Source organism: Tinamus guttatus, unplaced genomic scaffold (assembly GCF_059628265.1).
Source record: "Tinamus guttatus ecotype Peru unplaced genomic scaffold, ASM5962826v1 Tinamus_guttatus_pri_ptg000301l, whole genome shotgun sequence".
Classification (NCBI taxonomy): domain Eukaryota; kingdom Metazoa; phylum Chordata; class Aves; order Tinamiformes; family Tinamidae; genus Tinamus; species Tinamus guttatus.
This window is the reverse complement of record NW_028288835.1, coordinates 1,460,431-1,532,519: the sequence shown is the minus strand read 5'-3', so window position 1 is coordinate 1,532,519 and position 72,089 is coordinate 1,460,431. Positions and strand designations below refer to the sequence as shown.

Sequence of the window (72,089 nt, the reverse complement as noted above, 5' to 3'; positions counted from 1 at the left end):
TATGTCTTGTTGTGCGTTTCAAAATGCTTTCACTTCAGAAGCAGATTCCAAAGCAGAGAATTTGCAAAATATAGACTCCTGTCTCATAGCAGCATTACTGAACTTAGTTGCCAGTTATGCCACAGATAATTTGGGCTAATTAATTCAGCTCTAGCACTGGAAGATGTTCTTTGTAGGACTGCCAGATAGATCAGGGGCAGGGACAGTAGCTGCCAGTGGAGCAATTCAGACTGGTCACACAGCACCTTGCCAGAGGATTTGGCTTCCATATCTTTCACTAATTTGTCTTCTCATTCTGTTTAGACAAAACCTGTAACAAAAGGATTCCAATGAACATAAAAATCTTAAAGAGCTTAACGGTAAGTGAATATGCTCTAATATGTAATGAATTTTATCCGGAAACTCAGGTTTTGTGAGGCATTATCACAGGATTAGGGCTTAGCACAACATCTAACGACGATGCAGATGACTGAGCAGACTAGCCTCTCTGCTGCTCCGTTCCCCTTCTTTCTCCTCTTGCCTCAAAATTATACAGTTTAAATGACATTGGATTATTTTTTGAGCTTTGAAATATGCTCTGACAGGATTTTCAATAGCAATACATAAAGATAGGCTTTTACTTGTCCTGCTCTTGTTCTACATTGGTCTAACTCCTTTGTTTTCACTAATTTCTTTTTCACACTGCTGCGATATCAAGTCTAAAGCCAGAGACACAAGCCATGAAACACAAGGGTTTGGCTTAGGTAGGCTTAGATATTCAACAAAAAATGGAAGCAGTGACATAAATGTCAATCAGCCAGTTGGTGGCATCCTACACAAAACAGCCCAAGTGGCAATAGCAGGCTGTCCAAGGAAGAAAATCTCCCCCATCAGGAATTAAATATCTCCCCGCAAAAAAATACCTTGGGTGGCCTCTCAGGGGTCCAAAGATACAAGGAATCCATTTAAATGATCTTTTTTTCACCACTACACTTCTAAGAGTTAACACTTTTAAACATACACATTTAAACACAAAACAACAACTACAACAAACACTATGAAACTTCATACCCAGAAGATGATTTTGTTTTGTATCATAATGTTTTGTAATACCATTTAAAAAAAGTTTCTTCTTGAATTTAAGTATGCAGTGAACGTAATTAGAGATTATTGTAAAGATTATCTCATTAGAGCTTTCCCTGACATAAATTAATCCAGTCAACCATAATTGTGTAATTGTGAAGTGAGCAAAAGTTAAAAGGTGTAAAGACTAAACTACCCAAATTAATAAATTAGACACCTGTAACATCTCTTAAGTTTCCATAAATGAAAGGAAGATGCAGACTATTTCCACAAAACACTACAGAAGATAAGTGTGTGGGCATGCATACGTCCATATGCATGTGTGCATCCCAACAAAACCCAGGAAAAGGTACAAAAGGGCCCTGAGGGAAGCTGCAGTGAGAGAGGTGATGCAATAAGAAAGGCAATGAAGAAGGAAATTATCTGCTGATAGTCTAATCCTGTGAGGTTTTGAGAACACATTATTTGTAAATGAGCAGAATAACAAAGAAATATATGATTTAGCACTCCTTCGTGTAACAGAAAACAGTCTACAGGGACATAACATTTTGCCTAAACATTTAGGTCTAAAAAGGGTAAAACTACTCCTCACCCCCAATACACACACTAAAAATTACCTTTTTTTTGCAATTCTAGCATGCTTTTAACACACAGCTATGGGTTAGGGTAAAGAACAGAAGAGATTTTCTTTTCTCTGTCTTTAAACTTTTCTCCTGTTACAGTGTGGAACCAAGGAATCTGCACACCAGTCACCACTTGAGAATCCATAATATTCTTCCTTTTCTTGCACATTAATGCAACTTTACATATATCTTGGTAAAACAGTCTCAGGGAAGGTTTCTTTATTGAGGACTCTAGAGAGTTAAATGAAAAAATATTCTGCAAGTCTTACTCAAAGCATTTGAAATATGAAACAATCTGGTTTTCTTTTTCATTCCTTATGTCTTTAACTAAGGCTAAAAAGATTTAATTCTAGTTCTTACAGTGGCATTAAGCCAGCATAACTTAAAATGAAGCTCTGAGGCATACTCAAGATTAATGTTGTAGCAGTACAAAATGCATTCTGCCTGGAATAGGATTGTGTGATATTTATACGCACGTATATTACTGCTAACCATCTATAACTATTAAGAATTTAAATTCAATATTATAGAGCTACAAGTACAGAATTAGGCTGCTGTTGTATTCTATAAATCTTTGAAACTCTGTCCTCCTGGATTATTAAAAAAAGTGGATTATTATTCACTCTCTATTTTGAAGTAAAACAATCTTGTAGTATTTCGGGGAATTTGCCTTTTCAGAGTTCATAAGACGACTATCTTCCTAAAAATCAAAAAGGTGACTGTGTGCTTAAGTAAATGAGTTATTCTTGGTTTCTGGCCCATTAATATTTTCTCCTATCTAAAAACCACATAATTTCCAATCTGTTTTACATTTACCAACAAATAAACCACACTCACCACCATAAACTAGGACATACTTCCATTTATAGTGCTACAAAAATGAAGTTCTCAAACTGATGGGATTTCTAACTTTAAGAAGAATAATGTTAATGAGCATTCTATGATTCTGTGATTCTATGAGTTGACTTGTGGGCAGAGAGATCTTCTCTTGTGGATTACATAAGCATATGAATACGGGTTAAATTTATTAAACATACAGATTTTAAGATTATAACATTTAGACTACATAGAGATTATTAATGTATGTAAACAAACCCTGCCCTACCAATGTATAAATTTAACTTATCTGAGTATTAATTGGTCATGAGGCAGTTAGAAAAGATAATGATAAATTAAATCCAGCAGTTTGTCCTGAATTTTAGAGGCAGGAGGGTAAAAAGCTGGAGATGAATCAATTCCTGACAGATTGAACCTCCAAATTGCCCATGGCTCCTCCTCCTCTTCCTCTTAATCCCTCTCCAGCTAAATCAACAACGCCGAGCAGCACGGATGAGAGCTGGGCCCGTGTATGATGGATCCATGCATGTTTAACTGAAAGATCCATACTGGATTTGGCCTAGAAGAAGACCTGTGCTCTGCTCAGTCAAGATATAGACACTTCTTGTAAACTCCTCATGCTCCTATGCATAAAAGAGAAGATATTGCTCAACATATCTGGATTATTTATCTTAAAACATCTAAAATGAACGATTTTTACTCTTAATACCGTATTTCAGTGAAGAATTAATTCCCCAAAATAATTCTCCCACAGACCACAGTCCACCTTCTTTTTTATGAATTCAATAGGACAATAATATATGCCTAGCATATAATATTCCAGAGCTTATAACAATGGTTGTCATGACTGATTCCCAAAATCAAGTCTCGGAATTGTTTAAAAATATCTTAGAGATTTTCCAAAACAGCAGCTTCATAGATACATGAGCTGCTCTGTTGAGCAAGAAACTACCTGGTTAAAAGAGGATGTGAAAGCAGTAAGTATAACTGAAAGATTAAAAAAAGAAAGAAAATAATGATAGGATTTGTAAAAGTATAGCCAGGCATTCTAGAGAAATCGATAGTACTTAAAGAATTTAAATTAATTGTTTTTTTTTTTTCCTGTAATAGACTAGGAAAAAGTAAGACCTCAGTTTGCAGAAAGGACTTAAGAAGGTAGAAGAACATAACTGGTCAATAACCATTTCTGATACACATTTGGAAGGAAAAACATGATTGTATTTTCTCTGTGTGATATTAAAAATTTATCACCTGTACCAAAAATAAACAGCATTGCTAAATAGAAATATCTTCAAACCAGCCACAGGAGGATTTTGAAAGGAATTAGTTGAGAAATCCTTTGAAATTGATGTTATTGTAAAATAGGCTTTAAAATGAAAGTTGTGAAGAAAAATACCAAAACACCAGAGACTTACAGTGTTCTTCAAATACTGGAAAAAAATGAAAGTTCCTGTGAACCAATGTGTCTCTAGTTCCTAAGTAAACCAACGTAACAGCTAACTCACATGACTCAACATGGAATTGGAGACCAGAAAACGGTGTCAGGAAGGGTAGAGCATCCTTTCCTGGCAGAGCATCCTTTCTAAAAAAGCTTTCAAAAGGGCAGATCATCTTTCCCAACAATTCTACATAACCTGTATGGACTTATTACAACCCCTTTTGCCACACAGTGCCAACTTGGGATTTAACCACCAGCTTTGCAGTTGTTTCTAATGAGGTTGCCCATGTTCACACTAACTCTGCCTACTTCAGCCACCACCATTTCTTTAATCGCAAATGAAGAATAGAGCAAAATTAACCAGAAATACATACATACACACATACACACACACACACACACACACAGAGAGAAAGTCTTCACAGGCATTTTGCCTTTCTCCCATGTCCAGCTCTGCACTCATTGCTATATTGGCAATTGTAGAAAGACTGTTCTATTTTTGCTCATTTTTTCCCTGTAGAATTAAGGAGAAAGAGGCAGTGTCCTCCTGCTTGCAAAGGCCCAGGCACATCTACCTACACGTTTCAGTTAACACAAGGGCTCTGCCATTCTCAGCTCTGCAGTGACATTCGCTCTTCTCTGGGAGAAGACGATTCCTTCACTGAGAATAAACATTTTGACCAAATAAAGCCTTGAGGATTGCCACAAGGTGCTTGGGCGGACTGCAGGGGCTGGATGATTTACCTGGATTTCCTTCCTACCTGTATTCCCATCCTAGATTTACTCCCTACCAAGGGAATTCATGTGCACGAGTCTTTAGGTAGCTGCTGCCAGGCTCTCCCTCCCATACTGCCTGGCCACTCAGCAAATATGTTATTTTGCATGACTTCTATGCATACATATAGGTATTTCTTTATATTAGACATTCTCTTTTTCTTTGTCTGTCACAGACTTCCCAAACAATTCTGTCTTGCCTATCTGATAAGAACTACGTGCAAAGGTATTAGCAGCATATGTTTGAATTCTGTCCCATATTTTTACATTTCATACTGTGACATTTCTGTGGATGATCTTCTATAGTAAAATACTACAGGGGTTCTACTTGGACTTTTATTGTTCTTCTGATGGATTACTGACGTTCTTCTGACTAGTCTGTCTAGCCCTCTGGAAGTCACAATACTAAAATCCTCATTTTTCAGTTGTACAGCTACAGTAACTAGATTTTCCATTTTCAAGTGCTTTAGATTAAAATTTGGATGATGGCAATATTGTTTGGATGGGAAAACCGAGACACTGACAAATAAATTAGCAGATACATTTCTCATGTAAGTTCCTACTTCAGGATCAGCTTCACAGCTTTCTGTGGCAGCTGTGGAATCGTTACTGCTGCAGCAGGATCATCAAGCTGAACAACCATATAATTACTATCCACTTATGAAGCATTCAGAGCATCACTGTCTGGTGCAAGAGACAGAAACAAAATCCACTCTCACATGACAGAGCCTGGCTGTCTTCATCCCATGTTCATCATTCTGTAATCACTTACTCACATTTTTTCTTCCTCTTCTGCAGTGAATTAAGCAAAGGTCGCACAGGAAACATAACTCCCTGCATAATTGTAGCTCATTTTTAGAGTTAGTCCACGAAGCAGAAGTTCTTCTGAAGTTATAGCACAAAGAAAGTGCATTACATGTACATAGGTCTAACAAAGGTTACCTAGTCTATTCTGATTTCTAATCATCCAGCTCACGAAAGGAATAATGCTCTTTGATAAGGGCAATACCCTAGACTATTAAAAAGACAAAGTAAACTTTCTTCAGCATTTCACAACATGACATTATACTACATCATTTTGTTCCTAGAGGGAACAGAGTGATTTCCATAGCAATGTCTTCTTAACAGAGGTATATAATGCATCAGGAGGAGACATTTTGCAGTGAACCAGTAAACAACAAGATAATCCTAAGTTCCTTTTTCTATCACAGACTTGTGTCTGTTTCAATCTGGCTTCTTATCCCACTTCTGCTTTCCTTACTAATCACCACCTCCTTCCAATCCTCTCATCTCCTCCTTTCAACGTAGGGTCCTAGCTCTGGTCTGACCATCTTCTGACCTTACTCTTCAGCTGGACACCCACACTGCATGGAATATTGCAAGTGCTTAAACTCCTCTAGAGCTGTCATAAACAGTGTAGATAGGTTTGTAATTGGGTAGCACTAAGTATTATTAATGGAGCCGTGGTGAGAGCAAACCTACTCATATAGTAGCTCCAGTACACTAGCCTTTACAGATAATACCATTCTAGAGCCCGAATTTTTCACTTGGAAATTGAAAGTTAGTGGAAATATTCCTCTGGAAAACTAGCCTTCATCCCCAACTTCTGTAAAGATGCTCATTTTCCTTGTTAGACATAGGAATACAAGCAATACAGTTTTTTCTTGCCATAGAGATGCCAGTTAGATTAACATCCAACTTAAATTAAACTAAATTAAACCAAAGATAAACTAATAAATATACATATATATATATATATATATAGAGAGAGAGAGAGAGAGAGAGAGAGAGAGATTTTTCAGCTTTTTTGAGAGAGTTTTTTTGAGCTTTCCAAAGGCTGAAGTAAATACTTCACTTTCTTACTTATGTATCTGGAAGAGGTCTTACATTTGTTACAAGTGACATGAACAAGAGTGCATCATCAGGAGCTGAAACCATCCCAAATTCCCTGGAGTCTCCAGTCTCTGGAGGCTTCTGGAGAAGTCTCTTTCCTGCATTTGGAAATCTAACCATTTGAAATGCATTCTATCAAATACAAAAGACCCTGGCCTTGAAAACAGCTGTCACGTGCACATGAAACATGAAAGGGCTAACAAGATGCAAATGGTTTTGAATGAGGTTTCTTCCTTGTTTTGTAGAGAGGATTGAAGAAGAATCAGAAAAATAAAAATTACAGAAAGAGAGGAAAGAGGAGAGGGAAGGGAAACTACAGGCACAAGCAGATACAGGACAGGTTTCAGGAAGGGGCACAGAACACACAGATATACACAGGGCTAAAACATTGACAGTTGCAACAGTTTTCCCATAAGAAGCCTATTGAATTCCTTTTGCCATTCACTTTAAATAGCTTTAGATAGTAGGGAACATCTATTTTCTTGATGGTTGATGGATGAATTATCTGAGGGGCTGTCACTTAGAAGACAACGTCCAGAAGAACCCCTGCAAATGCACATCCTCACCAGAGACCAGGGCTCTCAGGTCCAAAAATTTGAGAAACTGAAATTTGCTTCCCCGCCACCTCCACCCCAGTGTCACCCGTTGATACCGGTGTGCTGACGAAGTCCCTGGTATAGGTGCTGCTTTGCAATCAAAAAATACTCTATTCGGTGTGGAATATACTACACCGAAAAGCACTCAGTCTTAATAACCTGCTTTTCCACTACTTGCTTGTTTTTGTTTCCTTTTGCAAGGAAGGAAAGGAACTGATATAGTTCTAAGGGAAGAGGTAATTTTCATACGAAAAGATTTAGTGAGGAGCTTAGAGGAGTAGGGTAAAGCAAACAGCAAGTATTAGTGTGTTATTTTAGCTGTTCAGTGGAAAGCTCCAAGCAGACACAGACTGAAGGGAAATGCACAGGTCAGGTAAATTTTGTAGTTCAGATGTTCCACTTCTTAAAGATTTATGAACCTCTGGGAGTTGTAGAAATTTAAAAAAAAAAGGTCTTCATAACTGAACTTCCAGCAATCCACAAAGCACAAATTCAGATTCCAGGCACAACCATACCTATTTCAGGTGTGTTTGATTTAATATCAGCTAGTCTAAAGAGCTGAGCGAGGTTTCTTCTCTCTTTCATCCAGTGTGGATGGACTCAGCAGACTTGTTACATGTAATTGCAATTCAGATCATTGGCTAAAACCCTAGATGGTGATGAAACTATGAATTGTGCATTAAGTGAGGTGAGGAGATGCCTCACTAAATAGAAAATTGTTTTATTGCAGAATTGGGCACTAGCAGGTAGCAGAGGCTCCAGGCATGCATATGCCTTAAAGAGTGCAGTCATAGGTTAACAAATTTAAATGAGCCATGTGGGCTCCTTATAAATGTTATAATATGCTATGTGATGAGCCAATAAAGTCCTCAAAAACTACCTTCCATCATAATATTAGAAGGCTGGTAGTTCAGAGTCTTCATCTGCAATCCCATCTTGCACTGTGCTTTGACATATTTCAATAGCTTTTATAAATTCCTCAGCTGAGATGAATTTATGAGAAATTATGTCAGCTATGATCTGCACAAATACATCCTGAATGCATCAATATTTTCCTGTTTTGATATTGAAAACAGAAGTGTGAAAACCTTAATTTGTTCAAAGCCCCTGAGCTTTTATGCTGCACACCTCCAAGCATTACCTTTAAATATTGGATTAGAACTCACAGATAATACAGATGTGTATGAAATCACACTTTGCTCGTACAATTTGCCTAGTTAAAAATCTCATTATCATAGTCAGTTTAATTCTAAATATGTTGCTATCACTTTTCTCTTCCCCCTTCCTCATGCTTGCAACCCACATATTTATTTCTCCAGAACATAACAGAACTACCTAGAGTTCTTCCATAGATTTAACTGAGCATCACAACTAAGAGCAACTGTGAGCAGGGGTCTATTGCCCCACTAAGGGCAGCATCCTTTGTAAGCCTTGTTAGGTACTGTGTTAGGCACAGGTAATTCCAGAAAGGTTTGCTTTACAAGCAGCTATTGTTCAGTACAGAAGAAAGTGCCAGAATTCAACCTTATGCTCTTACTTACTAACTAACCTTTGGAATATCAGCTCTTTGGTTAAGCTAGTTTATCTGAAAAATTAACTAAAATCATGTCTCATTATGCAGTGAAACAATAGTTATAATTTTTGCATAAGAAGTGCTGTTTGCAAATGATAATCTTTAGGAAAATCTGAAAACTACCATTTCTAATAGCACCGCACAGTATCAGCACAAACTACTGAATTCAATCTGAAATGTGGATTTTAAGGCTTCTGGAATGAGTCAGTTCTGCATGCACCTTCATCCAATATTTACAGCAAGTGTTTTTGCAAAGTTCAGGCTATTTCCAATTTTTGAAATTTCAACTCATTATTAACAGTAGCTCTCAAAGCAGAAAACAGAAAACTATTAGATCCTTATAGTAACTAGTGACCAGGGGAGATTGCATTACACTTAGATTCTACCCAAGGCTAACTGCAGTGAAGAGCTGCAAAATTACACCGAGAAATCACAGGCGCTCTATTTAAAATAATAATCATAGTAAAACCTATCCCTGAAGTTTATTAGCGACCTGCTTTGCAATCTATTCGTTCAAAAACTAAATGAAACCCCAAGAAACAGAAAAGCCATAAACAGACATGAAAAGGTGCACTCACCCCTTGCACTGATGAGCAGGAACACGCAGGAGCAGCAGAGAGGTGTCATTGCGGATGCGCTCGGCGAGAGCTGTCCCTGCTGTCCCTGCTGCTGTCCCTGCTGTCCCTGCTGCTGTCCCTGCTGCTCAGGAGCTGCCGCCAGCTCCCGGCGCGGCTGCTCGGACACACGGACACGCTCCCAAGGCGGAAAGTTTGGGAGAAGGCGCCGCGCTCCTCGGCGGCAACCGGGCTGCTCCGTCCCGCGCGGCCCCAAGGGGAGCTGCCATCCGCAGAGCTGCCGTCAAGAGGCCACGGTTCTCATTTATTTATCTTTTCCCTAAGCTGCTGTGCTGGGAGAGGGCTGGAGAGAGCAACTTCACACAGGAAAAGCAGTCAGAAACGGAGCGTTTGCTGCAGTTCAGTCCAAAGCTGATGGTTTCTCAAGTAAGGCGAAGTAAAAATGATAAACAGAGTCCTGTGATGGCAATGCAGTGACTCACTGAAACACAGAAAAATGCAAAAGGTAATTTATTGGAAATAACAGCATGACACTGTTTTCCCCCCCACACACACATTAACTACTCTTCATGACAAATGTAAAAGAAAACAATCGGAAAGTGAAAAAAAAGGAGACACCCAGAAGTATCTACTTTATGATAATAAGGTTTTTCCTAGACTCTCTCCTTATTTAAGCCCCCTTTACTCCTCTCAATACATCATGCAGGCATTAGCTAAACACACACACACACACACACACAGGGTTATTTTGTTTTTTTCTTCTGATGTGAAAGCCAGCACCATCAACATAAGACAGATTCAAAACAACTCTATCGGTTAAGATTAATTTAAGGAAAGGAGCTGAATTTTCCATGCCCTCATCATTTCAATGAGAAACTTGTCTGCAAATAGGTATTATGAACTGCCAGCGTTGCTTTCTAACATAGAAGTACAGAAAATATAGAAAGGGCTAAATAAAATGATGTTGTCAAAGGTCTAAGTAGTTACACTAGTACTCAGACACTGTAGGGCCAGTAATTGAGTTCCCCATGTGGGAAAGTAAGGAAGGAAAAGAAGAGTAGAACCAAGAATGTAAAGAATAATACACTGTAGAAGAAAGAAAAAAAAAAAGCATTTCTTACTGTAGGATTTGACAGAACTGATGTTCTAGAAAAAGTTTTTTTCTAACATCATTCCTCCTCTGCCCTTCCGCCTGTGATCGAGTCACTTCCATTTGAAGATGTGCCCTAATTACATGTATTTTTGAAATATAGTAATTTTACCAGATAATACAACGAATCAAGCAGCTGTCAAACCCACTACAAAAGCTCCAAGCTTTCTGCCACAGAATAAATAGGATAGGGAAAAAGGCAAAGCCTTTATTCTAAGGGAAAATGCAACATGTGCCACCTGCAAGAATTTGCCCAAGTTCTGCCCCAAAAAGCAGTTGTCACTTCCAGTTATCACCTACCTCTCTTTTTCAAGGTCAAAGATACTGGTTAATGTTAGTTTTGAGGCAAACGCTGACTTTATAGAGAACCTCCCTGAGATTATCCTTACTCTAAGTGTCTCACACATTCCTAATAAGAAGACAAAAAACAGCAGCACTTTCCAGACCTTAGAGTCCATAAATAGAGTCCCATTCTGTTAGTGAAATTATATTTAAACTAGGAAAACATGGATAATCCTGGATTTGAAAAGCAGAGCAGAAGGATAAGATGAACTCTCATCCTCGTTAAAAACATTTGATAGAACATTAGCATGTTTTGAATAAGCTTAGCATTCTGGAAAGATTTTTGCTTTTTCTTTGGAGAAGTACTCCTGTTCATTAGCCAAGTAATTAGCACTTCCCTCCTGCCAAAAAAATAAAGAGATAGAAAACTTTGGTGTTTTAGATCTCTCTTTTCAAGCAAGCAGCAGACTTCTTGTGCTAATTCCTTAGAGAGGAAAGAAATAACTCGGCAGAAAACATCTTTGACCCAAGCAGCTTTGAGAAGACATTCATCTTCATTAGGTTGGTTGGTATTTGCTTGTATTTCTACTTATACCAATAAAATCCTTTTTATTCTACAATTGAAGTTCCCAAAACATCATTTAAAACTAGTATGGGTTGTAATGCAAATGTTTCCTTCACCTCTAAATTCCCAGAGACAAGAAAGTTGAAGAGAATTCATTGGAACAGAGAAAAAAAAAGTTATCTGAATTTTACTCATAATTCTAGCAATTTGACTTCACAGCTTGGTGCTCTTAGTCTAAAGAGCTGGTCTAAAATTGCATAGTTTTATACCTATAAAAATATTTTTCAGATTTGTGAAAAAATAAAAACACCAACACATTCAAGCAATATATTGTCACCAGTGCCACAAGCAATCAAAAGACATTAATAAACTGTTTGACTAAGCCCAAATATTTTTGGCTATAATTTCACCAGGAAGAGCCACCTCATGTTTCTATTTTAAGGTGTTTTAAGTTAAATTTACTTTTGTATATCACTATTGTAAGTTACTCTGCTGTAACTACATAATGGTAATTAACAGCATTATATGCTAACCTACCTGGAGGTATTTTTGCTCTTTCCCAGTGTGGAAACTTGCCTTGGTTGGATTTAGAATAATTTCAAGGATGCTTTATGCCACGTGGATAGGTGGAGAATCCACAAAGTAACAGTTATGTCAGATGTGACTTATAGAATTTGAACAGTTGTTTGTTAAGCAAAGAAAATTTTCAGGTGAAAATACTAACTTTGTTGTCAGCTGTTTTGTTGTCCAAGGGAAACACAAGAAATGTAGAATAAAGCACTGAAAGCAAAACTGGACCCATACTGCCATCCAAATTCATGAAGAATATATAATTAATATTAAAAAAAGGAAGCACAATAAGCACACATCTTGCTTTCTCAGCTATTAGATGAGCAAACTCTAAGTTTCATATTATAGGAAGCTAGAGCATATAGCTAAGAGATGAGACTTCAGAACACAAAGCTTACATTTAAAATTCTCCATTATGTACATCAATCCTGAAACCCAAAAGAATTAGCTGTGCAAATGAACTTAATTGGCTTAATTATAATTAATTTACATTGCTTTGAAGTCCCATCAATATGCTTTGCAGCAGTGCAATTGAGAAAGAGCCATTTACATTTTACAGGGTGACCTTTGAAGGTTATATTCCTTACTTAACATCCACCTCCAGGTTCTTTGGGTTCTAAGCAGAGAAACCAAAGCACATCCTAAGAAAAATACCACAATATCCAAGCAGCACAGGCCCAATAAGCTAGGAAAAGACCTCACCTAAAGCAACTCCTTCCAAACAGCAAGCTGTAGAACCATACTTCTATCTGTTGTAGATGCAAGTGATTCAATCAGCACTATAAGAATGTAATCCTTCTGGAAAGATAACCCTTTTTCCTATTGCAGAATGGCAGGGAGCAGGGAGCAGGTCAAGAAGGCACCTCCCAAAACCTGAAATACCAGAGACCTTCATCACACCATCCCCTGGCTCCCTTACCAGCTGAGACCATCAGGAGAAGCTTCTGCAGGAAGGGTTTTCCTCAGCTGGAGAGGCCACCTGTGCTCCATGGGCTCTTCCCAAAGGGAATGGGAATGCTATGGGAATAACATGGATATTTTTGTGAATCTACCAAGTTCTCTACTCATTTTAAGCCAAAGCGGGTGCACAAAATTGTGGCACCGCAGCAAAACACAAGTGAAGAGCAAGGATAACTTGAGACAACAAAGGCAAAGAAGTTAATTAGAGAAAAAGATCAGTACTCATCTAATTAGCTGCTCTCCCTCCACTTCTAGCCCTTCATCTGAAGATTTTAATGATCATTCTATGACTGTATAAAGTTAAGGGCAATATGGTAATGACTTTGGTAAATAAATTTGGGGATCTCATAGGGATTTTATATGATATCCTGCTTTCTCCATCTACCTCTCACTTTTTCTCTGTTATATTTGGGGGATTGCAATAATTTTATTATTTCTACAGCACCTAAGTTTTTAGCTGAAAAGACAAACTTGCTTGACAATAACAGCTGAATATATAAAATTGTAAGATGTTTATAATTTTTTTCAACACAAAACATTCCAAACAGAATCATTGAAAGTTAAGCTATACTTTGACAGAATAAGCCCTAAAAACATGTAATTTATAACATTTTGAGGAGCCAAAACTAGGCATTTCAGTGACTCAATTAAAGCATGAGAAAATAAACTAAAAGATTGTCAAAGATAATTTTAAATTTGGAGAGAAGCATACGGATGCTGTTGGAGCAATCTCTTTGAGCAAGGGAGAGGTTTGCAGGGTTCACATGTAAACGCCTGAGTGAGAAGGGCATTGCCTCCCTAGACCCCTGAGAAAAAACCCGTCCAACTTACAACTGACTTCAGCATTGTCAGGAATTTATGGGCCTACTTAGGTTTTTGCTAAAGTGAATATCCATCTCCCACTAACATTATGATTTGTATATTACTTCTCTCAAGCAACAGGGAAAAAAATAAACAGGGGGATTTCTATAAAGTAATTCTCTTTGAAAATGACTTCCATGTGACTTTGTTTTACAATATCTTTTAGAGCCCAGACGAGGTTATATTTCACCCATTCATGTATATGTAGCTCATGCTAAAGGAAGCTGTTTTGTAGCATATATGCATGGGAGACGAGTACAATCGATGCACCATAAATTCCAATTTTGCTTCTGCATTGCAAGCCTAGAGTTCAGACCTCATAATGAACACTTTTTTCTCCTCTATTTCCATGCATACATTCTCTTCTATCCATGTTTTTTATTTGCAATGTCTTTTGCACGACTCATCAAACTGAATTTTCAGCCTCTAGAAGACTCTTTGCAGTTTTCACTCTTCCTGCTACAGTTGGAGGGTGGCAAGGGCAGGAGAAAAGCTGGCCAAGACCAAGGATCCTTTTCTCTGTTACGTCTGCCCAACCCAGCACCAGAGCTGGAATAAATTATTCTTTAAAAAACAAGGAATGGCAGAGGTCGGGGAACCTTCCTCTATTGTGCAAAGGGCCTAGTGTAATTGGCAGCACTATAGAAAAATTAGCACAATTTTTACAGGACACATAAGACAATGTGTTGGCCAAGTGAAAAAGAATCATGAGGAAAATCTGAATATTCTTCTAGTATAAGACTAATGCCTCCTCACTATATGGAACTATAATTCCCAGTAACCCTACGCACCTGGGACTTCAGTGAGAGTCCCTGGCATAAGTTGAATTTAAGAAAGGTCTAACTGAGATTCAAGGAAAGACACAGCCAATTGGACATATAGTATAAACACACACTAAAGAGAAAAAATGAATAAAACCAAAACCCAAACAAAATTTACAGGAACAAAAGGAACTGAGAGAGGAAGAAAGATAGAGTATGAGGAAGCAAGGAGCTCTATAGAACAAATATATAACATGAGAAGACACTGTCACCTGAGAATCACTTGAAATACACACTGTACATGAGAGATCTATCTGTAGGGTTATCCATACCCTCCATTTGCCACTATAATGTTTTGAAGAAAATAAACTCTCTAAAATGAATCCAGCCTTTTGTGAAGTAGGCATGATTTCTAATCCAACGGCTTTTACATGATGCCTTAATTTACAATTCTAGTTTTGTATTTCTGTAACAGCTCTGCCTGCGGAAAACAGCATAAGAGCAGGAGGAATATGGTACTGTACAGAAATTCAAAAACCCCAAGGTTATTACTATATAATTACAGGTCATCAGTAAAAATACCATTTTCCTACTCTTAGTAGAAATCCAGGACCTAAATTCACTGGGGTTTTAACTTTATTGTTTGGGATACTGTTTAGATTTGGGTTTTTTTTAGATGGACATGTTTTTGATACACTCACCAAAGAAAATATAGCATTTATCTGCATCTAATACTGCAGTTTTTGAGATGCACAACATAAATGCTTGATAGAGATAGGAAAGATGTTGGGTTTTGGAACAACTGTTATGCTGACAGCCTGTGGTGAAGGAGCTTACATTAGCAGCATTTTTTTTTTTTTTAGGTAAGCTTTTCATCCCTTCTTCCAAGTAAATTGTGCATGAAGAAAAATCTCTATTTCTGTGAGCTGCCGGAGCCAACATGAGGTATTGATTTCAGTATTAATCATACAGTTTCCAAAGCACTGTGCATGACTCAGGTGGAGAAAATGTTTTCAAAGTAATCATGCAAAATGCATGTTTAATCATAGGGAGCTGTGATCACCAACTCTTTTCTTATTTTGAAAAAAAAAAAACAAAAACAGAAATTTCCAGATATACCAGACTATGAGCTTTACAAAATCGACAACTCAAGGAAAAATATCTGGTACGGTCTCTAAATGTTTGGATAACAAATATGATAGATTTTCTCCTGATGACTTACTTTTTTTCGAATTATGTTCTAATGTTCTTTTACTAATAAGAATATAAAACACAATCTTAGTGTGTAGTCAAATAACTAGAAACAGTGCTGTTTTTGTCTTTTACTCGGGGATGATTTCCATGTTAATTCTAAAAAGTATCCCTTACAAAACAAAAATCCCAGGCAGGTGCTTGAGCCGCTAGCATTTTAATGGCATACAGAGTCTTGTGCTCTCTCTCTGCCTCAGTTTGGGATTATTTTTTGGAGAAATAGTCCATTCTCTTCCCCATTGACATATGCCTAGGGCACTTTCTAGGGAACTGCAAATTATCAGGTTCCTCTTAGGCAAAAGAGAGAATTGAACGAGTTCTTCTGCAACTCAAAAGCTTAAAATGTTGGCTACAACATGAAAGGAGGCAATCCGGTCAGCACTGCTTCGTGCTGACACACGTATTTTAAAAGAAACAGTATGTGCACATGCTTTGGATGGAGATTGACTCTTCTTAGGTATATAACTGTGCTCTGCGATTAAGTCTTCAAAGGGTCGAGGCAGGTGGATGTCTAGCTCCTGCATCCTGATGAAAATAAACACGAGCATCACCCGACCCTGTTTACTGCTGGATCTGCAGGGAAGCAAAACTTGCAGATACCTTGAAGATAACAAACTGTGGTCTAGAGAACCTGAAGCAGCAATGCAACAGGGTGGTTTCCCAGGGGAATTAATTGCATAGACGCTGTGTGACTCTAATGAGCTGAGGTCCTTAGTTCAGTCCTGTTGCTTGCTTAAAAGATGTATCACATTTCTATAGCTTTTGATCTACATGCTTTTTGATTACATGTATTTCTACCTGCCAGCTTTACAGATTGACAGCTATTACTCTTAATTTTTTGCTTTAAACAGTTTTGTGTTTGGCAAAAGACTTCCACGTAGTTCATGTGGTTTTAGCCAAGTGTTTTCGCCCACATTTTAAATGTGGCAGTTCAACAGAAATAACATATAGTTCTTTTTCTGAATCAACACACAAGGTCCTGAAGAGATCTGGCAGGTTCTTAAATATGCAATATTAGAAGAAAAGTGTAAACTATTCTAGCATGGGACAGAGTAATAAAAATGTCAACTGGTTTTAATCAGTAAACATGCATTTTAATCAACTGATTTTAATCATTGCTCCCTAACACAAGGAGGGCCTCTACAGAAAATGGAACTAAAGGAGATTGCTTAAGAAGAGCACAGAAATATATAACGGGTACGGAAGAAGAGCAAAATCCGAATAACAAAAGGGACTAAATGAGATGCAGCTACTAATATACATCAGAAAGATTAAGCAATTTTGAGGCACATTAAAAAGAAAAGAACAGACTTTGGACTTTACTTGGTGATAAAAGTATTGTGAAGGCTACAAAGTTCAGTGTTCTTTATGTGGAAGCTTTTAGTCAAAAATTCAGGGTGATCAGTCAGCCAATCTCTCATGAGCAATAAAAAAGGGGCACTTTTAAGTGCCCTGAACTTCTGGATGACACAATTAGAGAGGTTAATGGTTATTTTTGCAAACTGGCAAGTCAATGAATATTTGACTTACTTTCCTGATAGCTTGTGTAGTTTAAAACCTATGGAAAAGGGTGTTAAAAACTAGGAAAATATGCAGAGAAAGTTCCAAAACAAAAAGATAAAAAAAAAAAACTTTAATGAGTCATTCTCTGTAGTTTAGCACAATTGAGATCAAAAGGTAACTTCATTATGGTATATAAACATTTTATTGCAGAGGTACTTTTGCTGAGTACTAATGGGTTTCTTAATATAACACAAAAAGACACCATGAAACAGGAGCAGATCTAAATGACAGACAAGCTCAAATTGGAAATAATGTAAGACCTTCTAAGAGGATAATTAATCAATAGAATAAATTACCACAGGAAGTGCTATATAAGCCATGATTTAGTCAAACAATTTGTTCTCATTTTAGGGAAATTTGAATAGATTTATATGAATTATATTCCATGGAACTATTGCTTATGGACTTAAAAAGATGTGAAAATCTACTCAGTTACCCACAGGATGAATACCTGCATAAGTACATCCTTCTAGTTGGCATTATGGGGCCATGGAGGACTTCGAGATTACATCTCAAAATATAGAATATACATTTATTACTACCTGATCAGATTCTGGCTGTCTTCCAGCTAAAAGACTTATTTGCTGTTAGATTTAGTTTATAACATGTGTATAAAAGCCTCAAATTGCAGTTAACAAACAACACTTCATACAGTTGTAGCATGGCATATATTATAATACGGACTCTGCATAGGTGCTTATGAGACTATGGAAAGACTCTCTTTTTTCAAAAGGGTAAAAAACAGGTAGACCTACCCCAAAGAACTCCATAGTTTTATCATGGACTTTTAAAGACCTTTTCAGCAGAGAACCAGCCTTGATTCAGTATGTGAAGCATTCAGTAAACTGCAAGTTTTGTAGTGTAATGAGCTAAGGTTTAGTACAGTCCTGATAGTAGCTCAGTGGATATTGTTACTCAATAGTTCAAGAGAGATGTCAATTAAAAGTGTGATCAAGAGATGGAGAAAAGATAGGGACATCTTCAGGTGTGAATATGTAATTTATTTTGAAGCAGCAGGGAAGGTTGGTATAAGAATAGAAGAAACACCACTAATCACGTCAATAGTGATATTTAAAGTTTGGTAACCATGGTAGGAAGTCTCACAATCCTTATTAACCAGAGCACGGAGCTAGAAACAAGTCCTCTTACATATAGCTAAAGATTTTTGTCTAAAGACTGTGCTATGACACCATGGTGAAGAGTCCACAGTTGAGCACCGGTAAGGCCAGACCTTGGGATTTCAAAGCAGAGATCCCTTCCTTCGCCACCAGGCAGTAGGTTTTTGCACAGCTCTTGAGTGCTGCAGCTTTCCCGGAGATGAGCTAGTAGCAAAGCTCAGGGCAGCCACGTCTTGTCTAATTTTTTAGACAGACGTGTCTAATTTCTTCCCAGTGAGGGTGCCAGAGCCCTGGAACAGGCTGCCCAGAGAGGTTGTGGAGTCTCCTTCTCTGGAGATCTTCAAACCCGCTTGGACGCAGTCCTGTGCCACGTGCTCTAGGTGACCCTGCGTGTGCAGGGGTTGGACTAGATGAGCTCGAGAGGTCCCTGCCAACCTTGAGCATTCTGTGATCCTGTGATTCTTGCACAGTAGCCCTTGAGAACGGGAGCACAAGGAGTCCAAGCTACCAAGTGCTTCTGATTTCCATGCTTCACTGCGGCCCTCCTCTCCTCCCGCGCCCACCACACAAAATGCTTTTTTTCAGCTCGTTTTTTAGTTGCTCAGGGAGTTGGCAAGGCCGTTCTTATTTGGCCACCACCACAACTGTCAGCAGGTTTGAAATATCTTCTTCATATAGATATAGGAACTACTCTATTACCCTCAGTGTTGCACATATGCCTTTGAAAACACTTTGCTGAGTGTAAGGCATATTACAAAGTCCTGTTCTCTCGGTGCTCTACTATAACTCTGTTCAAAATCATTGGTAGGTCCTTGGGACACACAGCTCAAGCACCTCATAAAGAAGGAACCAATAAGGCTTTTCTGTCAGCTTCCATGTACTGCTATATTACACGCAGAGGAAATGGTCAGGGGATAGGACACTAGAAATGCAGTGGAGATGATATTGTCATTAATGCTCACATCCTTTTGCATTTTAGATAATGCTTTCACTTCAATTTTTCAGGTTCTGCTTTTGTGAATAGTTAAAAAAAAACAGTAAATTTGAAAGTGAATAAATACATTATTTGTATATATATGTGTGGGGAAACTGAATATTTGCATAGAATTCTGTTAGTCATAGGCACTCCTTCCACTCGTTTGAAAGGAAGCAGTAAGCCACAGTTTTGTCAGAAGATTGTATTAAACTAATAAACAATCTCAAATAATCTATGCAAGCCAATTAAATGTTACTCCACATTTGTAGACTAAAAAGCAGAAACTTATAGCAAATTGCAATTTTATTCCATAAAAACACAAGCCCCTTTCCAATGCTGTCTATAAAATTAACCAGGTACAAATGTCCCCTACAGATTGGCAGTTCCCTCACTATAGGAATATAAAAATACACTCGGTAGGCAATTTAAAACTCTGAAAAATGATGTGTTCCACCATGTTTCCAAGTCACAGAATGGCAGAACTTCCCGATGCAACGTGGATGGTGAGGGCACGGAGCAGCCCTCGTTTCCTCGGTCACCCTGAAATACTGCACTTGTACTATCACATTGGTCACTGGCTTCCCAGGGGCTCTCGCTACCAAAACACAGACATGGTGAAAAATCCATCCTAGAAAAAATGTCCTGGTGCCCATGGGGTAGGTTTCCTTACGCTCCTGCTGCTGTTCAGCAATTTGTGTAAGAGCACAGCAAACTTCCTATGGGACGTGCATGAGGGAGGACCCTTGGCTGTTTGTCTGTCATAGGAACCTCATCTCCCTCCAGAGCCAGTAGAATTGATCATAGAATCAAAGAATCATAGAATGCTTAGGGTTGGCAGGGACCTCTAGAGCTCATCTAGTCCAACCCCTGCACACGCAGGGTCACCTAGAGCACGTGGCACAGGACTGCGTCCAAGCGGGTTTGAAGATCTCCAGAGAAGGAGACTCCACAACCTCTCTGGGCAGCCTGTTCCAGGGCTCTGGCACCCAAACTGGGAAGAAATTTTTCCTTAAGTTCCTGTGGAACTTTTGGTGTTTCAGTTTCCGGCCGTTTCCTCTAGTTCTCTCGGTGGCCCCCAGTGAAAAGAGGCTGGCCCCATCCTCCTCACTGCCTCCCTTGAGGTACTTCTAGACACTGCTCAGGTCCCCTCTCAGCCTTCTCTTCTCCAGCTGAACAGGCCCAGCTCCCTCAGCCTCTCCTCATAGGGCAGATGTTCCAGGCCCCTGATCATCCTCGTAGCCCTGCGCTGGACCCTCTCCATCTCTCATGATAAGGATGCTTAGAATTTCCTCAGGTTTTTCCATGTTACCTCGGAGGTTCAGCTGCCTACAGGGAACCAAGAGGTGTCTGGAGAAATATATGGACTCCTGGGAAGTCCAGATGGCCATTATGGAATACTAGAGATTGTTGAAGAATGTAAAATAAAATATAACTGTATTTACATTCTTACTCATCCTCACCCGACTGCTTTCACCACACCTTAACCTAAGATCAGCAGTAAGCTCTCTGGGGATTTTGTGGGGGTAGAAAGCACAAATTAAGTACAGGGGACAGTTGAATGAAAAAGATTACATCTTGTGCAATGCTTCTCCTGTGAGGAAAGTTAAACAATTATGACTTTGATCTTGCAATCAGATTTGGCAGAGTCGAATTCTAGCTAGCACACAGATAGGCAATAACAGAAAACTTCAGAACTGGAAAACAGATTTGCTTTGGACTGTAGTTTAAAAAGAGCAGTACTCTCCTGGGCAGACATTTACTTCAGTCAATTGATTCTAAAATTGAAGAAAAGCCATCAAGAAAAATTGCTGTGTTGCCACTCCTTAGGCATGCTGGACAGTTAGCACTGATAGAGATGGGCAATCACTGATTATTGATTCATTCATCACTTTTCCAGACTTGATAGACTAAGACTTTAGCAGCTAAATATGCTCTGGCAGAGGTTTAAAATATACTTGGTTTTGTTCTGTTGTCTTTCTGGACTTCTAACCTTATAGCATTGTAAGGAATTAATGTATTTCCTTTTAGTTTAATTTTCTTTCCAAATCTCATAGTAGTCATTGTCCCAAGAAAGCAAGAAATAACTCCTTGGTATAGGCACTTTTAAGATTAGTTTTATGCACTCAAGAAACACTAGTTGCTTTTAGTGTATTAATGCAACAGAAAGATAGAAAGTAAGTTGTCAAAATATGCAAAAATATGTGGAAATAAAAATCAATGTTCCTCACTTTTAAATTATTTCATTAATTCTATTACTGTTTTTAAAAAAAGACCCAGTGCTGGCATCTTTTATTTGCTGTTCTGTTATTCTTACTTTTCCTTTTTTTTTGTTTTTTCCTATGGAGTCTTCTTAATAAACTCCTCTTTTCTTGCCTCTGCGCGGGTGGCAGAATTCCTTACTGATCAGAAATCCAGTGTCGGGGATTCTGTTTAAGGGCTGCAATTCCACATTTCATGTGCAAACTAAGCAGGGAGTATAGAGGCAGTGTCTGCAAGTGGACTGCATGATTACTCAGTTCTACCTGAAGAAAATGACAGGGAAAAAGGCTCTATCAGCTTATTTCAAGATCTGAGTTCTTTCTCCATGTACTTGTGCTGTGTTTCTAGTAGGAAATAAGAGAATATTTAGTTATTTCCTAAATACAGAATACAATATGTATGAGCTTGATAAAAATGACAACATTGTACACAAAAAAAAACTGCACTCAACTTCACAGAAAATCTAACTGGTAACGATAAAAGAAAATCAGATTATCAGCGTAACTCAAACTCAAAAAGATTTTTTTTTTAACTTTACTTGAATTTCACAGTCAACTCTTGGCATTCTTAAAATTTTCAGTCACAGTGGTAACACAAAATGGCTTATTAACATTCCTATTCCCTCTTTTTAATAAACATTTGAGTATTCTGTTATTAAGCTAACATTTCTGTAATTTGGACAACAAAGACAATGTATGGAAAGAGGACACCTAAACTAACAGTTCTTTTACATACTTCTCAGTGTTGCAGGGAATTAAAATAAATGAATTATTGTTGTGTTAAGAGTGTATGTTAAATAGCAGCAATATGTGCTTGATATGCAAGTAATTGAATAATCACAGACCATAGAGAAAGCAGAGGTTGTGAAATGCCAAACCCACTTGAATGCAAAACTGGGTCATTAAAATGCAATGTCTTTTTAAACGAAAATATTCTGTGTAAATTGACAGGCAAGCAAGGGCTGTGGGGAAAAGTTATTATATTGGTAATTCTCTATAAAAGAACTGAAGAAAATAGTTTCCTGAGCAGTATTTCTATAGATATGGCCTTAGGTTTCGTTGCAATACGGGTCTTCAGATCCCTCCTGTTGCATTGCTAGGGAAACACCTGGACCCTTGTTGCTTTATGTCATTGTCAGTGTTCACTCATGTGATTTAGTGGCTGCCATCTGGTTTTAGATCTTTAATAACTGCTTAATGCACAAAGCCTCATATCAAAATTTAATGTTAAGCAGTAACAATTTCTGGTAAGAGCGATAATTAAAAGGAAAGATTATGAATCAGGTATACTGAGCATCTGATAACCGCACACTTAATTGTCTTTCTCTTAGTATTAAGTCCAAAGTCATTATATTAACTTTGACTAACTTTGCTAAGTTTTCTTTGACTGGTATCTGCGTGGTGTTTTCGAAGCGCCGCAGTGAATAGATCCTGGTATTTTATTTACCTGCTGTGTCCTCCCCACACTTCAGCAGTTGAGTAGCAATGACGACTACCTTGTCCATAATGCGTCATCTTAACCTACTGATTATCTTAAAATAATTCTTTCTAAGAAAACAGTATGAATGTTCTTATCAGAGAGCTGTATTCATTTTCTTTGCAGCTGACATTCATAGTGGTATATGGAAGACTGGTAATTGAAAGAGGGCTAATACAGAGTTTAAACATGACTTCAGAAGGAAAGGAAAAATAAGACTGATTTCCTAGATCCTGACTCAAGCATGGGCGAAGCTTTATACAGGGGTGTTTCATGGTCAAAACTTATTATGAACAGGAATAATTCTATTTTGAATTTGAAAAATACTCCAACCTAGCTCTGTCCTTGATTTTGCCAGAGTTCTAAGTATATTCCATTTATATAATAGACATGCATGGTAATTTTCATTTCAGATATTTTCATAAATCATTTTCCTAAATGAATATAGAAAAATCATTCCAATCCCGCAGTGCTATAGAACCTTTTCAATATATTGATAAAAGCAAACAGAACAAAACAAATAGTGCAGTAATTTCAACAGTCAGATTTGCAAAACTCTTCTTGTGTGTTTTTCTTCCTTCTATCTTAAGTTTTCCACTAAACCATTCATGGATTTTCAGTCCCTAAAGCTTTTCTTGTAATTAATATGAATTTTGGCTAGGAACAATGAAGCCCTTTCCACTTGCTCATCCAAGAAATTATGTTTAATGTTTCAGCACTTCCCCATCCTACCACTGACATGAGAGACTGAAATCAGACAAGATAAAAATCCCATCCATTTCCCTCTGATTTTGTATCCACCTGCTACAAGTTTCTGGTAGTCACATGAAACTCAATTAATGCTGCTCGTAGCTACCTTTGTATTTTCTTCAGGAACACAACATCATTTTCAGTGCATGTTAACATTTCTATTAGTTAGTGTAAACTTCCCTTAAGAACAACAAAATCCCTTTCTCAGTTAGTAACAATATACTTAACAGGATAAGCCTAAGCTGATACTTCTTATTTTACAGCTTGTTTCAGGTATTTATCTTCCCCTATTATTTCTGCTGCCGGTATCAGATTTTGTGGCAATTTCTTATATATCACACAAGCCTCTGCAGCTCTCTCAAGGCAGTACCGTGTTGTTCGAGATCTTGGGCTTAAGAAAGGCAAAATCTTTCACCTTGTAACTAGCAAGGGCTCTGCTTGTGCACGAAAAGGGCCGAGAGCCCCAGTTATGGCAGTGACAATAACAGGGGCCCGAGGTCTGTTCATGTCTGTGCTGGGGACGGAGGGTTCTTCGCGTGAGCTTCATCTCACTGTCCCCATCAGACACCTGATGACAACCATGTGAGTGTCATTTAGCACCTTCAGACGTTTCATTCTTAAATACAATAGAGGTGGTGGTTGTAGACGGCAAAGGCCTGTGATTTCTACAAATAGCTATGATTTATGCTTTATTTTGGCACAAAAAGTGTACAGAGTCCCACGGAACTCAGACAAATAACCAGGCACATTAAAGGCATCCTTGGAATGAAAGATTCATCTGAATCTTTCATCTTAATTTCAGGGAAAAGGTATGATTGTGTTTTAAACAATAACATTCTAGCTTTCCTGATTGCTGTATGAGGGTTGGAACATAAAAGACGACGCTCTTCTCTCTCAGTTTTCATTCAGCCTCTGAATCCAGCAAAGACAGGGGCTTGCAACAAACAATCTGCTGCAAATTAGTTCCACAAAATGTATATTCTAAAGCTCTTCTGCTGCCTTAGGTCCTGAATTCTTTTAATGTTATAGAATTATTATAGAACTACCTACAGTTAGCCTTAGAACTTACTTTTTTACTTTTTTCAACTGGGGTTTCATATAACATATGGATGATTTCAGGCCATAAAACAATGTTCTGAATACACACTACACACATTACACCATGTGGCTACATAACACATGCTAATACTATTTATTCGCCCATGTCCCCCTATATAATTTAATATTTTTACTTAAAAATAGATAGTGATTGATGTTATTTTTATTCATCAACTCCCTCAAGGTAGCTTTCATGTTGCATATTGGCTCTGTGCAAGGTGGGCTTTGAAGATAACACTTTTTTTTTTCCTCTTCTTTTTCTCTTGATCACATCGAAAAGAAGGGAAAAGTTAGCATTAAAAAAATAAATGCACCACAGCAGCCACATCTTAACACAAAAATGTTAAGCATGGGTTTACTGCAATGCAATAAGAATATGTAAATTTAGAAACTACATTTTCTCCTCTATCCCCAACATAGGATTTTAAAAGTTGGATTTACGGATGTTAAAATATATCAATATTCGGGTGAAAAAAAGGTGAAATACAACCGTGAAATAAAAAGCACTCCTCAACTGCCCTGCAGTTTGCTAGATGCCTAAGGGGACGGGACAATTAGTGGAGGGGCCAATTCTGCCAAGTGTTGAATTATTCTTAAAAGACACTGCACTTCTGCAGCAGCCACTGAATATTGCCAGAAGGAGCTAAGAGGTGGCAGGAAAATGGGCCGCTTCAAACAAATCCTTCTGCGGGGGCTGTTTGCCATGTAATTGCTCACCTTAAAAGCATGGGGAGCGGCAAGGGAGAAAGCAGAAAGTCCAGGCACAGCTGCCATCTGGCCAGCTTGTGATTCATAATGTCAGCAGCTCAACTTTGAACGGATTATTGGCACTAATGCGGCACAAAGATGTTCCCTTTTAATATTACCTGTCAGAATCTAGGAGCCTCAAGTCAATAATAATTGCTTAACAGGATCAGCGGTTCATGGATAAGGAAGATTTGGGCATGTCTTGCACGTTCAAGATATCCAGCAAGCAACATTTAATTAATCCTTTTTATACTCTAAAACATTTGTTTTTTCGTGACTGATTAATTCACCCTTTATTTATCTGCATCTTATCCCCCGCACCAGAGCACAAAGAAAACAGAATGTTCTTCACAGTTCTTGGAGTATTTAGAGAAATACTCTGTTCTACTGGTTAAACCCATTTCTTCCCATCTCTTTTCTTCATTCTACTATCATTTTGCTCCTTCCTGCCCTCCAGAGTTTTACCAAAGCCTACAATTTCTCCTCTGCTTTCCCTTTCCCTGCATCTTCCTCAGGTAATTCTCCACCTTTCTTGTGTTTTTACTAGTTTCACCCTCTGCAGGGGTGATATCCCATGGTATATATAGTGCGGGTGATATCCCATGGTATATATTGTGAGGGTATATATTGTGAGGGTGATATCCCACGGTATATATTGTGTGAGGGTGATATCCCATGGTATATATAGTGCGGGTGATATCCCATGGTATGTATTGTGAGGGTGATATCCCATGGTATATATAGTGCGGGTGATATCCCATAGTATGTATTGTGAGGGTGATATCCCATGGTATGTATTGTGAGGGTGATATCCCACGGTATATATTCCGTGAGCAGGCCACCTCCAGCAACAGAGATGCCATGCACTCTTTGCACCAAAAGTGTTGGGGTGTCTGAATTTCTGGGGGGAATTTGTTGACAACACCTTGCTAAGTGGCTGCAACTCTTGAGCTATGGCTGTCAGTCACAAAAGACCTGCAGAAAAAACCTTGATTTATTCATCGTCATTCACTTGGCCGGTGACTGCTTCGTCAAAATGAAAATGCCTGTTTGAGGGAGTAATATTTTTAGTTCACGTTGTTTTAGAGATGATTCTTTTTGCTACAAAGCATTACTTCTGTCTGTGGTACAGAAAAGGGGCACTTTGTAACCTCGGAGTTATTGGAGGTCACTAGTTGATTTAGGGGTCAATAAAAGCTGCGTGTTAAAACATCTACTGATTTTTGGATGTTGACGGTAATACATACAAATGAAGAGTATCTCATTTTAACTTAACACTGAACTAACTGGACTGCAGTTGCTATTTCCTCTGCTGTGAGAAGGAAGAAACGCTCTATCCTTTCCATTTCAGAACTGCACAAAACTGCACTTTTATGTTGTCTTCGTGAACAGAAGCCACTTATGCAAAACAAATAATGACAACAGCATGTAGTCCTGCATACAGAGGAAGCAGCTCTATTATCTTCAGCAAAAGTGACAATTCTGTTCTCAAACTCACCCCGAGGAATAAGTTAAGAGTTTTCAAACACAACAGTTTTGCATAATCATACTTGACTTGAAAAGCAATTCCTTTGCTTGAATCCAGAAGCAAATGAATAAATAATGTTTTGGTTTGGTTTGTTTTTGTTTTTTTTTTTTTCAGGCAGAAAACAGAGCCACACGACTTCAGCAGATTATTTTAAAAAATACTAATGCTAAATAAACTTGCCCTTAGATTTTGCAGGGAAAGAGTCACAGCAGACAGAAGACACGAGATCTTGTTCTCATCAGCTTCACAGCTTGGCTAAAACAAAATTCGGCTAAAATAAAGTCTCTCCTTTGCAAAGGCGATGTCATGAAGTTATTTGGATAATAGTTTTGAAAGAAGAATATTTTTAATTGTAGGTTTTCTTTTCTTGATCTTTAACCATGTTGCTTGCAACTGACTTGTTTTTTATAGACTGACCATTTTGAAGCAGAGAGGAACATCATTTACCTAATAAATGAAACCTCACATTCTTGGAAAAAAAAAAGGAAAAGCATTTATTCCTGGTATACCAGGAAAATATTAAAACCGTTATCTGGTTTTATATATATGACACTGTATGGAATTCCTATGGCATGCTGGGTGCAATTCCAAGTTATCCAGATTCAGGCAAACAAAAGAACTACTAGGATGATCAAGAGAATAGAAATATATACACCCACCCCACTGAGCTCCTGACACTGCTAGAGAGTGTGGTTTTAAAGTTGACTCATTTGGGTACCGACTTTCGATAAACAGATATCGAAATTACTCGCTATTAATAGATGTGTCACAACATCTTATGATAATAAGCCAGAGCTGAGTCTATCTATCTTCCTTGTGCATATCTAAGTCTACTTAAAAATGTAAATTTATATATAGAGAGATTAACAGAATATTTGAAAGGGATTTTTATCTAGGCTCTATGAGCTTCTGCCACTTGATGTATCTTTGCTTTGATGGTTTTGGAGTGATTGGCACATTTATACCTCCTCATTAAAAAGCTGTACACATGATTTTAATATCTTTTTTCGTTTCCTTCTGAAGGGACTCATAACTGCTGATTTTCTCTTCTAAGATAATTCACTGTAAAAATCAATTTAAACATGCAATAAAATCAAATTATACTGCGATGTCATGAAATCAGAATACTACAACAAATGACTTCTTAAAAGTTAGCGTGCCAGAGCTGTCAGTTGTGAATTTTATGAATTCTGATTGAGGTTATGAAACAGTTGTATTATTAAATGCATTATTTATTAGTACATACTGCATGGAGCACTTGCGGTCACATCTCTTTCGGAGCAGGGAAGGAGAAGGGTCGCTGGATCCTGGCGTTCCTCAGGACACCTGTGAGCAGTGGAATGGCTGCGATTAGGGAAACGGCTGGATCCGTTTGGAGCAGACACTGGCATTTCCCCTGGAAGCTCCATCAGTTGGGCACGGCCGAGTTTCCTATGGGAATGCTCAGACCACGTTAGCCAAGCGCTTACAGAGGCAAGGGAACAGCGAGGCACATTTACACAACAGCCATTGTTACAAATCAGCCCTTTCAACAAGCCTTCGCTTTTGAAAATTTCTTTTCTAGTTTATTCACTTTACATTTCCCATTTTTCACTCAAAATCTACAAGATTATTATTTTTTCTTTTAAAAACACATCAAATGCCAGTATTAAATCAGTTTCTTCAGTCAGAGCCAACGTAGATTTCATCCCAATAAACTTAGTGAGAGTTCTGGCTGAGAAAAGAGTATTCTCTCTCTTGAACCAGGACCGTGGGTTTATTTCCCTTATGCCAATCCACACGGCAGGACAGGGGCACTCAGAGAAACAGGCCGACCTGTTCTAATGAACAGAACAACCTGTGCAACCTCATAAGCATGAAGGAGCTTAGGGAAAGGAATGTAATTTCCTGAAACAGTTCTCTGCATCCCACGAAATTTAAGATAAAGATTTCCATCCACCCACATTCCTTCCTTCAAAAATTACTTGGGAACTCTTTCCATACAAAATGGAAGCAAATGGGTAGTATGGAAAGCAAGTAAATAAAACCTGACACAATTGTATTCAGATTTGTGATCTTCAAATTAATCTAAGGTCTATGTCAAAAAAAACCCACAATCTTTACAACTTTTATGATAAGAGAAAATAGACAATTAACTACAAGATAAGTGCAGTGGGCATTTCCAGGTGGCCTACAGCATTTTATACTTATATAGTTAATACGACAAATGAAACACAAAATGCATTTCTCATATATTTGCTTTGCGGGATTTCCAGTTGGAAGAAGTAGAAACCAAAGCCTGGAGAAGGCAATTCAGATAGACCAACAAGCAGAAGGGAAGAGAAAAGGAAGAGAAAAGGAAGATAAGCACCTCACAAATCCAAATATGCTGCATATGTCAAGGAAAAAGAAGAAAGGTTGTAGAGAAGCAGAAATCTGAACACAGTCTTCTCCAAGCTTTTAGATAGTCAAGAGTTTCTCCACAGAATCTTCACTTTGGACTTTTTTTTTTCTGAACTACTCTTTGTGTGTTGATTTATGGATGTCACGTAGGAAGTAGAAAAGCCACCTCAGACAAATTGGTAGAATACACAGAGTGCTCTGTGCATACCAAGAGTTCTCAGGGCAATTGGAAATCTGCAGTACGTGAGCAAGGTGATCTTCACAGCACGGGAACAGCTGGCTCTCCTCGTTGCTGCAGAAATTGCCCAGCTGCTTTTGACAACAGCACGTGCTTGCTTGAAACCCACTTTGCATCGCACCTATCATTTCAGTCTGCTTCTTGGCTATTTTTCATACTGTTATTGGAAAGAACACTGCTTTCCTGTACAGCTAAGGATCAGACTGTCCTTCCTGAGCCCACCACTTCTCAAAAGATGCTTCAGAAGATGTCCATGATGTCCTGGGTCATGTCAAAACACAAGCTGGAAAGAGTGCGATTTGCTTCGAGTAACAAATACTTCTGGAGATTTTTTTTTTCAGCAAACTCTTTCAGATTCTTGGATAATTGATGAAAAATACCCCCAAAATATCACTACATTTTTTCAGAGGCCTCATTTGAAAGAATAGGAGGGAGTAATAAAAACAGAGAAAGTATCATGTTTTTTTGGGGTAGTTATGCCAATATCTGTAATAAAAATAATGTGTAACTTAACAGGGCATTACATTCTGCAGTAACACTACTGCTCCCAATTAATCACAATAATGAGAGTTTCTTATTTTCCAACAGAAGAAAATTCCTCATTTTACCTTGCCTCACAAAATAGGCAATTGATTCAAGAATGACATTCTCAGGCTTCAGTGAATAAACTACATCACATTTAGATATGCAGGAGAATCCTAATACCAGGCACAGAAGTTATACAAACAAATGACCATTCCTGGTGGGTGGAGGAGGGAAATTACGACAGCCACCCAAAACAAAACCACTTAAAAGTGGCAAGATTCAACGTCTAAGCTAATAGAAATTTGTTGCCATTGCCCATAGCAGAGCTCAAACCAAGCATTCGCAGGGTAGAGCATCCTAGAGATGCACATTCACTTATTCCAGGAAACTGCCCGCTCTGTTAAAAACTCACTGAGTGGTTTTGAAACAAAGCAGATGACAGAAGTTCATGGTTTAGGTTTCTTGAAAATCCAGTGCTGTTGGTCTGAATAGTGTTTCACAAAGTACATGAAAATACGCTCTCCACTTCAATTAACCCACTAAAGAAATTTAAGTTTTTCAAGGCGGGATATTGAATTCAAGAATTCTGATAGTGTTGGTTTTGCTATTAAAGCCTCAATCTCACAAAACTCTTAAGAGCACATTGAATTGCCTGGATTCACTTGACTATCAAATTCTGCATATTGCCTGTGAAAACTAGAAAAGAAGTAAATCGCTTCAGAAAACATTTCCAATGATTAGCCAATGAGAGGAACTAATACAGCTTCAGCTCCTGGCTGTTGGCTTAACTGAGGGAGGAAAACAATTTTCCAGAAAAAGGAAATCTCTTTAAATGTCCCCTTAAACAAGAAAAAGCAGGTGTTTTAAGTGTTTAAACTTCTCTTTTTCCCTTTTTAGAAAATTGCAATTTTTATCTGAAAAAAAAGAAAAAAGAGTAGTTGCAAATGAGTATTTTGAATTAATTGAATAATCGTACTTTTGCATTTCAGCATGATTAAGCACACTCCTCCTTGGTGAGACAGAAGTATCAACTTTTTAATCCAGTCATAATCACGTGGGAATGGTAGAGTCCATAAAAACACAACATTTCTCCTTCTGCTATGATCTCAGTGTTACAGCTAATTCGATGCCAAATTTTGCAGAAAAAAATAGGAATTTTACCTAAGCAGGATGTATACAGATGGTCGTTCTAACATAGTTCATCACTGAATTGATGAATTGCTTATTTTGTTGTTGGGGGCCAGAACAACGTAGCCTTGAGAGCGCATCAGATGGACTCGACCTTCCGAGCTCACAGGACTCTTGCAATACTGGTTCTGTGGAGGTTTCACACACGTCTTAGCAACCGAAAACTGCATCACACAAGAGCAAGCTGTAGCAGAACTGGATTAATTCTTATGATCCAGAACGGACTGTCTGAAATAGACTTTGATCAAAGTAGAGTTTTTCTTTCACAATTCTCATGCTTTCTACCAATCTCAGCTCCAAAATATGCTGTTAGTTCCCTTCAATTATTAATAACCTTCAAAATAGTAGAAATCTATTCAGTTAAGGGTGCTCAGTAAAGCACTGGAAAACATTTTTTCCACTTTTTCCTTCTCCCCATTTCTGCAACTTTTGTATCTTAATCAAGTCTCATGCTCTCTACCTCCTGCCAGAGAAGAGGTCCCAGGTGAAACACTTCACTTTCTCACTTCACCATGACTAATGTAACTGCAGCCATATGATGACTGCAGCAAGGCTTCATACAGTTCTCCATGACATTCTTGAGAGCAGAGAGACCTGGCCAAAGTCACTGTGTGTAACTCATCCTTAGAGAAAATAAGTATGTGGTTTGCCCTTTCGTGTCTCATGTGAGAGGGATATTGGTTCACCTATGGTTATTTAATAACTGGAGGTTTAACATGATGCTGATAACTTGGAGAGAGTCCAAAGACAAAAGTTGAAGCCACTAGAGACTAAAAACTGCACTTCTAGAAGGCACTATTGGGATCTCACTGTACCAAGATGATATTCAGCTTGAAGTCCACTCCGAAGAAAAAGATGAATAGAAAGTCCAGAAGGAGAACAGTCAGAATGATAAGTTTATTAAACAAAGAAGACAGCCTTGGCAAGGGATTATTTAGATGGCAGAAGCAGTACTTGTTCTTAGTTCTTCAGAAAAGGAGAAAAGGTCAAATGCTGGAGGGCTCTCAGCTCACAAAGAGCAGCGCAGCCGGGAACGCTCAGCAGCTCACGCTACCTCAGGAGGAAAGCTCCAGAACACACGCGCGGCGCCTCTTCCATGAAGCCACTCCACACGAGCAGACTCCATCAACACGTACCTGTTTTTCCTTAAAACCTGCTACGGCAGCTGGAGCTGCAGGAATCAGGAGGCTGTCAGATGCCTGGACGCTCGAAGGCCTCGTGAGTGCTCGGCACACAGGTAGAGGAAGGCCTTGCGCTGCGCGTGCCCACACACCTCGCTGGCCGCTTCGATGGTGGCCACAATTCACCTGATAACACTTCGAGCTCCACCTTCATTAGTCCATTTCTTTCCTGGTACGCAGAGATGTTGTTTTTTTTGGATCAACACTGCTCTAATGGGCTCCCAAGCTCCCAAACCAGGAGTGAGGAAACGTCACATCACATCAAGGCCGCACGTTTGCAAAAGTCCAGGTCACACGTGGAATTCTGGTGCCACAAAAACGTTCAGATCTCGAGACCTTGGCAGGGGAAGGAGGTGTTTAGCCATTATTCAATTCACCTCCTGCCATTTGCCCTGATTTCTATCTGTATATCTTGCTTGTGAGAAGCAAGAAATTGTCTTGGGAATTCCATGTAACAACTCACAATTCTTTACACTGTCATAGAGCAATGAGGGGCAGCTAAGTAAAGATAAGGGCCTAGCTAAGCTAGTTTACCTTATTAAAGAATAAGTATAGCTTGGTCTTATTTTTGTAAATAGACAGTCAATAATTACGAATTTACTTCAGCTTTTACCAGCTACTTTACAAACAGATTGTCCTTTGAAGAGTGGAGATGCTGTCTCCTACTTAAGTTATCCTTAATATTGTGGAAAAAATAAATAAGCAAATCATGTTTTTCTACCTACTGAAACTCCAGAAACCAGAAGTAGGCAGGAGCAGTGGCTGGGGCTTTAAAAAAGAGGCACTTCAACTACAAAAAAATCTCTGAGACATATTTTGATTAATAGGAATATAAATCAAAATAGATGAAGGAAACGCAAACAGCTTTCTGTGTCTTAATCATCCTTCCAGAGTCACTCTTTTACTTCTGATATTGAGTTTAATATTTCATAGATCAGCTCCATAAAATCCTCAAATCAAATTTGCAGTCTTTATTTCAGATTGCATATCTACCTTCTCTTCAGACTGACTCTAGTTACAGCAGCTTATTTTGTAAAAGAAACTCTACAAATGAAAAATATTAATCTGAAATTTCCTGAGTAATAATTTGTAAAGCAGCATCAGTATAAGCAGAGAAGGGCTATTAAAACAATGAATAAAGGGGATGTGCAGTTTATCCATATAGTAGGACAGAAAAGAATTGGATAACTTAGCTTAGTAAAAATGAAGGCCAAAAGGGAATTAAACTTAATTCCTGTAGGTATATATCTAGGGGGTTAAAAAACAGAGGAGAAGAGCTATAAGGCAGAGATTGCTTAAGAACAAATGAGCACATGGTGGACAGATACAAGTTTGGGACAAATGAGAAGAAATTCTCTAGCCATCACAGTAAAAAAAGTTGTTGAACTCTCCACTTACTTGGAAATAGCGGAGATGAGAAACCTAATTAGAGTCAAGATGTGCTTATTACATTTCTGGAAGTGATAATGTGACATTCATTGCTGCCTGTGATGACAGGGCACTGGGAAATGCCACTCTAAACATACGAAGTTGCTTTATTACTAACAGTGCTTGAAAGAGAAATGAAAATGTCCTGCTATGACATCTATCCTACAGGCATTATCTGAAAAGTGTCTAATGTCCTAAGAAATGTGGATAAAGTACTCTAGCTGCCCATTCTAGCTACTGCTTATTATCTGTAATTGTGAAAGTCATAATGAACAAACACACTGCTAGTCTGAGCTCAAAAAACAAAAATGTAACATTTAACCGCAAGACCACTGTATTATATTACTTAAAAAGGGAGTCTTTGGCAATTGGAATCCAATTTCTTTCAGCAGTCATAGCCCTATGCTGCACATCTGAGTCTGTCATCAAAAATACTGCTATTTGACCTGAAGAAATGAGTATGTTTTTAGAATATGCAAATCTCTGTGTTCGTCGAGATATGGAAGTCCTCACAAAAAAGAAAAAAGTAGGGATGTATTGCATACCTCCAAAGCAAAAAACAGTATTTGGTGGCATTGAAAGGAGGATTATCTCGGTGCATTTCATAAGATGATGTTAACATTTACGGATGTATTGTCGTATTTTAACCAGGGCCGGGCCAGTTCTCTATTCATACTGATGTCAAAACTCTCTTGGTCTTCACAGTAGAGAGGCTCCTCTGGTGGAAGACATCAAATTCCTTTACCAGCTCGTCTGAAATCAGTTCCTGACTGATCATCATGCTTGCTCACAGGAAAAGGAAAGAAATCTCCCTCCTGGATTGCTAACCTGTACGAAACCCATGTCCCTGGTCATCTCTGAGCCTGCATGGGCACAGGGCTGTTGAGAGCAACACATCACTCAACAGGCAGCAACAGGAAAGCTGGTTAATACCTTTGGCACTCTGGTTAATATTTCAAATAATATTCAAATACGGATGATGAGAGGAAAATTCGTTGAGCATAAGGAACCAAGAACCCTCTCACCTAGTAGGTGTTAGCTCAGGGTAATAAAGATAAGCTTGCACTACCAGCTTGTGCTGCTTCTGCTCCGGGGATAAAGTGAACAGATGATGAGCATTTCCAGGTCTTTGGACCTGGATATACTTGCTATATTTTAAATACACCTAATTTAAAATAGGAATAAATTACTAAATAGTATCAGTATTTACTCTGAGAAAAAAAAGAACCTCTTTCTTAGAAGGATGAAAATGTCTGATGAAAACATCAGCCAAAAAGCTGCAGAACATCAAAGCTTAAAATGGCTTTAATAAGTTTAATAAAAGAAACAGTTCTGCAGCGTAGAGAGAAAATAACTTTTGGTTAACGCAGATAATTTCCCTGGAAGCCAGGATTGGCCTCAGGTCTGTTGTTACATTATACAGAATGCAGGCATTTTAATTAAATGTGGCTCTGCTATATCTAAAATGTAGGACAGATCATTTACTGTATCAACAGGACATGCTGCCCTAGGAGGTAAAATCCTTCACAAAATTAACCGAATTGGACCCAACTGTGAAAAGGGTCAGGTCATTTAAGCAATAAATCTGGTTTCCATCACAAAACGTCCTATGTGGAAAAACCTTCCTGCTTAAAAGGCTCCATTGTCAGCCCTGCAGTGGCCATCGGCCAAAGCCCATTCCCTGTCTCATTATCTCGGGATTGGCCTGGCTTCCAGGAACATCAACTGCTCCGAAGGAATCGAGTGAATGGAAAGCAGACTACAATGTACAACAGGAGCATGACTGCCAAGTAGATGATAGTGTGTAATAAGAACATGACTCAAAAAGTCTTCCTTTAAACTTGAATTTACCAGCAGTCTTTTCCAATAATGTAATTGCAGATTATGCAGTGATCAAAAGTAGCAGAACACAGAGGGCACATCTGCACTTCTGCAGATCAACTCCTCTGAATTTTCCTACTTTTCGGAGAGAGGAGAGGCTTAGCTGCTAGACGTGAAAACTGGAAACAGCACAAAACAAACTAGGAGAGAGAAAACAGTTAAAAAAATAGCCTAAGACCTTGCGATATCCTCACACTTCTCAAAATGAACAAGTGCATATTGAAAGTCACAACTACACTAATCCACTGAAAAGAGAAACTTGAGAGTAATTGACTTTTTATTATGAACTTTGAAAAATGAATAATTTTCCTATGCCCCTAAGCTACAGGTGAAATGGTATGTGTGAACATCTCCTGCTCACGTTTACAATGTCCACACAGAAACCTACCCTAAGGACTCTGAGCAAAACTGCGAAAGTCACTCCATTTAACACTGAAGGATAGACCCAGACAAGGCTTTTAAGGAGAAAAATGATATATTTGAAGACAGAGTTGTACCTGTAATGATCAAATCATTGTTCTTAGCCTAGTGAGACGGCAAGGAGCGGGCGGGTGGTACAAGCACCCTGGAGATGACCACCACCAAACCACTGAGTGCCCCTCGGGCAGAACTTCAGAGCTGTGAAGCTGCGAGGCCAAACCGAGCCCACGTTCACCTCTTTCTGAGAGGAAAGCAATTTTCTATCTGCTGTACTATAACGCTCAGCTAAAATCTAAACACTGACCATATTCTTCTATTGCTTCTGCAGTGATTTTTCCTTTGCATTCAGTGACCATTCCCTTATACAAAAGGTAATGTATTATTTAAATTAAAACACTCAGCTGCCTGCGCCAAGACACAATTCCCAGCAATCTGAGAAACACGGCAGCATTTGCTATGTCGTTTTGCTTTATTTCCAGATATTCAACATCTTCAGCTCTTTTCACCAAATACTCTTCACACTCCTATTTTCTGGCAAGTAATTAACCTTTCCAAGCTCTAGAGATATAAATCATTTGCTTCTGCTTAGAGGGGAGGGAGTCTAGAGAAAAATATTGCTTGTTGCTTTATTCTGTTTTTTCTATTATTACTCAAGAGATGGTTGTTTGCAACACTCTCGAACTTCCAGGCCATTTTTCTGAAGTGCTTTGCCATAGCTCTTCAGAAACAGTGCATTTATTTCTGTATACGTAGTGAAGCACTGCAGAGCGGTATCTCTTTAGAGCTAGGGCCACTCCAGTTGCTACAGATTCCCTTCCCTTCCTCACAGAAGTATCTCCTTGGAAATGTCCAGCAGTTTTTGATTTGTGGAACACTAAATAGTGAAGCTTTAAATTATTTACAGCAAACTTAAGCCTACTTGATAGTAGGCTTAGGGCCGTTCACAGATGCCTTTGAAACGGTTCACAGGCTGGAAAGCACCACTTCTCAGCATATATTTCAGATCACAATCCATCTTCTTCTCCAGCAATTAACTATTTACCTGTACATTGGCAGATGGAAAGGAGAAGATTGCTTATTCCGTTTCCTGGCCTTTCCCATGGCTCAGAAAGCCGGTGGCTTCCCAAGGAAGCGGGTGGACAGCACAGGCTGTGCTGGGCCCAAAATTCCAGCACAGGCACCCAGGGAAACTGTGACGAGACCCTCACTGGATCTTGGCTGTCCTCAGCTTCACTTTTAGCCATCGGATGAACCGACCTGGGCTGGGATCAGAGCAGCCTTAAGCGAGCCCTGAGATCAAAGAAAGGAAAATAAAGTTGTAATTTCCCTCCTATGGGAATCTTGCAGGTGGCCTGCTATTTATCTGCTGAAAGATGAACATTTACTAAATTGCATAGCTTCAGAGTACAAAGAAGACAAACTTCAAGCACTGCAGGTCTCCTTCCAAAGGCTTATATTTTACTGTTGTGAGCTTTTGCACAAACAAATGTGTCTTCTGCAGCCAAACTTTTGGGAGCAATAGCTAGCAAGGTCCAGCTGCTGACCCGTTGATTCTCTATTTGTTAGGGAGACTCCGATCATTCTTGGTTTGTTCTGAGGCTTACTACCGACCAGGACATTACTTTGTTGCTTCTGCATTTGGAGATCAGACCTTCTTGACCAGCAACCCCTCTCTTGTTCTTTCAAGGTTATCTTATGATGAATTATTTCAATTCATTTGCATATTCATTGCTTTATAGCTTCTTGGCTTTCATTGCTTTATAGCTTCTTATAGCTTCTTATTCTGAAGTTATAATCAGCTTCACTTATGCAAACACTCAAATTTCCATCTCGGTAATGCCAGAGGAAACTGCAGACAACATGGAGAAAGTGAAAAAGTAACAAAGAAAATGTAACTCCAGAAAAAGTGCACAACAACCAAGGCTTCCAGAAAATGAAAGATATAAAAGCTTCTTGCAAACACCCAAGCAATCATGAAAGATGTATCCTGTTTTATCAATTTTGTTCTAAGGGCAAGGCATGCTGCTTTGACCCGCTTGCTCCAATACACTTGCACAGCAGCACAGCCAGACGAGCTGAAAGGAAGGCAGCTGGGAGGGTTTCAGCCCTTCAGGAGGAAAGATGTGCACATGCAACTGGATGCAAGAGGTCACAAAAGGCTGAAGGAGAGGAGAAAAATGGTCAAGAAAAACCTTGTCCCCCTCAAAAACAGAACAAAGCCCCTAAGCACAAACCATTGCATGTTCTTCTTGCTCGTGCTCCATTATTCCCCACTACCACTTACCAATTTGCACGTAAAATGGATCGTCTATCCCCGCCAACTCCCACCACGTTCAGTACTGATCCTGAAAACACACATCCTCGCTTTCTTAACTCACTCAGCCTAGTTTTAGTGGATAAAAACCACTACCAAGAAACCCCCGTAGGCCTCTTCCCTATGATAACAGCCAGTGCTATTCACCTTCTCTTGAAGCAGAAATGACCAGTTTGAATGTGATAGAAGACAGATTTAAACTAACATGTGATGCAGTTCAAGTTATCATCAACATACTTTTACTAGGTAATTTTTTTAAGGTCGTCTCATCTTGAATATTTGCTTGAATATTTAAGGTCTGCTCATCTTGAATGGGGGACAGCCCCATTTAGTGCTAAGCACTGGAAAGGATCAGTCATCTAATCCTGTAGCAAAACTGGGACCCCTCATTGATTCCTATCCAGATTCAGCTGATCGTATCTTGAAGCAGACATGTTCAGTGGTGCCACACACACGAAGAAGAAGACTGAAGCATTTAGTCAAGAATCTAATACATTGTTATTCTCCTTTGTTTTCCCTGGCAATGATCTTGTAAAACATGTGTTCCCTTATTGCATTGCTTTGAGTTCCAGTGGTGTAAATTCCTAGCTGTGAATTGGTGCCAGTGTTAGGTAAGACACAGAATCCAGAGGCCTAGTTCTCAGATGTGGATCTGTTCAATTTATTTATCTGGAAAGTTCAAGTATATGTCTTGAATACGGAAGTCTTTTTTGTCTTATATTAATGCTCAGATATTGATTAAACATTGTGTTCTTGAATAACGCTCGCATATTTGCGATGCGAAGGCAAAGGCCTGGGTGCTTTGTGACCCACGCTCAGTTCAGCTTTGCAAAGCTGAACACTTCCATGGAATAGATTTTTATGCAATAATACGGAACAGTATTTACCAGGCAGGACAATCTTCTTCCAGGAAGGAATGCTATCAAGTGACCTGATTATCGGGTCTCTTGAGTACAAAGTAAAATGCTGTAAAAGACTACTCAGTTATCATACAAATTGATAGCTAATTAAATTACGCCATTATCTTGTCAGGCTCCTAGCACCAGATATTTGAGAATTAAAGGAAATAAATATTTCCATAAGAATCTTTCCTGCTTCCAGTGACTTTCCAATTAATGTCCTAGACTTACACATAAAATCTTGTCCACTGGTTGAGATTACTTGCTAATTTAATCTCACTATTCACAAAAAGCTGTCATTAAACAGATACAGATATTCTACCACTTATGCCTGAAAATACAAGATGATTAGACAGAAAGCAAAGAAATGAAAATGAAAGCTTTATATTAGCAAAAGTATTTTGACAACTAATACATTGGTTATGCCTGTTGGCTGTCACATCGGATTAGCGCCCACCGCTTCTTTAAAACTTTTCAGATATGAAACAATATTCTGCAAAAAATACATTTCATGACAAGCAAATCCTGCTATGCAAGCAGCACGAATAGATGCAGCAAACTTTCTTTGATGACTTCTGCTTAGTTCATCCCTCTTAAAGACTACTCTCCTAGGGCTTTTTCCTGCCATTATAGCTTTCTGAAGAAAGTCCCTTAAATATAGTCCTTATAAATTGAGGAAGACAAAAGACCCTCAAGTCTTGGAGCAGCTTTGTAACTACTAGCTGAATTCTGCCAACAGAGGAGCGTTTGTCGAGTTTGTTTATATTCTCCCCTTGATTCCTAAGGAAACACCACACCTAAGGAACTGCAGTTCCTTTTCAAACTTCGTAGTTCTCACTCTGATACATCTAAGCTCTCCTTAAGGCAATAGTAACAAATCAGTCACAGAATTCAGTGGGTTTTTTTTCTCATTTGAGATTTGTATCAGTGTTCCTTATAATATGTAAGCAAAACATTGGATTCTTAAAAATCTGTTGGTATTTAAGAATGGTATTATTAGGACTGAAATAACTCAGTCTTCCAGTTAAGTGGAAAGAGCAGAACAATGTAACCCAAAGAATTATTAAGAGCATTAAGCAATGCCTACCATCACTGCGCAATCTTCAGGAACTGAAAATATACGACTTGTTTTAGTGGACATTTGTGAATTACAGCCTTCTCTAATGCAGTATTCTGCATATAAAATCTTGGAAAGCAGGTCGTAGCAGCAGTGGTGGAAGCCTCATGTTTCCCAGGTGCCTTATTATAGCTAACAGCTTAATTAACTCTATAAGTATGTAAGAATCTAATTAACTCTTTTAGAGATGGCAGTGGAGTAAGCCCATTTCTCTCATATGTTATAGGCACAGCTCTTTTAAAAACTGGTCAGTTTAAATAATTTCTTGGCTCTCAGAATGAGCATCCATTCAACAGACCAAGTCCTATTAAAATCTAGGAAATCATCTCACTTCAGACAGGCAGTTTTCTAAAACTCTCCAAATCAATAAAGAAAATCCCACTGTATTTTGAAGTGCTTTAAAAAAGAAGGAAAAAAGAGTTAAATAGATGATACCTTTCTGTTACTGAAAGAAAAATGTACTTTACTGTGTGCCATACTTCATCAGCTGAAGTACTCTCATACTTCATCATCAGCTGAAGTACTCTAGTTCTTCCTATCGACCCCTCTGTCAGTTTGGAAAATGTCTTACGAGGTTTAGTGTGTGGGTCTACTGCTTCTAGACACCACTGGGAGCAAGGGAAGGCAGCCTGGCTCCATGCCATGCCAAGAAACTTTTATTGACAAGGCCAGGCAGACGCTGCCTCTCTTTCTCCCATGAAGATTTCTCCCATTTCAAGCTTTATCTTGTTCACTCTTTCTTTGCCCACTGTGTTCTCCAGCCACTTGACCATTTTGCACTGCTGAGAAATCTAACACTACTTTTGTGGATATTAAAGGAAATGAAAACTCCTTCTCTAACCCCCTCGAGCCTAGCTCACCTCTCACTTGGTACCTCAGGACCTCCAACACGTGCAAGAGGATGAGAACTTACAGTTCTCTCTCATTGAGCATTTTAGTCTGACCATTCTTGACATCTACTGTTAATTATTTTAATAGGTCTGAACCAACCTTGGCACCATTCGCAGCATTTTTGTCCGTTAGAGACAATGAGAGAGTGACCTAATGGACATTTGATATTCATTAGACAAATACCATTTAGTCATGGTAAAAATTAAGGAAGAAAACACACTACCCACTAACAGGAAGGGTCTGTGCTTTGGGCTCTGCGAGCTCCTGCCCATCTCCACCTGGGAGCCCCAGTAAGACCGGAGCGTTTCGGATGCTGCATCTTCCCTGGCAACACGACCACTTGCACTCTTGGATTCAGCATCCCTCCTCGACCCGAGTTATCCTTGGACACAAACGTATCTGCTCCGTTTGACAGAGTCTTGAGGCAAGCCTAGCCTGCTTTAATCATGTCTGCTAGGAAGGAAACGTCAACAGGCAGATTACGGGGCCTGAAGCAGGATAAACAGTTACCCATATTTCCATCAGGAAAACCAGTGCACGGTGGCAGTTCTGAACTAAACTCCTCAAATGATAAACACACACAATTTATAACATCGCAATAACATGGTAATGTTCTGTTCAACTACAGCTGAATATGTTGCTATAATAATAATATTTGAATTTTCTGTGTTTCCATAACACTGTTTCTCTATCACCATGACAATTTCAAAGATGTGACAGTTTTGGAGTTAGTTAAGCAAAAAAAAATCTCTTAGCTCAATAAATTGCTATTTATGGCTGTTAATTAAAACAACTCTGTGTATTCACATCATTCCTATCAGACAATGTCTTAGCAGTTTAGCAGCTCAGGTACATCCTAGCAGTACAGGAATTTACTCCCTACCACTTCCTTCATTTTCATTCTTTACTTTAAGGAAATATTCTAAGGAAAAAAGAAATGGAAATGACACACAGGTCATTAAAATTCCTCATAGGCTGGAATAGTATTATATCTACACACACATACAAATTAACAAATGTTTTCAGTTCTGCTTTTTTGTGGTGCCTGTAATAAGGAAGTCCTCAGATTGTTTTTCTCTTTTGTCAGCCTTTCTTCTACATCAGTAAATGTAGTTTTATTTTTATAAACAAAAGAAACTAATACAATAAGGCAACAGACCTATTTTTCACTAATGCAGTAATCAGATATAAGATTAAGGCTTAAAATGCATTCAACAAATATTTGATAAAACATGAAAACAGCTATAAATGAATTATTCTATTATGACTTACGGTGATATTCATGGAAGTTGGAGTTTATACAGAAGTAATCTCAATTTATAGAATTTTGGCTATTAAAATGGACAATGAAGATTTTCATGGTTCAGTTATAGTTTGCCTTATAGATTTAATTTTGACTAAACACTTATGCATCAGAGGACTTAAGTAAGCCCCTGTTCTACAGAGCTATTTTTGACGTTAAGATAAACATAGATTGAGGTGACATTGCTCTGGCCAGGAAGTGGTGTCCCTCAACTCTGTTCTTACATAAAGTCAAATGGGCATTAGATGAAAACTAGTCTTTTGAGTTGCGTACTTTCTGAAGACTAATTTAACTTCATTTGGCCTTTGAGAATTACATACATATAAAAAAAATCAGTAATGTTAAAAAACAAGCAAATAGAGGAATCGTAGTTTGATATGCAATAACTGCCTCAACTCTAACTAATTATAGGGAGTCAAACGAGATGCAGGGAATCCAAACTAAAAGGCAGAAGAAATCCTTAATACTTCACTCAGAAGGGAGTGATTTAGCAGCCCTCCCATTTCCTGCAATGTGGAGGGATGCAGAGCTGTAAATCCCACGCTCCCGCAGACTCTGCTTTTCCTAGAGGACTCACCCCCATGGCCTCTGTCCTAGTGCTCCTTCTCCAGGGCTGGGAATGCTGCTCCCTCACGGCACCTCCGCATCCACATCCTCCGGGAAGCCTCGCTGCTCCAGCACGACGACTGCCTTAAAAATCACTTGCAAAAAACATGTTAACCGTGTTGAAACTGAAGGCCTGGTCAGGCTTTACATGAACGGACTCACTGTTCTAGCATCTGCTTTCACTACTCGCAGGTCAGTGATTTTCCTAGTAAACTTTACGGATAAGGTGGGCAGTTTCAATGCCTGTATCAGCTCTCAGTTTTGCTATTACTGAACATAACTATCCTAACAGCGTAGGAAAAAAAAAAAAAAAAAGTATGGTTTTAATTAGGATCACTTATATTGAGCCCCAGCACAGGTTAAGATGTGAGGCTAAGAATGAGGTAATTATTTGAAAATCACTTCCCTTTGCCTTTTAAATTCCATGTCTGAGAACTTGCGAATTCACCTTTTCTTGCATTATAAAACAGTAACGAATCATTCTCCATTCCCAAGCTACGTATCACCCTCCTCAGTTTTCTCTTCAGGATGAGGAGTCCTGTTCTACTTAATCTTCCCTCGGACAGAATAATTCTTTGTTTGTTTCTGTAGGCCTTTTAGAAATTCCCCAGTATACATATTCTGAGATGGGTAACCAACATTTGACCCTGATCCCATCACTATTTACTGTTTAGCGATTTCTAAGAGCCCAGCGTTTTCTCAGCTGACATTTCCAGACTCCTCGCAATTACACCCACATTTCTCTTAATTCGTAGTCTCTATTTCAGAGCGTGGCCTTTGCACCTAAACACACATTTGCACAGCCAGGGCCATGGCATCCTGCAGACAGCCACAGCTCAGGTACTTCAATTTGCAAGGACCTTCTGTAGCACTTTGATACCAGCTTTAAAGTTTGGTATTTTGAGTAATTTTCCACTGCAAGTTCTCACTAACCTTAGAGCAAACACCTTTGCCACATTTTTTTTTTCTGTCAGATCCAATATTCATAGCGCACCTAGTCTAAGCTAGTGAATTGATAAAAAAAAGCATAGGAAAGGAATAAAACGGTGTAGAAAATCTAAAAAGGCAATACAGACCTCCATGGTTTCCAGCAGCACAAGAAAAATAGGCCTTAAAAACCCCAAGGCTATACCAATTTTAAAGTTTAATTTCTTCCCAAGAATCTTCAGAGACTAATTTACAAATTAACTTCAAGAATGTTCTCATAAATTTTTTAAAGAGTCCCAAATAAATATCTGAAAGTGTCATTTTCTCCATGGAACATTGTTTTTGGTCCTATTTTGGTATTTTTCCTTCAGTTAGACATACCAAATATTTAAAGAAACATTAGAAATATTCTGGACCAACTCTTCTACTGATACAAAAACATGTAGCTTCCCTGATATAAACAGAGCCATAATAATTTATATGAGCTGTAGAAATTTCTCTTTCTAAATTCGGTTCTGCCAGACTGTTTTGTATAAAGAACTCTGTAAAATGTTAGATGATCCAAGACATGTTTAATATCAGTATCTCAGTTATGAGTATCTTGGAATATTTATTCAAAATATTCCAAGAAGACATCCCTAGAAAATATTTTGGAATAAATAAATAACAAAGCCATAAATCCTGACCATGTACCACGCAGGATTTTTTAAGAGGAAGGAGATGCAAGCAGTGCTTTTTGCTATTGGCAAGGTAGATCCAATAAAACAACTGCTAAGGGAGCGCTTCATAAATTTGGTAATTGAGCCTTCACGAAGATGTACTTTAATTAATGCCTTAATAATAATCGATTAACTTTGCATTTCTTATAGCTTTACCATTTCAGTCTGAGGAAACGTGGGACAGCAGAAGCTTCCAGAAAACAGAGCCCCTGGTGGGCACCGAGGCCTGCGCTCCTCCACCTCGGCCCCTCGCCCTGGCCTCCTCCTCGCGAAGCCTCTGCTAAAAACGGACTTTGACCCTTGGGTAGGAATAATCAACATGGGATAGGGAAGAGCTGGGTAGTAACGCTCCTGGGATCAGGTCTGCTAAGAGGAGACAAAGAAGGGTGGAGAAAGCAGAAATTAGGGATTGCCATGTGGACATGTTAACAGGATCACACTGTGGTGGCAAAGGAGTGATCCGTAGCCATGGACGCAGCCATGGATGTAGGAGAGAATCCCGTTGCTCCTCTTGTCATCTCATTGAGGTTGTAAGTACCTCAAGGGAGGCAGTGAGGAGGATGGTGCTGATCTCTTTTCAGTGGTGGCCACCGACAGAACTAGAGGAAATGGCCACAAACTGAGGCACCAAAAGTTCCACAGGAACTTAAGGAAAAATTTCTTCCCAGTGAGGGTGCCAGAGCCCTGGAACAGGCTGCCCAGAGAGGTTGTGGAGTCTCCTTCTCTGGAGATCTTCAAACCCGCTTGGACGCAGTCCTGTGCCACGTGCTCTAGGTGACCCTGCGTGTGCAGGGGTTGGACTAGGTGATCTCGAGAGGTCCCTGCCAACCTTCAGCATTCTGTGATCCTGTGATTGCTGTGTGTTTTCCTAGACGGGTCCAGCCTGATTAGAGCACTCCAGGAAGAGCAAGAAAGACAAATACGTTAGAAGAGAGGAAGATGTGGGAATGGAGCCTGTCTAATATACAGCAGAGAGGGCCAACGCACGCTCAGAGGGTTGTTCTGCAGATGTAAAGGTCACCTGCAACGAGAGGGAAACCGTCCTCCATGTCAACGGAGGCCATGGGATGGAAGACACACACCCTTCGTGGGGAGAGCTCCTTTGGAATTCCAAGCAGGAAGGCTGGTTAAAACCTGACTAGTCTGCCTGAAGAAGCTGCCTGTGAAATCCACTTCTAATTATTATTCCAAAGAAACAAGTGCCACAATGGTATAGACAGAGATGATCTACCCTGCTCTGGGGAGAACAGTGGACTAAATGGTCTGGTAATTTTAGCATGGCATTCCAGTGTATTAAATATTGCCATATCTATTTTTAAAGATTTGAATATGCTATATGGAAAAAGAAAAACATGCCTGAAATTATTTGGACACAAACTTTTAACCACGGACTTTATTGAGACACCACCGGTTATGGAAAAGTAATGTTTATTTGTAAAGCACCACAGAACAGAAATTTTAGAAAATAATATCCAACTATTCATACAATGGCCCTGATTTCTACACAATGTTCTGGCAGCTAAACAAGAGAGATTATCAGCAATCATTAGATATTTATTTTATAGCAGCATTTTTTTCTGTATTTCCTTTAAAATTCTGTGCGACTGGAAATGGTTAGAAGATAATGCTTTTATGTAAACCAGTAACTTATAAAAAAAACTTTTAAAAAGCTTTAAAAATATTTCACATCTCTTTGCGTATCAGCACCAAAAACAATATTTTGCAATACATTTTAAAATAAAGACAGAATGGTGTAAGAAATCTTGCAAACATAAAAAGTATTCCAAATTAAGAAATAAAATCCCTTTATCTGCCACCATAGCCAATGAATTGCAGTTTATGAGGAAGTGAGTTTAATACCTGATCACCAGAAAATAAATCAGTTTTAGCTTTATTTAACATAATCCCTTGATCCCCCCACTCTTCCAAGCAATGCAGAAACATGTTTTTCAAGAGTTTCTTTCATGCCAAATGGAAACATTCAGCGATTGCTTTCTTTCTCCTTGCCTGAAACAAGTTAGGTAAGTACTGGACATACCTTTGGGGAACTATAACTTATTGCAATATACCAATATCGTCTTCTGGACGATTTCAGCAGAAACAGCAATGTCCTACAAAACGTCCTAAGATGCAAGCTTCCTTACCAGGGATTTTATTTGAAAGTAGCACCATCTACTGGTCTAAATGATGCTTTCAAACTTTAGAAAATGCTGTAGAGAGGGATCCAGCCAAAATGATGCAAAATGCTACTGTGAGTAACAGGTAGTTTTTCAGGCCCTGGATAACCAAAGGGAGAGAAAAAGAAAAATGTTATGTTGCTATAACACTTCACAAAGGGGTCAAATATAGAATTAGAGCTCCTTTTAAAATTATATATGATTATGATTATAATGACTTATGATTTTTATGATTATAGGATGATGTTTTATGATTATACACTTGTTACGTGAAATGGTAAGTTTTGTTTCATGTTATTTTTATATAACAACGGAAGTGTTATTTTTATACAACGGATTTGTTTTTTAAAAGAGTTCATTACGAGTAACTGATGCAGCCATAGATGTATTAACAAAATATCACAAAGTTAACTTACTTTTGGTACTTGTAAAGGAATTTCATCCTATTTTGAGCATTTTTAAGCACTAAACACTCATGTCCACACTATGTTAAAAAATACGGAAAGGATGAAAGATGTCACAAAGATTTGGAAAGGAACACAATGGCTTTCTAGTGGGCGTAGCAGTGGCAGAGATAACAGCTTCTACTCCCTGCTCCAGGGATGTCCTGCATGTCCTGCATTTCACACCATCACTAAAAACAGGGGATAGGATAACCTACAATGGCACGTTAGGAGTCCAGGAAGCCTGGACAGACAAACTGAGGGAGCCTGCGGACTGCACACCTAGTGTTTGATGCTGAAACTCCACGAGAAAAACAATTTGTACGACGTATATTAACATGCAGTAGACTAGCCTGTTCTGCACTGTCACTCATAGATCTTCTGGGAACCTCTGCATTACGCAGTAACCAGAAGGGCTCGTTAACTTCTGCCTTTCTTTTTTGGTCCTTTGGTGACTTTGACCCTGTAATCCACTGGGCTGTGTGATTCTTGCAACAACTGCTCATTCTGCTACCCTCACTGAAGGAAGGAAGTCAGCTCTGGGCTGTGCTCAGCGTCCTGCCTCCTGCCTCTCCTGACTGCCTTCACTGGCTCCCACTGCTGCACACACACGTGGGGAATTCAGGTCTTCATTTCTGCAAAACTTCATCAAACAAGATTCCTTGTCTTTCTGGAAGGCTTGGTATTGCATGGCAATAGTCTTTTACTGTCATAATCTAACATATGTAAGGAGGAGAAATCTCAGAGAACCAGTTCTGTACCAAACCATGATGTTCTTAGAGTGAGATACAAGCAGAAGAAAAAGAACAGTGAGATATATAATAGTGATATATAATCACTATAATAGAGATATATAATAGTGAGATACAGTAGTGCATTACCTTGATTTCTTTGAATACAAGGACTCCCCACATTGCAGCAACAAGGCCGGGACCCTAAAAAGTAAGATTCACTTGTACATCACAGTATTTCCTTAAATTGTTCCATCTTCTCATATGCTTTTCAGGTTTGATGTATATGGCCTCAATGGCAAATTTAGACCTTTCTATTCTGTATAATTACAGGGCTCATGACAAAAGCATAAAAGTCACTAACATCTTCATGAAAAAAAGACAGAATAAAATCTTCCAGGAGGATTAAAGAAGTGCAAGATGTTTTCAGAGAAGGCACAATTTCCTTCTAAATCAGACTGTAGTGGCTGTTATACATACTTTTAGTAGTCTCCAAACGATAAGCCTCACCTTAGTCCAAACTACAGACTTTCATCTGTTATTACATTTCAAAAGACTATGCAGGTGTCTTGGCAGCTACCATGACTCTGCCTGACATTTTCTTTATTATCATGACTAACGAGTTGGACAAAGTCTGCATTTATCACTCAGCATGAAATCAAAAGGCTGGAACATAAAACTATTTCCTAGAGCCCAGGCATCTGGACAAAACGCAAAGCCAGGCAGAAAGGTCACAAAAACTACTGTTTATCAGCGATGCTGTTTTAGAGATTTCCTAGCAGCAACATAGTGATATACAGTGATAACTTCCAGGCATTCCTGGAAATACTTTCCCCTGTGAAAGCAGTGATTAGAATTCCAATGACTGAGGGGAAAATATTATCTCAGCATGGTGCAAACACTGGAGCTGTTGATGCTTCCCACTGGAACGGCTCTGGAGCTGCTCTCAGAAGTCCATGCCAGGTGTCTGGACAGGGATCTTGCCCTCTCCATCGTCAATACAGCTGGTGGGACAACAGTGTCTTGTGCTGAAGGTGTTTGTGGGCTACTGTTTCCTAGTAGAACTGCAAATCTTTATTTGTAAGCCAGCTAGGGTATTACTTCACTTTCTAGATCATATATATTGCTAGAAGAACTTACATTCCCTTTTAAAAGTGGAGGAATTTGTTAAAGGAGGTGATGAATAGCTGTCTGAAATTCGCCCTGGAATGAAGCAGAGCAGCAGTTCCCGAACTGTCACCCAAACGGGCACTTTCTCATCACACTGTCCTTACATTTTTCATTTTGTGATTTCATATCCTTTCCCTGTAGGCATACTGATAACCAAAGTTACTAAATCTGCTTTCCATTAGTCCTTCAATTTCTAATTACAATAATCCTGAGTCTTTTTTTTACTGCATACTGCAGAGTTTATTCTGATTCACTGCATCTTGAGACAAAGCTTAATGCCTGTTAATGCTGTTTCATTAGTTTTCAGACAAAATGTCTGTTCAGCAGAATTTTGTTTTTGATACTTACGAGCTTTCACTTGCCAAAAGTTATCCAAAGCTACAGCACCGTCTACTAGATTGGCAAGTTTATTTTTACCTGGAGAAAATTTATGCAGCTTCTGTAAACTAACTGTGCTTTAAAGGAAAACTGGTCAATTTATTACTCCTTCATTTGAACAAGGTCACTATTTTCAGCAATACATAACTTTTTTTATAGGTTCAAGAGCTGTAATAAGAAAAATACGTGATTCAATTTAGCAAAATGAATCCTAAAGGATGAAATTCACAAAGGGAGAAAGACAGAGCAAAGTGTATCTGCTGAAATTAAAATACTTATCTAGCTGGTCAGAGAATGTATACAATTATTTTAATCATCTGAATTACTGACTATTTAATCATGTTACAGAGCTTGGCTTTTTGTTTTAACCTAAAGATCTGTGCTTTCAGCTCCTGTGCTTTTACACTTAGCACAAACCAAGAAGGTGCTTGTCAGTCCTATATGTTCCTATAAAAACAAAGGCTAAGATAGACAAGCAAAATAAGAGGAAATGTATATTATGGAATAACAAGCTCAAAATTTCAGCTTTATCCCACAAATGGAAAAAGAAAGTCTTCGCTTCGGTTCTAATGACAGATTTTATTTTCATATACTCACTGTGGTAATTATTGGAAAGCTGACTACAGCACTGAGGTAGTGATTGGCCATGAACCAGCAGCAATTGGCTATTGCCCAAAGCACACCAGAAACGAACCCTAAAACAATAGATCCCAGTCAAAAACATGTACAACAAGGTAGAGAAAGCAATCTGTGGAACACTTAAATTTATGGCGTAATATAGGAACTGCTTATTTTAGCATGTTAACTATTTTAACAGTCTGTCTTTGACAACCTAAATCAAAACTCAAGGGATAAAATCAGCTACTCTAATTGAAGTAGCCAATTAATTAAAGTTCGGGACTTTCTGGGCAATGCGTCCCCCGCTCTGGCAAAGTGTCAGGTTCAGAAACTCCACTGTATGTAATGCCACATTTCAAATTAGAACGAAGTTTCCTAACCTTAATTAATTAACCCGAATAAGAGTGCTCTTTCAAAACAGACAAAAAGTCAAATGAATAGACTTCCAAGGTTAAGTACAGATTTTGAACTAACCGCCGCAAAATGGCCAGAAGAAGTAATTGAAATTAATTGCTAATTTAACAAATGGTCGTACCTGGCAGTATGGCTTGGGGATAAACGTGAGGTTTATTTTTTCTGATTGCACAGTAGATCAAGAAGTATATCGTACTTGTAAGGAAAATGCCACTGAAGTGTGCAAAAACATAATCTAAATCTGAAAGAGAAACACAAAACTAATCAGTCTTGTTATTAATAACCACTTATTAATTTTAACTAAATTTATTTCACTGATAACATTCCTGTTGACAAAACTACTGTTAATGCTAAAAACTCAAAGTTTGACTGTGATTGTGAGGAACAGAGCAGCCGGTCTGACTGCAGATGGATCTGACCATCACCCATATAATATTAGACCTGAACTGACTGCCAAATTGACCCAGCATTTATCGCAAGCTTTTATGAATTTCTGTGAGACTTTTTTTGAAGTCTGTTAATGAAGCCACAATCCTCATTTGAGATTACTGAGCTCTGTTGTCCCCTCCTGACTACCTACAACTACATTCCACACATAGCCCTATTTTCTTCCTTTGTGCTGTACATTTAAATGCGAGACAACTGCACACACAACACAGGCCCCAAAAGACAGTTTTGTCATTTTTTTATCTTGAAGAACCTATTACAGTTCTGATTGCTATAAACGTTAACAATAATAAAGCCTTTACAGAACATATTTTGATATCTGCTAAAGATATAACATTTCCAACATGGTACAGCAATAAATGTAGCAAGATTGCTACAGCAATGACAATGGACATTTTGTCTTATATAGCTTTGGATATATAAGTTACTGTATTTAAAAGACAAATTAGATATGATACAATAAATATTTTTATGGCAACACAGTGCTGTCTCTGTACCACACTGCTCTTAAGGAGTTGTTGCTACTAACAGATTGATTTGCAGTAAACCATAAGGAGAATTTTTCCAGAGAAACATTTGCACAATGTTTCAGCATACTGTTGAAGCTTACAAGCTCCATTAAAAGGTTTCCATTTCAAAACCGTAAGGTTTTAATTATTCAGCTTGTTATATACTTCGTTCAATTATGTTCAGCCACTTTCTATTCCTTTTTTGGTGTACTAATTTGGCCACTGACATAGTTTGTGCCTTTGTTTATCACATGGTCAAGTCACATGAACTTGGTATTTTGAGAGTCCTTGCTTGGTTTCAGAATGCACTACCACTGCATTTAATACTGTGAGTCAAGTCTGGTGTTTTCTGTTCTGTTTTCCATTAACTTTCTAATAATGCAATTCACCTCTGGAAAAGGAGTGCTAATATTATTGTCACTACAACTCAGTATAAGACGGTGCAGAACTGACTAGTTCTTTGTCACCCCACATTTCTGGGATTATCAAGTATTTCACTCTGTGTCTTTACGAAAGCAAAGACACAATGCAGTCATGAAGTAAAATAAAAATTATCTACTAGCATTTACCAAATTGACTTGCTCCTGTATATATGGTGCCATTTCTTCTGCCGTGGTCCTTGATATAAAGCACAGGTACAAAACTAGAACCATAGAGTATTCCAGACACTACAGCCAGGCTACATCCTCTTCAAAAAGGAAAAACAAAGCAAAAAATCAGATAAAAGACCCTGGTGTTGATTAGGGACACAGAAAATGCACTTAACGTAAATCCACTGCTACGGTTTATAACTGGAAATTTTATGAAAGTTGCAAGCAATACTATAAAAACAATACATTTTAGCAGATTTTTATTTTGTAGTGTAAAAATGGTTCAAAACAGTAGCTTAGTTATCCTAAGCTATCTGGCCAAGAAACACAGACAATTCTTGTTCCAAGAGCCTGCAGTCTGAGCTAGTGACAAGAAAAAACAACTAACGAGGGTTCCTCAAAAGCCAAGCTGGTAGAAATCCAATGAAAATAGACTTAAAACGCTCATCATTACATATCACAGAGCAGTGCCTCCCACCTCCAGTTTCACTGCTGCGGTCTTTATTTTCCTTACGACCATTCCCAGGATCACTGCCTCCTTGCTCCCCTTTTCCCTCTCCAGAACACCGTGTCCTTGGCTGCCTCTGTGCTCCGTGCTGGCCCCTGGACCACTGCTGCTCCCTCCTTACCAAATTCACACACATCTGGGACTCGGATCTGGAAGCGTGTTGCTCCTTGCATGTTTGAAAGCTAATTAACCAGGTGATACAAACCAGCTCTGTAATTATGCAATTACCATTGAATTTTACTCTGCAGATACTGTTCTTCTATGACAGTAATTAATACTCTGACTTTATCAGTAAGATGAAGCACCTTGAACAGTGAGAATTATCTAATTAGTTTAACAGCTATTCATACTCACATAGGCATATTGTACCAATATTTTAGAAACTGTTATTTATTTGTTCCTAACTTTTTTGTAGGTTCAGCACACAAATTCTGCTCTTGTTCTGTGGACAATTACTTTTTTTGGCTACTTGGCCTACAGCAATAAAAGAACTGTAAATGACTTACATGACTCTCTTTCTTGTTGGAGACAGTCTGTTCACCCACGAGTCATCAGAATTATTTTCAGAAACATTAATAGACTGTGGAAAAATGTAGGGTTTTATTCAAATCTTAAAAAAAAATCAGAAACATACTCAAATTTAACAGTTTTCACTAAGAACAGAAAATTAAAAGTGGAAGGAGAAGTGAAATAAATTTACAAAACTGCTCTGAACAAAAGAAAGGAGAAATATGTTTGGAAATAAAACAAACCATAGTAAAAGGACCTACCTGCCTAATGTTTATGTTTGGCTATGGACTTTGGGTTTACTACATAGTAAAGCATCCATAAACATTTCTTTTTGTCTGAAAAGGCGTTTGAATTTCAAAACCTCTCCTTCCTTAAATTTGATAAACAATTTAATGTATAGATTTCACTTGCATTGTGTTCTGACCTTTTGCTGTGGCACTACTTGCCATCAGCAAGTAATCTGCAAAAAGGACGTTACATCCCTGCTTGCAAAACACCAAGTTGGAATATCCCTGTGTCCAATTCCTTGTCTTGGGTTTTGCTGTGGAACCTCTAATGACCGTGGAGCACTGCCATACATCTCTGAGGAACCCTGTATTCACTTGGCAATTTAATTTTGGTAAGTGACCTACATTAGCAAGAGCAGGGACAGGGAATGGTGGTGGGAATGGCCTGTTCTCCAGCTTTTGTTGCCTGCTTTGGGTTCCCAAAGGAGTGACAGCCAGTCTGGCACCAGCCCCTGGTCTCCAGCTGGTGCCACATCCAATGCTGAAAATCAGGGAACCGTAACCATAAGGTGGCAAAAAATCTGGCGGATAAGAGTTATGAACCCTGCTGCCTTTCATCTAAGCATTATCTTTCTTTATAGTCTGGTTTTAGAACCAAAAACTACAGGAAAAGACTGACTGTTTATATAACCTGTGTCAAAATGAAAAAGGACAACTAAGCCATCCATAGCTGACCGTAAAGAAAGAAAACAGGGCAAAGCTTTTTTTTTTTTGCTCACATTTGACTAGATATATAAGATCCAAAAAATAAATAAAAACCACATGCACTTATGCAGCTTTACGTAGTTTAGCACAAATCCTAACAAAACTGGTTTACAATAAGGTTTCTTTTTAAATTTATACTTATTTTCACTGCTGTAAAATAACAACTGTAGAGCACTTACGCTTTCTCTCAGTAATGGGGTGCTTTCTAATGAAGCTGAAGAATTCTGCACTTCAGTTTTTACAAAAAAAAATATGACAGCACTGTGAAGGGAAACAAATGCCAAAAAACACCAAAGGTCAGCTCATAAGGACGTAACACCCAGCTTCCAGAAACAAAAGCTATTTGAAGGCATATTACTTATTGCATTTTCATTGCTATCCCAGCATCTCTTCAATATATCTTTAAAATGCAGCTGCTTTACAAAATCTTAAAAAAAAAAAACCAAAAAATAAAAACACCACACACACAAAGTAAGTAATTACAGGAATCTTTGTATCACTTCATAGTTCTCTCTTGTATATAGTGAGATTGAAATGTCTCTTTTTAATGATGTGCAGTTAGTCACATGCTAACAACACTTGCTTTAAGTTAGCAGTGCCCTTGTGCCAGGTCAGATATATACTGGAACATTTGCACGGAAATTCTACATGGAATTTCAAACTGTGTAGAATTGGATGGTGCTCAGGAGAGTTGTTTTGTGCCTTCTGTTATATGGAAGTGGGGCCTCATGCACAGGTACAAACAGAAGGTGCCCTGCCCCGTGCTCCTCCAGTGCACTGAGTGGGGAAGGGGAATATCAGTACTTGTATTCCCAGCTCGATGGAATCATGTAACTCCATGCAATCAGAACTCGCAGGGTTTCTTTTGCTATTTTTTTTGTGTGTTTGCTTTGATTCATTTTAATATTTTATCATATTTTATGTTTGGGAATTCCTTCTTAAAGCTGTAAATAGAGTGGCTCCATCAAGAGTGATTCATCTCCTGCTGAAAGAATATGGAGAGATATAAAAAGATGTCAACTTCCTCCAGCAAATCCTAAGCAAATGCAGAGGTCCCACACGGAAGGCTCAGATGGAATATACACGATGAGCTCTACAGAGCGACACATGCAGGTTTTGTGCAGTCTGCCAGGAAAATATTTCTGCTCAGGATCTTTTTCCTTGTTGACTGCTTTTCCATGGTATCCCGAAAGCAGGCGGGAAGCAGGTGGTGCATTAAATAAATCCATCGGGCAGGGATAACAGCACTGCTGCTACTTTGTGAATCCCTCACAAAATCACAAACCGCATGTAACGGCACACGAGCTGCGCACTCTCAGAAGAGGATCGGCCAAATTCATAACGGGCTCCATTCTCTGCGTGTCCATAACATCTCCTTCCCTTCACAGGCATCATGTGTACAGACCACCTGCCATGCTTGTAGAATCCCAGAATGCTCAAGGTTGGCAGGGACCTCTTGAGGTCATCTAGTCCAACCCCTGCACACGCAGGGTCACCTAGAGCACGTGGCACAGGACTGCGTCCAAGCGGGTTTGAAGATCTCCAGAGAAGGAGACTCCACAACCTCTCTGGGCAGCCTGTTCCAGGGCTCTGGCACCCTCACTGGGAAGAAATTTTTCCTTAAGTTCCTGTGGAACTTTTGCTGCTTCAGTTTGTGGCCATTTCCTATCTATCAGTGGCCACCACTGAAGAGAGGCCAGCACCATAAAACAAAAGATCTCCTTTCTGATATCTCCCTCTCAAAAGAGCAAGTGGATTGGAAAGGGATGAAGCTCCCATTTTGACATGTTTAGTTACAGTAAGACTGCTGTCCCTGGGACCCTGAGCTACCCACCTGCTCCTAGAAAGACCGTACCAGCCACCCAACGGGAAGGCATGGACGCTGCTACACAGCAAAGACCCTCCTTCCCCAGGGTTCACCTCCAAATATGCACTCCTACAAATAATAATGGAGTAGAAATCCCTCTGAAATTCACAGAGAAAACCCCGGTTGGGAGTTCTCGAAAGTGCAGCTGAACCATTACAGCACGGGAAGCTACTAAGGGCAAGGGATAATGCAAAGTGTCTGGCTTGTGATGCCCCTAAAAGGTCTGAGGAGGAGTCCTGTTCTACATTAGGAGGAGGGACTCGTTCCCCTGCCTGAAATGAGGTAGGAAATGTCAGAGATTTTCTCCCCGAGATTCTTCTAAACATTTTTACTGATGATTATTTTCCTCTTTCACAAACTTTGGTTAATCATATGAAACATCTAGCTCATAAGAAAGTAAATGTACCTCTGTTTCACCTTCAACATGCCTACCACCATAAAAATGTATTTCCATGTTCATGAATATCCATTCCACAACTCTACTGGAAATGAAGTTTGCTTCTATTCTGAAATATAGAGTCGACCAGCTAAGTATGGACAGCTCATGATTTAGGAGGTAAATGAACTTACAAATTTTATCTTATTTGCCCTCTGGTTGTCACTGTAGTTACTGAATAGATGATATTTTACCTTATAGAAATGAATTATAACAGTATTTGTTTTTACCTCAACAATGAAAGTCCAGCTCCAATATAATTTAAAATTGGTCTTGAAACCTCTTCTGGGTCAATTCCAAACCAACCAAACCTGAAATATTTAACTAGTTTCACTTAACTGTATCGACCACATACATATACATAAATTAGAACCAGGTCCAGGAATTCTTCACTCATACAACTGATTCTCAGGCTCAGATTCACAATATTTCACTGGTGCTTCAGCAGGCTTGCAAAAAGACGGGTTTTCTTAAAAATAATCTCTAAACTATTTAAAAGCAACTTTTTTAAAAAAATCTGTGCCGTTAAATTGTTTTATCAGCCTGTACTCCAGAAGAAAAACATACAATGTACCAGTTTCATGTTAACAAATAATATATTTATTCAACAACTTATGTTCATGAATATGAATGGGCATTTTTTCCTACTGAGAAAAGGAAGAAACACAAAAAGATAGAATAAAATAATTAGCCTAAGTATTTTCTCCTTAGGGAGAAAAAAAGATCTTTTGTGTATGATAAATGCTCCTTATTAGTGATAATATTTTCACTGTAGTCACTAATGAAGAAACAGCAGCATTAAGAATATATCAGTTAAGACGTAAATGCGCTCACCTTGAACTTGCCCAGCCTGTCAGCAAATTAAAGGAAGCCCATATCAAAAGACCAAGAGCTAAGCCAATGGTTTTAACAATAGGGACAACGGTAACATTGCCTGAAACACAAAATCCGCAAAATTAAGATCAGTCTATTAAAAGATAGAATAATAGATTAGACAGGGACTTTAATACCACCTTTTAAGATATTTTTGGTGTGAATTTTTGCTACCTCCAAAAAACTGAAAGCACTACCTAGGGCCACCCAGCACTGTTCATTACTCAGAACACTTACTATAAGGGTAAAGGTCTAATAATGTTGAGACTAAGAAGAACAAAGAACACCTTATATATAGAAAAGCGTTTATCATTCTATTTTCTTAATGAAGAGTTAAGATTGTTTTGTGTTTCAATGTGTAAAATCTTTTTCTCCTTACCTGTAGCCCACACAAACCCCCCAGCCATGGCCAGAGGCCAAAACCGGGGGCAGTTCTGGATGAGATTGACCACCAAAGAAACTATCCATATGGAAGCACAGAGAATCCACTGGAAAAACATGCCTATGGAAAAATTCAATGTGCACAAACGGTTAAAAACAGAAAACTGGCATAATATCTCACATGTCAATCTCTTACCCCTTAACCTATTACTTTTTAGGTGAAATAGTACAGTAAAAATGAAATGTGGGCATCTCCTTTGCCAATTTCAGGGAACAAGTGTGTTACAATACATTTAAGGATATTTTCTAGGGTAGAATATTGAAAGTCATCCTTTTTCTTACTTTTCTGCACATAACCACACAAGACACTTTGCTGGGCAACACTGGACAATCCCCAATTCTCAAATTTAGACAGGTTTCTGACATTAAGTTACTGTAAACTTCTCCCAGCCCAAGAGCACCCAGCACAGCCTACTGAGCAGGACAAAACTCCCTTGCTATTTTAATTTACACTGCTTGGCACACAGGCTTTTCCATTAACTAAATAAATTGAAGATATCTGGTTATATCTCTTCCACCTTTGCAAATCCTCTAAGAGTCAACAGTAGGTAGTCCAGTTAACTTTATGCTGGCTGAACTACAACTTGTTAGCATTGTTATTTCCAGGCAGTTATGCAGGAATTGTTACAATAAGACAATGCAAGGTTTATTCATCTAGTGATCTGGTAACTGATTGTGTCTCATATAAATGTGAAAATGAAACAGGAACCCAGTACAGTAGAGTGATAAAATTCTAAATAGGAAATAGAAGCAATTGTTTTCTCTGAGTCAATAGATGTAAGTATGAAAACTTCAATTTCTGATTGCTTTTATGTTATCTTATGTCCACAACTAAATGGCACTACTCCAAAGTCCAACAACTTGTGCAGTGTGAATAATACTGTCAGTACATATTTTAGCATCCCATAGGGGTGGAAGGACATTCCACTTTCCACTGTGAAATGCTTACAAAATGCGTATCATGACTGTTAAAAGTGCACAACAACTTCTAAGAAGACCATCTTAAAGTTTTGCTACATTGTTAAGAATATATTACTGCTTTACACTCTAACAGTAAAGAAAATTAAGACATGCTCCATGGATCAAGACCCTGATGATATGTGTAATGCTACCTATAGAAACTTCTTACCAGCAAGAAATGTAAAGTAAATAAAAATATAAACAATTTGTTTACCATCACCAGTATCAAATTTCTTAACAGGCACGAAGTTTGTCCCGAATAAAAGGACAGCTACTGCAGAAGATGTAAAGCCAACAGCTAGATCTGTTCCATTACTGCTGTTAAAGGTGTTATAGGCTTTCCAGACATTCATTTCTGTTCTGAAGCTCTTTTTGTTGTTTTACTGTAGGTCTTCACAGACTCTGTAATAAGAAAGAGCAATTAAACATGCAGGCCACAACAATACCCATACAGTTTGGAAGCAGGCAACTTACTGAAGTCTGCACTTTCACCTCTCAGCAGCAGAGAAAAGTGGCAAGGTAAACTGCAGAATCTCATCAACAGCTGCTGTAAAACCTCAATGAATGTAACTTGAGAGACACTCCTACAAAAATTCTCTTTTGTGTATCATAAACAACCATGCAGCAACATAAATAGGGAGATGCACTCAAAGGATATGAAGATTACAGTGCACGAAGGTGTCGGGAAGCCCTAGGGATGCCCTATCATCACATTCCTATCTCCTAAACTAGAGAGGCCAAACTGAGGGGTGCAAAACAGCAAAGATCAGGTAATCAGATAAAATCTTCACTGATGGAAGTAGCTGCAGCAATGTGCAACCCCACTGCCTAGAAGTCAAGATCGGCTACAGAGATTCCACAGAGGAACAACATGGGATCATGAGGTACTCTAAATGATACATAACATGAATAAAGGTTCTTTTTTTTAATGTGGGGAAGAGAAGAAGCTGCCTAAAGTTTCCTCCTTTGCTCCACACAGCTACAGCTAAGTAAAAGCTATATGAGGATTTTTTTTCATTCCATAATGCCAGCTTTTAGTGGATATTCATCCAGAGGCTATGCCAATAGAAGCAGTGCCACGTATATGCTTTTGATATGGACCACCATGTTGATAGAAAAGATGTCTCCGATTGTGTACTCTGAGAACACCATCATTGTAAACATCATCACTTAAAAACACCACACTTAAAAAACTATGTGCAAGAGAACTGTTTGGAAATTTCCCTTCAAATGCTGCAAGTGCACAAGCTCCTCCAAGCAGCAGCTGTATCTAACACTCATCTGCAAAACGTGTCTTGCCTGGTATGCATGGGCACCAAGCCAGGTGAGCAGCAGCGTCGGGAGCCCTTCAAAGGGGCTCCAATAAATCCAATAAATCAAAGGGGCCCCAATAAATCATTATTTGGGGAAAACATCAGGAACTTTTGAGAGTAAAGGTAGTTCTTCAGCCATTTTGCACTCGTTGGCGTATAGAGAAATGGCATTTTAAAATATCCTTGTATCTACTATGAGGAAAATTGTGTGCTGCAGGGCAGGATACTTTTCTGCTTGCTTTTTACGTTTTAAACTCTCCGCGTTGCACAACTGGAGAGCTGGAATCATAACACCAAAAACACAAAGGAAACAAAAGTTCTAACCATCCATGAAAAAATATGCTTTTTTGGGACTGTTTAAAAGTCTCAATCTTTGGGGTACTTGGACTTCAAAATTCAGCTTAATTTCAGAACGATCTTTCAACCCTCTTTTAACGCTACAAGAGAAAACTTGGCTGGACAAGGCCTTGAATAACCTCATCTAATTTTGCCCAGAGCCCTGCTTTGTGCAGGCAGTTGGCCTAGATGACATCTCAGCTCCCTTCCAAGCCAAATTGCTCCACGATTACACAACCAGAAGCCAGGGCTTATCAAAAGACCTTTGGCGCTCCCTGATCTGGGAATTGCCAGACGGACTCGCCAGGAAGCGTCTCCCGAGCACGGAACTGGTGGCACTTGCTGAACCGGCCTAAATGCCAGGAGGCAGCAGCCACCAGGGCCACCGCTTTTACGGGCAGTGCTGCTGCGGGGTCCCTTCGTTGCGGAAAAAACAGGATAAAATTATGTTGGTGTATTTTGGATTTGTTCTGCTAATTTCACTTGTTTTAACCGCATTAGAAGGTCTTGCTCTGTGTTTTTGAGGCCTCCGGGGGGGAAACCCACTGGTTTATTCCCCTGGGTAAAGAGGACAAGAGATGAGGCCGCTTGTTTCACGTGGCCACGCTGCCTGGCCGCAGTCCTCGCATGCAGGCACGAGCCCCTGCAACGCCTTCCCAAACCCGGACACAAAACACCGCAAAAAACCTGGATTAAGCCACTCACACTAATCGAGCAGGTAGTTTAGAGGCTGCCTGCCACATTCCCAGCTGACCTGCACGCTTCTCCTGTAATCTACTTGCAACCGAGACATTTTCGTTGTTACTTCCACAGACTCCCGCCGTTCCCGTGCTTTCCCCGTTCCCCCCGCCACACGCACCCGGCGCGGCCATGGCGGCCGCCGCTCCTCCGCGCCACCCCCGCGGCCCCGCTCACCCACGGGCCCGGCCCCGCCGCTCCGGCTCGCCGCAGGGGCTGCCCCCGCGGCCCGCCTCCCTCTCCGCCCCGCCATGGCCGCCCGGGCGCCGCTTCCCGCCCCGCCGCCATCACGGCCCCGTGACCGCCGGGGCGCCGTCATGGCGGCGCCGGGGCCAGGGCCGAACCGGCCCCTCGGCGGTCGTGAAATGTGTCAAAACAGGCGCAATGGTGTGAAACGTCCCCCCTCCCCGGCTTAAAGCGGATTTTATTTTATTTTATTTTACGTTTTAGCACACGTTCTCTGCCCGTGCCTCACACCAGCGCGCGGCAGGGCCACCCATCCTGCAGACGTGGCCACGCGAGGCCGGGCGGCAGAGCCGAGGTTTCCTCCTTGGCCCCGGCGGCGGCTGCGCTACAGGATTCTGGCAGCGCATCAACAAGAGAGGGTTTTTTTTTTCTCTTGTAAATTTCCCTGTAAGGATTTGACCTAGAGCAGTGGAAGCCTAGACCGTTAGTCAGCATGTTTAGTCATGAAGCAAACATTTCTCTCTACCCTTCTGGAGGACGGTTTCCAGATGGCAGCTCAGATCCATCTCCTTGAAAACACAGCCATTTAGAAACAACGCTTTGTATTTGGAAAATCAGATCTGCATCAGATCTGTGGTAATGATGTATAGCTTTTCTCACAAATAAGTCCACCGGGACTAGGAGTCCCCAGACTCTGTAAAGCTAAGGCTTTATGATCCATCAATCATTTGAACAGAAATGCCTGTAAATGGGATATTTAGAGAGATGAACTGCAGAAGGTCTCTATGGAAACAGTTTAGCTGTAGTGCATCCAAGGGAAACAACAACCCATACTATTCTGGATAGAAACATGCTGGCTGTTTTGTTGTATTAATAATAATTTTGTATTGCCATGTTGTTACAAATGCTTTCCTCTGTATTTTGCCTTTATTTCTTCAGATGTGGTATTCATTACCCCCAAAGGCTGTACTTAATCTAGAATAAAGAAGGAAGAGGAATACCTAAGACAGATGTTGTAGGAAAGGAGCAGGAATAACAACTCAGATGAGACGGAAGAGAGAATCCTACCCTCTATATGGGTAGGATTAAGAAGGATGAAAAAGGTAAAAGGCTACAAGAGAATTCAAATGGGAGGATCATTTATGTGTAAACTACATGAACAGGTTTTAAGAACCTGCTGGTGAATTAATGAATCTTTGGTGCTTCCAAAAAATAGGTTACTACTGTCCTTCCAGTTTCAGAAGTGTGAAATCTGTCCTTCCAGTTTGAGAAACGTGAAACTGGAGCAGAGAGTGCGAGTCACCGGCTGGTGCAGGTTTAGGCTGCCAGCACGAGAGTCGCAAAACAGGAGATGGTGGTTCTTGGTCGTTGCCTGGCTGCACTTGTCGCCTGCAGGATGCTGCTCGTGCTGCTCCTGCTGCCCACAGCTCGGCCAGGCTTTCAGAAACCAGTCACACAAAAACAAACAAGCAAAAAAACCCCACAGATGTGTAATTTGGCTGCTCATTTACATTTTCAAAGCTACGTGCAGGAGGGAAAAGGACTAGAAAATACGTCTTAAATTGAGGAATCCTTCCTCCATTGCTATTTTCCTGTAACAGTTTTGACATTCCTGTGCACCTAAACTTAGAAAGAGGTAAGACTGACTGTGGAATATGGGCATATAAAGAAGCGACAGGAGAAGAAATTGACTTTAATAGATGCGGACAGCAATATCACAAAAATAGTGCAGAGTAAAAAATAGAGACATCACAGGCTAAATATAGGTAGGCGAAGTTACCATAACCGAGACTGGAATTTGGTCAGATAAGTAGCATTGTTCAGTCTATTCTTTCAAAAAAAATTGCTCTGGAATTTTTTATGACCACAAAGAAAGTGCCCTTTGAGCTCAGCAATGCCCTCTGCAACAGCTTCGGCCTTGTAATGATTTAGAAGAGCGAGCCCTGCCAACCTGAGCAACAGACGTTTTCTTTGTGTCCTGGGAAACACAAAGAAATGTTTGTTTTCTAGGCAAATCCATAGCCATTCCATCCTCATGTTCTGTGAAATGTAGTAAGGTTGTGAGTTGTACGTCACAAGAGCCCAAAAAGGACAGTTTCTTGATATGTCTTCTTTTAAATATCCAGATAGGGAAGTCAGAGGCAAATATCTCCTAAATTATCAGGATATTACATATACAGGATATTCCTGTTTTGTTCAGTTCCAGCCACTTTCCATTCCAAAGACTTTATCAGTACAACATTTAAAGAATGAGTTATCTGTTATGAACATGAAAAATAAAGGAAATATTATTGTTATAATCACATTTTAAAAAACAAGAAAACTCACCAGCCAACACTGTGCAACGCTGTGGGACAGCATATTTAAATTTCTAGGCTAAAAAAGTAAATTGGGAGCAAAAAACATTACTCCAAACTGTTCTGTACTCCCCTCCAGGTAATCTCTTAAAGTAGAGGAAGATTGTATAGCTTACAAAATTTAGAAATGTTATAGCAAAAGAAACGGTTAGCAGCTTAAATTGGCTGGGTTTCAGCACAGCCTGATTGCAATGAGGAGGGAGAACCTACACGGAATTGCCTACATGGAATTGCCTACACGGAAGAACTGCACAATGTAAAAGAGCATAATAACGTGTATAACCCCAGTGACTCAGTGCCTACAGCAATATAAGGTAAAAAAATAGATGTAATTCTAAGACATTTGAAAGAAACACTGTGAAGTAAAAGCTTCCTGCTGAATTATTTTCTGTCAAAATCACTGCAAGTCAACACAGAATCCAGAAGGTATAACTGAAAGATCTATTTGCATTGCATTATTTATCCGTAAAGGTGTGAGCACAATTCCACTGTGAGGTTGCAGTACCTAATTGCCCTTATTTTCTCTAGCTTTAGCCATGCAACCTGGCTGGTACTTTGCATTCTGTGCTGTTGCAGGGGGCAGTTCTCACTGTGAGCAATTCATAGTGCTCTGTGGTCAGATGGGCTGCAAAGCTGCTGCCCCTCACTTGTCATTGCTCCTCATTTAGAGGAAGCCCCAAGATGATCTAAAAATGTCCATCTCTAGCAAGTCCTTTAGAGTGCAAAACAGTGCAACGAGGTTTCATTTTAATAACTGTAGTCACATATGTGCTGGTATTATTGATGCATTTCAATTAAAATTTGTTTGAATTAATCGTTCTCGTTTGGGAGACATCCCTTCAGTCAAATTTGAACTAGGAAAGAGAAGAGCTTCCGTGGCCAAGGAGATTTCTTACAGGTTCCTTTTCCCTGAGAAATCAGTTCTGGAAAAAGAGCAGGCAATAAGGAGGCCCCTCTCATGATGGAGGGCAGGTTTCAAGAATTCCCAGTGCCACAGGACACATTTTAGACAAAGAGTGGAAAGTGGTGACCAGTGGGAAAAAAATCCACCCTTAGGAAGTTTTCTAAACTCAAATTGGACCCATGTGAAACATAAAGCTTATGTTTATCACTTTAGTGATATGTTTCCTTTGGTATTAATTATGGAAACGGGAGTTTATTCGTTTGAATTACAGCGAACATGCACGTTTTGATTATTTCATGCCCGGGGAGGAAAGGAGCCGGCAGTCCCAGCTTCGCCCTGTCTCGCTGCTTCATCCTGCGCAGGCCGCAGCATCTCCCTGCCTCAGCTTTGCCATGTGCACAGGGACACCGTCACGCCTCCCTTTGGGAAGCACGAGTGGAAAGCACACGGCCTTGCTGCTTAATGCCCTACTTCAGAGGAGATTTTAAAAGCCACTGTCTGGTTTTCGTTTTTGACACAAGAACATGTGATTTTCAAAAGCTATAAAATTCCAAGGGCCTTTTTCTTTTTTTTTTTTTATAGTAGGAAATGGGAATTTCTTCGGTATATTTGCATGCAGTGCACTAGAGGGCCCTCAGGAGTTAGAAATGGATGGAATGTGCTTTTAGAAGGCACATACTTCAGAGGACTTTTCATTACAGAATTTAAAATAGAAGTTTTTTTTTTTTTTTTTTATAATGTGAGGTTCATGTAAGTTTATAGCAGTTCGTATGCAAACAACGTCTGAGTACAGTTAGCTTCCTAACAGTATTCAGCTTGCAACGAAATACCAAAAATGTGGACCATGCTTCAAAATGCAATATGTGCTAGAATACTTGGAGAACGTCAGCTTTTACTAAGTTATTTGTATTAACCTAAGGAATTTACCAGAACAAAGGATGAGACAGGCTGAATAGGTAAGAGATTCTTTTTTCCTGTAATAAGGATACAATGTGTACTTACTCTATTTTTGTTCCTTTGACAGGATGTATAAGTCACTGCAATTTTATTTGAAAAACTGCAGCCAGATCCTATTTTATGGCTTCACAAGTCTGTAAAGCTTAACCATCTTTCACATTTAATTTGGGCTTATGAAGTGTATGAACTGTATTCATTTTAAACCAGGGAAATCTGGCACTGCTAATACTTTTTTTTTTTTTCCCAGTGTGTGAATATGTGCATTTTATACTGCTAAAGTTACTGGTTAGCTAATTGTGTATAATTTGTATCTTTGATATATAACATGAGGTGTAGTGAGGACTTTGTCTCATAAGAGAAAGATGATGGTGATCTGGGCTTGATAAGCTTTTCTTCTAATGCTGGAATACAAGTGAGACTGCCAGTTAAGCCTGCATTTTGTGATGTTGGTATGTAATTAATACTGTAATTAGAAAGTGAAAGATGTGTACTAGCATGTCTGTAGATGCATACTGGCTCTCAGCTAGAACTTCTCTGTGACTCTTAAATATCAGCTTTGCAGATGCTGTATTACTTATGTGCATAATGAAATGCTCCTAGTGATTCTTTTCTTTTTGGCAGTTTCAAAGGGGAACTTCAGCTATTTTAAAGCACAAGTCAGTCAACTTTGCTTACGTAGTTGCCTCCATTCATTCCCTGAAGCCAATCGCTTCCCCCGTGGCGGCTGATAAGAACTGGACAGCTTGCTGAGGTGGAGTGTCAGCATCCTTAGTTCTGAGCACATTCCCAGGCACGTCGGTAGCCTCTGTCCATCACCCATGCTGGAAGCTGCTTGGAAAAGGAGAAGTAGAAACCGGGGAAGGGAAACCATGCATCATCATCCTGGCTGGAATGTACTGAAGACTTTATGCTTTTTTCATCATGTGGATTCGCTAGAGAAATGACCGTGTTCGATCAGCCAGGGAAGACCAAAAACTGGTTAATTTGCCCCCTGTGCCCACCACGAGTGCTGAGGCTCTGGCCCTGCAGGCGCCCGAGGACAAGGAGGAACCTGCTTGTGGGCACAGCCTGTGTCATCTACCTGGGCTTCCTCGTCAGTCAAGTGGGGCACGTCTTGCCCCAGCACAAAGGAGGACCCTCAAAGACCAGCTCCAGGAGTCTCCAGGATGCGGCCCGAACTCCTTTTCTGGGCATCCCGCTGGATGGCACCCTCTCACCACCCAACCTCCAGGAGCCCCAGCTGGGTGGCAATGGCACCTCGGAGCCCCCCAACGTGGTGTACATCACCCTGCGCTCCAAGCGCAGCAAGCCTGCCAACATCAGGGGCACCGTGAAGCCCAAGCGCAGGAAGAAGCACTCGCCACGAGCTGCTCTCGCGGGCCGGGAGGAGACCCTGGGCCAGCGCCCGGGACCGGCGGGCACGGCGGGGACGCGGGGGCACCGGCCGGGGGAACACGGGCACGAAGAAGCGGCCACCGCGGGCCGGGCTCGCTGGAGGCCCCCAGGCCTTTCTGGGGGTGCGAGGGCACAGCCGCAGGCCCGGGAAAGCAACATCCGGATTTACAGCAAGAGCTCTCCCTCTTGGCTGAGCAAAGACGACATCCTGCGCATGCGTGTGCTGGCAGACGCTCCCATCGAGAGTATCCGAGAAGGCCCTTCCCATAATGGAGTCCTGGTAGCATTTGGGAAGGGCTCCCGCTCCCCGGGAGCCGCCTGCGATCACGGGCACTGCGGCATCATCAAAAGACCCCTTGACATGAGCGAGGTGTTCGCCTTCCATTTGGATAGGATCTTGGGGCTCAACAGGAGCCTGCCTTCCGTAAGCAGGAAATCGGAGCTCTTCCCAGGTAACGCATTCCGGTGGTTTTCAGCTTCCAGGTGGGGTGCTGAGGTTTCCCTCCCTTTCCCACGTTAACAGTGGGATGGCAGCAGGCTTTTAACTCCTGCTAGGCTGAGAACTAATCCTGTTGTTACAGCAAGTTAAGCTGATAGCAGGACATAACTTCCGCAGTGGTATTGTCCAGTCCAAAGGGATGCAACACCCTCAAGCTTACTCAATAGAAAACTAATTCGTATCTCTATATATTCATCTCTCAAATAAATGGTAGGAAAGAAGTTTTGTAAGTAATCAGAGAAGCTGCTCTGAGAGGTGGGGGAAGTTCCTGAAGCAGATTAATTAATGCAGCTCCAAGGGCACTACTGCCCCCGGGAACTGAAACATGGAAAAAGGTCTTCCCTCTCCCCTCGTAATACAAAAAGGTTCCTCTATGTCACTGAAACCTGCTTGACATTTTGAGATGTGTTACATATATCTACACACATTTATATTGCCTAGGCAGAAATACACACAACAGACATTGAAATATGCCTGTAACAAGGCTCTTGTAAAGAGATTTCAATTAAAAAGTTGATATTTTTGTCCTAAGCTGAAATTAAGGATAGATTTTAGACATGCAACGTGAGATGGAAATAACCCTACTCCTAACGTTGCTATCTTGTTAAACATGTCCTCAGCCTGTTATTTTTATACGTCACAAATCACAATCCAAAAGGACTACATTGTATTTTAATGAATCACTGCTAAAGTGGGTAGCTATTTGTTTTTGCTGTTCGTTTGTTGCTGCTGAAATTAGCTTATACAAAATATTTTCAATATTAGTCTGCATTTCTTCAAACAAAGGGGCAAGGCCAGAATGCCTTTCTAAAACGGGACAGCCGGAAGGGGACCTCGTGGCCCCTGCTTTGGTGCTGCCTTGCGAGCCTTCCCTTTGGCAGCCTGCAGGGCAGTGTGAATGAATCTCTGGGAATAAGAGCGCGGCGGCTTCGGAATGTTGTTCCCAGTGGCAGGGCAGGGAAGATCCGATGTGCACAGGTTGCTTTAGGAGCAGGATGGGCTGTGGTGGAGCTGCCCTGAGCACCTCGGAGCCGCGCGAGCTGCCTGCTGCCACCCCCAGCACTCCGGGGCACAGGGAGCCTCCTTCTGCTCCCTGTAATTCCCTTTTCCTCATAACTGCTGCGTTCCTATAGCAAAAGGAGTGTTGCTAGGTGATGAGGAGGGAAATAACATGTCTTATTTCAGTCTCGTTTCATTTTTTCCAGCTAAAGGGTGAACAGAGGATTTGGAACGGTTGCTGTACCTTGTCTCTCCCCATTCCTTTAGCCTGGAAACATGCGGGAGCTCACACGCCTCCTATATAGTTGAGCTCGTTAACATTTGCATGCTTTTATTTGGCATAATCTCTTAAATGGGCTATACATTTTAACAGCACCTTTGTGAAAATGAACGAAAATATGTCCTTAAAATCAACGTGAACAGTGAACAAGTCTGTTTCTATAACACATTCAAGTTTAGATGGACACTCCAAATGTTTTTACAGGGCTGCTCGTGTGAATCATGGTTTTCATATGGGAAAGAAAACAACCCGGGATTAGAGGCCGTGCCTGTGTATGGACACAGCTCCCGGGCCGACGTATCCCCCTCCGTGACAGCTCCCTTTAGCTTGCCTCGGTGGTGATGTGATATACTGGGACATGCCTGATGTAGCATTAAAACCTTAAAAAATGGGCTTCTCAAAACTGCCGTGCGTTTGTCGAAAGCACTTGGTAATTCCCGGTACAGATTTGGCTGCCTTTATTCCCACAATTCCCCCACTTTTTTTTTTTTAAAGTCTGACACATTGAATGCAGCTGCCATTCTGTCTACTGCATTCTCTGGTAAACTTTAAACCCTTTGCAGTGTTAACTGCATGGGTTTTTAAGACTTATCTACTGCACGTGGACAGAAGAATCTGGCAGGATAACTGTTTTGCTCATTTTTATGAATGATTGGGCAAATGTAAGAAGCCTGGGGAACCCTTTTTAAATTTCATGTTACAGACTAAGAAAGCGTGATTCTAGGCACATGCAAACAGATATTGATTATTATCCATGCTAAATGCAGAGTGCCCTGTTCCAGCTAGGAACAAATAAGCCTTGTGGGATCACTACTTGATCACCCAAACCTAAGAAATCAACGAGATTCAACAAAATGACTGTGTTTGGGGTTGGAGCTTGAAAGCACAGCCTGATCCTAGGGAGTTTGCAGAGGAGTCAAGTCAAACGACTGCGCAGGTTGTCTCCAGGCCAGCACCAGCATCTGCAGAGCAGGACCATATCCGTGCTCCCCAGCTCCACACTGCCAGGGCAGGACCATGTCCATGTCCCCCAGCCCCACACTGGCACAGCAGGACCATGTCCGTGTCCCCAGCCCTGCACTGGCACAGCAGGACCATGTCCGTGTCCCCCAGCTCCACGCTGTCAGGACCATGTCCGTGTCCCCAGCCCTGCACTGGCACAGCAGGACCATGTCCGTGTCCCCCAGCTCCACGCTGGCAGGACCATGTCCGTGTCCCCCAGCCCCTCACTGGCACAGCAGGACCATGTCCGTGTCCCCAGCCCCGCGCTGGCAGGACCATGTCCGTGTCCCTCAGCCCCACACTGGCACAGCAGGACCATGTCCATGTCCCCCAGCCCTGCACTGGCACAGCAGGACCATGTCCGTGTCCCCCAGCCCCACACTGGCACAGCAGGACCATGTCCATGTCCCCCAGCCCTGCACTGGCACAGCAGGACCATGTCCGTGTCCCCCAGCCCCACACTGGCACAGCAGGACCATGTCCATGTCCCCCAGCCCTGCACTGGCACAGCAGGACCATGTCCGTGTCCCCCAGCCCCACACTGGCACAGCAGGACCATGTCCGTGTCCCCCAGCCCTGCACTGGCAGGACCATGTCCATGTCCCCCAGCCCTGCACTGGCACAGCAGGACCATGTCCGTGTCCCCCAGCGCCCACAGCCCTCCAGCCCGCGGGGCATGTGGTCTGTGCGGGAGGAATGAGCCCAGCTGCACTTGGTTCAGGGGTCTTCTATTGCTGATCATGGAAAGCACGGTTCACTTAGAACAGCTTTTACGTTAAAATGTGCAGGACGCTGTGCGTTTGAGTAACACCCACCACGCTTAGTTTTGTGCAAATATATGAAAGCTGTGATAAGATAGCTCTACTGATCAGACTCGTCATTTTGTTTTACTGGCCTCTGTATGATGATAAATGGAACCACAGATTTTTCTCTGTTGCAGCTGCACTCTTGGCCTGCCCTTACCATTCCATCAAAGCTTATGCAAAAGCAGGAGAAAATGAAATAAGTTATTAATATCAGGACAAAGAATAAGGAGAAGCAACACTGCCCAGTGCATTCAGATTGTTCCAAAATGCTTCGATTGATCTGTTCAGGTTGTGTTTTCAACCTGAAACAACTTATGCTATACCCCTTGGAGAGGTACCAGAGGCTATGCATAAATACATGCATATATACATATATATATATATTTGAGTAAAGAATTCCATGTATGGGCAATAAGGCAGTCCATACTGCATACGAGCAACTGATGCTCGTTTCACACGCTCCTCAATACAGACCTCTGCATACACACAGGAGAGAATACTTGCAAATAAAGCACAGAGGCAAAAAATGCCTTATCTTCTCTCTACCTTCTGTTTCTGTTCCATATATTTTCTTTATCAAAATTTGACCTAAAACAAGCTCTCAAATTAATTCAAGGGATGTATAATTATTATGTATAATTACGTATAATTCATTATGTATAATTCTCCTTCCTCCATGATCTTTATGCCAGTCCCTCTCATCCTATCAGGCTAAGTTATCCCCCAGTATTAATGTGCACAAAATAAATATTTATTTCTAATAGGGCAGTGGTAAACTGTGCTGTGTTACATCAAGATGATGAGCTTGAGAGAGCTTTAAGTATCATTTGAAAGATTTTGCTTTTTTTATTGAGACTTTCTTGAGCATTTTTGAAGACATTTTTCTTGTGAGAAAGTTAGAGAAAATACTTTGGGTATGCCAGAGTAACATTTGCAAGAGCATCAATA

General features: G+C 39.9%; 2 protein-coding genes across 2 annotated transcripts in view; one reads left to right on the top strand and one right to left on the bottom strand.

Annotated features, from left to right (window-relative positions):
• Positions 1-47,496: 47,496 nt before the first annotated feature.
• On the bottom strand, positions 47,497-59,768 carry TMEM144 (transmembrane protein 144). Its single transcript, XM_010211193.2, has 11 exons — positions 59,584-59,768; positions 58,348-58,470; positions 57,930-58,029; positions 57,326-57,406; positions 54,972-55,053; positions 53,797-53,870; positions 52,762-52,880; positions 51,358-51,477; positions 50,802-50,899; positions 48,807-48,860; positions 47,497-47,582 (listed from the first exon to the last, which is right to left on the bottom strand). The coding sequence occupies exons 1-11, from the start codon at positions 59,720-59,722 to the stop codon at positions 47,499-47,501; spliced, it is 1,074 nt and encodes a 357-aa protein (XP_010209495.2). The 5' UTR covers positions 59,723-59,768; the 3' UTR covers positions 47,497-47,498.
• Positions 59,769-65,770: 6,002 nt separating this feature from the next.
• GASK1B (golgi associated kinase 1B) overlaps positions 65,771-72,089 on the top strand; it is a 14,658-nt gene continuing 8,339 nt past the window's right edge. Inside the window, exons 1-2 of the mRNA XM_088528091.1 lie at positions 65,771-66,159; positions 66,782-68,007. Of these exons, the coding sequence (XP_088384217.1) occupies positions 67,068-68,007 (940 nt within the window). The 5' untranslated portion in view covers positions 65,771-66,159; positions 66,782-67,067. The remainder of the gene's footprint in view (positions 66,160-66,781; positions 68,008-72,089) is intronic.

What these genes read in the sequence shown, in the direction of transcription:
- TMEM144 (XM_010211193.2), bottom strand. Translation starts at nt 59,722, where the DNA reads ATGAATGTCTGGAAAGCCTATAACACCTTTAACAGCAGTAATGGAACA. An exon ending in TCCCCAAGCCATACTGCCAG is followed by an intron (nt 50,900 to 51,357) that starts GTACGACCATTT and finishes CTATTGTTTTAG; the next exon opens with GGTTCGTTTCTGGTGTGCTT. An exon ending in TTGTATTCAAAGAAATCAAG is followed by an intron (nt 47,583 to 48,806) that starts GTAATGCACTAC and finishes TTGGTTATCCAG; the next exon opens with GGCCTGAAAAACTACCTGTT.